This window comes from Giraffa tippelskirchi, chromosome 9 (genome assembly GCF_054371585.1).
Source record: "Giraffa tippelskirchi isolate mGirTip1 chromosome 9, T2T-mGirTip1v1.2.pri, whole genome shotgun sequence".
NCBI lineage: Eukaryota > Metazoa > Chordata > Mammalia > Artiodactyla > Giraffidae > Giraffa > Giraffa tippelskirchi.
This window is the reverse complement of record NC_137283.1, coordinates 24,754,125-24,826,213: the sequence shown is the minus strand read 5'-3', so window position 1 is coordinate 24,826,213 and position 72,089 is coordinate 24,754,125. Positions and strand designations below refer to the sequence as shown.

At 37.1% G+C, this 72,089-nt stretch overlaps 1 long non-coding RNA gene and 1 other non-coding gene across 2 annotated transcripts; both read left to right on the top strand.

The window, feature by feature from the left end:
- The first annotated feature begins 30,056 nt into the window (after positions 1 to 30,056).
- On the top strand, positions 30,057 to 30,128 carry TRNAC-ACA (transfer RNA cysteine (anticodon ACA)). Its single transcript has one exon. It is a non-coding gene; the product is annotated as a tRNA-Cys (tRNA).
- Positions 30,129 to 48,648: 18,520 nt separating this feature from the next.
- LOC145520801 (uncharacterized) lies at positions 48,649 to 71,147 on the top strand. The gene is made up of 6 exons (XR_014064834.1): positions 48,649 to 48,719; positions 49,461 to 49,577; positions 52,126 to 52,185; positions 53,024 to 53,217; positions 69,120 to 69,809; positions 70,004 to 71,147. It is a non-coding gene; the product is annotated as an uncharacterized LOC145520801 (long non-coding RNA).
- The last annotated feature ends 942 nt before the right edge of the window (positions 71,148 to 72,089 follow it).

The following is a 72,089-nucleotide window of genomic DNA, read 5'->3' as shown; positions in this document are numbered from 1 at the left end:
TTTTTAAAATATGATGCTTTTTTCATAACCAGGCTCGCAAATATACTTGAACTCTGTCTCATACAGACTTGGCAAAAAGACTTCCCAATCAATTGTCCAAGGTGAATGCCTAGGTAGAAATGTCTGATTCAAGAAAGATTCACCCATGTGCCCCAACTAGAAGACCCCACATGCCACAACTAAAAGGTTTTGCATGCTGCATCTAAAGATCTGGTGTGCCACAATAAATAAATGGAAACAAATATTAAAAAAGAATGATTCATGCATGCAAGGTGTGTTAGTTAGTGTTCTCTAGAAAAACAAAAACAGTAAGATACATGGATGTATAGAAGAGAAAGATTTAAGGAATTGACTCGTGATTGTGAGAGCTGACAAGTCCAAAATCTGCAGGGTGAGTTGATAGCATTGACACCCAGGGAAGAGTAAATATTACTGCTGCAGTCCAAAGACAGTCTGCTGGTAGAATTCCCTCTTTCTCTGGGGAGATGGATCTTTTTTTTTTTGTCTATTAAGTCCTTCAATTGACTGGATGAGGCCCATTCACATTTATGGAAAGTAATCTGCTGCTGATTAAAATGTTAGTGTCATCTAGGAAAAAAATTCCTTTACAATAACCTTCAGACCAGTGGTTTGACCAAATAGCTGGGTACCGTGCCCTAGCCAAACTGACATAGTAACCATCACAGAAGAATGGACTATGGGTGGCAAAGAACAAACAATAGTTTCTTCACAAAGAATTGGGTTTGTGGATTTTAAATAACCCATTGATTGTCTAAAAATGTTTTTAATTCAAATCAGAAGATGATGAAATATAAGGAAACACCACTTTGTAAACAGTGCCAAAATCACTTAAAACTGAAGAGACTCAAGGGAAAAGACAAAACACTGGGCAGTAATTATCAGTTTACTTTCTCTCTCCTAGGCTTAAATTTTCTTACCTGCTTCTGTAAATATTACCTAAATGCCATTTCCCCCCTTGCCTTAGCATTCCTAGACAGTTTCACTGTCACACAGCACACAACACTTTAAGTCTTTGTGCAGAAAACATGAATCTCAAATATCAGCAGAATATCATCTTTATGGTGCTGTGTTATAGCCAGAGAAAAATATAAACCTTCTATCCTCAGTGGGATTTTCTTCTTGAAAAACACTGAAAGTCTATTATAAAGCTTGTCATAAAAATCTCTCCCCGAGCCCTAGATTATCCCATAACTACCTAGTGAACCAACACAAGGTATGATGTTATTATAGAAAGCTCACATATTCACATCCTCTTGCAAAAAATAATCTCAGTAAGACCGAAAGAAATAATAGCAGTCTTATTTCACATTTGTTCTTTGCTGGAAGATGAGGACCATCTTAGACTCCTTCAAGTTCTCAGATATAAACTGATTTGTCAAAGCATTTTCAACACTTCTAAGTGAAATGTGGCTTCTCTGGGTCACTCAAATATCTCCAAATTAAATTTTTTCATAACCCTTCAATATAGGGACTCATGCTGATGCTCTTTTACCGTCTTATTACTCAATATTGTCAACTCAGCAAGATTTGCCATTCTAGAAAGTTCTTGTCTGGTTAATAAGGCAATTATCAACTTTTAGAAAATGCTTAGCATTCTTACTTGTGTCAAGTATTTAGGGTTGGGTAAAATGCTTGAAATTTGTTAACATATGGGTGAATATGATAAAGCAGTTTTTTTTCCTCCAAACTCGGGATCAAATACTGGGTAATGTTAATAATTGCAACTAATATTTTTGAGCATGTACGTGTGCCAGAAACTATAAACTCCATGAAGGCAGGTGCTTTTTCTGTATTATTCATCACAGCCCAGCCAGCACTTAATGCATTGTCTAGCTTATAATAAGCATATAATAAATGCTTATTGAGTAGATGGAGGCATGACCTCACCTAAGACTCAAATCCACTTCTGAGTTATATTATGTTCCTCATCTTTAACATGAGGCAACTGAATCTTTGCAAGAATGAAACATATGACTACTTAGTGTCTTTTTTAGGACTAGAACTCATGTCTATATCCAAAAACTATTCTCCATCTCTATGCCATACTGCTTTTGAATTTCCACAACTCACAAGAGACAATATGAGTTTAAAAACTTATAAACTATATTATGTGGATGCTGTTTTTTTTAGATGCTTTTTAAACTCGTAGATTGTTTACTGAAATATTAGTACATAAGTGAAGTCACTCAGTCGTGTCTGACTCTTTGCAACCCCATGGACTGTAGCCCGCCAGGCTCCTCTGTCCGTGGGATTTTCCAGGCAAGAATACTGGAGTGGGCTGCCATTTCCTACTCCAGGGGATCTTCCCAAACCAGGGATCGAACCCAGCTCTCCCGCATTGTAGGCAGACACTTTTTCTGTCTGAGCCACCAGGGAAGTCCGGCAGGGAAATAATAAAAATTACTATTACCGAGGAGTTAAAATTTGTTCCTGTAACATTTATGCAAATAAATCTACTACACAGCAAGATAGCTGTCACTTTTTTCTTTTCAAAAATTTCTATTTATTTTCATTGAAGTATAGTTGATTTACAAATATTATGTTAGTTTCAGGTGTACATATCCTGTTTGTTACATATTTTATATGTATTAGTTTGTATCTCAATCTCATACTCCTAATTTGCCTCTTCCTCTTTCCCTGTTTCTGTTGGTAACCATTAGTTTGTTTTCTATATATATTTTTGGAAACCATTACATATATCTGGATGTTAAAGAAAATACTTAGTAAAATACTTAGTAAAAACAATTCTTGTCATCATGAACCCTACTGAGTATAACAGAATTGGCATTATCATGGTTTAGCTAGACACAAAAGGACCGATGCTGTATGATTCCACTGACATGAAGCAGCTAGAATCATCAAATTCTTAGAGGCAGAAAGTAGAATAGAGATTAACAGGGCTGGAAGGGAAATGGGGAATCATTACTGAATGGATACAGAGTTTTAGTTTGGGATATTGAAAACATTCTGGAAATGAATACTGGTGATGGTTGTCCAACAGTACAACTCTACTTAATTCCACTAAACACTTAAAATGGCTAAAATGATAAATTTTATGTTACACATATTTATCACCATATTAAAAAACAGTTACGGTTTAGAAGATACTGAACAAATGCTACTGTTAAGAGAGATGTGCTTGCTAGATATTGGTTTAAAAAGTCAGAATTACCAACAAAAAATTATGATTAACCTAAAATCTATTTGATCTTTAAGATTACATATTTTACAGGTAACAATGTAATTATTCCCACTCTCTCTAAATCTTCTATTTCACAAGTTTTCTATGTTTTCTAGTAGTTCTTGACCTTTTGGGAAACAGGAAAATTCTTAGAATCTTCTATCATCCATAGAATCTCTTGCTACAAAACTCACAAATATTAACAATTTGGTGCAGAAATCTACTGGATTCAAAGAGACAAGAGCCCTTAGCATTTGTACCTTATTCAATTAATTAAAGATCATATCCTACCCCCTGAAATCTGATGATGAATTTTTCCCCCCAATGGATCATGTCTAAAATGAGATGATGGGAAAATACACACTTGCATTGTGGGGAAGGTGTAGTATACTACAAGTCATTCCAAATAACAGAGGAAGTCTTCATGCCGGAAGCTGGTTACCAAGACTTTGCCAACCATCTAACACTTGGCCATCACTTAGAAATTACCATAATCTTTTGCCAGATGTCACCATGCTGGACAGCACTGTCACATGGCAACCCCTCAAAAAAATCTCAGTAAAGTTCGTGTCTTCAAGATAAAAAAATAGATTCTAGTTATTTAGATGATAGATGGCTACAGTCCGAAGAACTTGAGGGATTAGAAGTGTTTCCTAACATTTTACCCACCAACTTACACATTTGATATATTTGCCATATCCAATTAGTATCAATAATTAATGTCTTTAAAATCAAATTTAAATATAACTTCCAAGTTTTTCTAAGCAATCATAAACACACACACATATATTTTTACTAACTGATATTAACATAAACACAAAACTACAGTAATTAAACAATTTGTCACTTAAAACCATTTAACTCCCCCAGCACTACAGCACTACATTTTGAAACACTGAGAGAAATAATGCTCAAAAATTAAAAAAAAAAACAAAAACCTGAGCATTTAAATCATTCTGCTTTAAAATGTTTAAACTCGGTTTTGTCTTTCTTGTGGAGTTCACAGTATTCTGTGTGAATACTAAATCTCCAAGTTTTAAGTTCACTTCCCTTAGAAGTAGGGCTGAAATTGAGAATTCTGACACAAGAAGTTTTGGGGGGAGTAGGGTGGGGAGAAGGGGTGCTCTTTGCAGACTGAGAATGACGGAAAGAAGCAGAATAAGGCATAAGAGACTAGCTTAGACCTAGTCACACGGATGGGAAATGAAAGCCAAGCACCAAGGTTAGCGCCACCTGGAGGCAAAGCGGTGCCAGTGAGTCACAGCCCCAGAACAGATGTGCAGGGGAGGCAGCCGGAGCAAAGCTCACCAGCCGAGCAGCTGTGAATTATTATCCAACACTTGAAGAGATGCCACCCCAGTAATCTTGGGCTTCCCTTGTGGCTCAGCTAGTAAAGAATCCGCCTGCAGCGCGGGACACCTGGGTTTGATCCCTGAGTTGGGAAGATCCCCTGGAGAAGGGAAAGGCTACCCACTCCAGTATTCTGGCCTGGAGAATTCCATGGGCTGTATAGTCCATGGGGTCACAAAGAGTTGGACAAGACTGAGCAACTTTCACTTTCACTAAAGAGGTACAGGCGATTTTTGTGTGACACCATTTGTGTCCATGATGCAGGAAAAGCTAACTAAATGCTACCAAAGTTTTTGCTGCCTTCAAAGTCTTTCTTACATCTATTTATGAGCAAATTATTACTATTCTGTTGCATCTGGCTTTATGTTACAACCCAAGTTTTCAAAATGGATATAGATTCACTGGCACACAATCTTGAGTGTTAGCCAAGGACATAGGTAGCACACTTAAAACATTAAGTCCTGGAAATAAGTAGTAGCAAACATGTTTTTAACATGAGATATATATGCACACACACATACACACACACACATATTGTTGCTGTTGTTCAGTCACCCAGTCATGTCTGACTTTTTGCAACCCCATGGACTGTGGCACGCCAAGCCTCCCTGTCCCTCTCTGTCTCTGGGAGTTTGCCCAAGTTTATGCTCATTGCATCGGTGATGCCATCCAGCATACATATATATATGTCAATTGAATCGGTGATGCCATCCAACCATCTCATCCTCTGTCATCCCCTTCTCCTCCTGCCCTCAATCTTTCCCAGCATCAGGGTCTTTTCAAATGAGTCAGCTCTTCACATTAGATGGCCAAAGTATTGGAGTTTGTATGCGTATATACACGTGTGTATATACATACATATATATACATGTATATAATACAGCAGAATGCAAAGTCTACATGAATGTGTAAAATAAAACAAAATTTTGTTTGGGGGGTTACATTCTCTACATCTCTGACATATGTTTTTATTCTCCTCCTCCAGTAAAGGATGCTTTAAGTTAAGAATCATTTATTGAGAGCTGAGTATATCCCAGATACTGTGCTGAGTTATTTATACACACATCACCTCTTATTTACCTTCCCTCCAAATCCTTTGCATCCTGTGTTCTTATGCCCCTTTAGAGATGAGCAAATGGATGTATGACCATCTATGATAACTTGCCATACAGGGAAAACCCAGAATTCAAACCCAGAAGGAAACCAAGACAATGGCCATTTTCAAAGCCATTATAATCCTCTACCCTCCACTCTTGCACAGTAAGTTCAGACACAGAAGGGGTATTTTAAAAGTAAATTCTGGAGTCAGAGAAACAGCATGAATTGTCCAGGTTTTATTTGGTAAACAGCAAAATTGTGTTGAAGTTAATACTGTGGGCTCCAGAGTTTAGTTTGCCTGAGTTCCAACTGCACGGCCTTCCACTTATTAATAACAAACTAGGGGTACTTATTTAACTTTTGCAAACCTCAATTTTCTCCTCTGTAAAATGTACATAGTAGAAATCCTCTCCGTGTTATTGTGAGGACTTTTTACAGATTTAAAAAGGTCTAAGAATAGTATGTGGCATGTATAGTCATCTGTCAATTTTAGCTATTTTCTGGCTTCATACTTTGGTTCTCATTTCACAACTGTAAATTTGCTATCTTCCCAAGATGGCTATTTTAATCACTTGTATAAAAACAATAGATTCCTTTTCATTAATTTTAGGAGCCATTACCACTATCAATTCACTCTGTGTACAGACACAATTCAAGACCTTCCCTTTATTCCCAGACTCTATCCTTTGCTGCTAACTTTGGATAAGATATTTGACCTCCCCACCCAAGCATGGTTCTTGTTTTCTGACAGAGGGATCATTCAAATACTGTTTAACTTAAAGCTCGCTTTGTATGTTTATTTTCGATTATTGTCTTTGTTGTGGTTGTTGTTCAGTTGCCCAGTCATGTCTGACTGACTGTGACCCCATGGACGGCAGCATGCCAGGTCTCCCTGTCCCTCACTATCTCCCAAAGTTTGCCCAAGTTCATGTCTACTGCATCGGTGATACCATCCAGGCATCTAATCCTCTGATGCCCTTATACCCTCAATCTTTCCCAGCATCAGGGACTTTTCCAGTGAATCAGTTGTTCACATCAGATGACCAACACACTGGCATTTCAACTTCAGCATCAATCCTTTCAAGGAGTATTCAGGGTTGATTTCCCTTATGATTGACTAGTTTGATCTACGTGCTGTACAAGGGACTCTCAGGAGTCTTCTCCGGCACCACAGTTCGAAGGCATCAATTTTTCAGTGCTCCGCCTTCTTTACCGTCTACCTCTCACAACCATACGTACCAGTAGGAAGACCATAGCCTTGACTATACTATCTATACTGACTATACTGTCTATATTGACTATATTGTCTTCCTTTATCCAAAAGGAAATCAGGTTTCTTTTCTTTTCATAAAGGATGAGAAAGTATTTTAGAAATTGATATGAAGGTAGAAATCCTATAGACTGAATATTTGTCCCCCTGAAATTTGTGTGTTGAAACCACATCTCCAACATGATGGTTTTAGGAGGTGAGTCCTTTGGGAGATGATTAGATTATGAAAGTGGAGCCCTCCTGAATGAGATTAGTGTCTTTAAAAATGAGAACCCAGAGAGTTTCCTTTCTCCTTCTGTAATGTGAGGATGAAGTGAGACGCTGCAATTTACCAACCAGGACATGGTTTCTCACCAGACACTGAATGTGCTACTGCCTTGATCTTGGACTTCCTGGGCCCCAGAACCATGAGAAACTAATTTCTGTTGCTTATAAGCCACCCAGTTTATGGTATTTTTATAGAGGAAAACAGAAGGGTGCAGTGTATTTAGATTTAGGAGAAATATGAGGATGAGACCAAAACACGTCTTTAAGAAGAAGTATTCTCTTCCCATTTGCCAGCCAAAATGCAAATTAATTTTCAGCTCCATTTGATTTCTAAGACAGTTCTTTCTGAACAAAAAGGAAAAACCTGTGCTCTTCCTCCTCATTCTTGTGAATGCATAGTAAATTAACAGTAAAGTAATGATGAATATGGAAATTAATCAAAAGGAAAAATATAGTTTTCACACACATATTTCTAAGCGAATTAATGATTTCCTTTCTTACAGTAAATGTGTTAAGACAGCAAAATGTGAGGAATAATTAAAAATGCAAGATTAAATGCTGTTGAAACTTTGCCCAACCTTATTAATGCACCACTGAGCTTAAGCAAAAAGCTGGGATAGCAATAGAAGTTATAAGAAAGTGTTACAGCCAGAAATTTTCAAATAAGGAGCTAAGAAAAAATGAACTAAATCATAATAGGTTTAAAAGAGAATTCAAGGGAGGAGACATAAGCAATTCAATTTTAAACATGGCCAAGGGCAGGGAATACACATGAAGAATCAGTGTAACTGGGAAAAAATAATCTTGGAAATAAGTCAAGGGTGGCTTTGAAACAGAGGATTCAATAACCTAGTACTTAGCTCTTGGCATAGTTCCATAAAGGAAAACTTGCATGATGTTTCTTCTTGCATGAAGCCAATCCAAATGCTTTGAATCAATGAACTGGTTATATAGATCAAATCATTTTGGAAAACTCTACCTCCTCTCCAAAAAGAGAAAAGAGAGTAAGGGCTATTCAGGGAGTGAATGATTCAAAAATTCCTGTGTGAAGTCAAGGTGCTTACCTTCGTTTTAAACAATGTATGTTTAATCCCAGCATGAGCAAAGCACAATACTAGATCCTAGAGAGCAAAGACAGAAAACACCCAGGATCTTTCCTGGAGTTCATTTAGATTTTTTTTGCTATCATCTTTTTAAAAATTATTTATTTTAATTGGAGGATAATTGCTTTACAATATTGTGCTGGCCTCTGCCATACATCAACATGAACTAGCCATAGGCATACATATGAGCCCTCCCTCCTGAACCCCCCTCCCACCTCCCTCCTCTCCCCAACCCTCCAGCTTGTCACAGAGCACCTATTGTGGGTTCCCTGCATCTAACATTAAACTCCCATTGCCTGTCTATTTCACATGTGGTTATGTATATGTTTCAATGCTATTCTCTCAAATCATCCCACCCTCTCTTTTCTTCACTGTGTTCAAAAATCTGTTATTTATATCTGTGTCTCCTATGTATGCAGGTCAGGAAGCAACAGTTAGAACTGGACATGGAACAACACACTGGTTCCAAATAGGAAAAGGAGTATGTTAAGGCTGTATACTGTCACCCTGCTTACTTAACTTATATGCAGAGTACATCATGAGAAACACTGGGCTGGATGAAGCACAAGCTGAAATCAAGATTGCTGGGAGAAATATCAATAACCTCAGATATGCAGATGACACCACCCTTATGGCAGAAAGTCAAGAAGAACTAAAGAGCCTCTTGATGAAAGTGAAAGAAGAGAGTGAAAAAGTCGGCTTAAAGCTCAACATTCATAAAACTAAGATCATGGCATCTGGTCCCACCACTTCAGTACCATCTTTCTAAATTCCATACGTATGCATTAACATACAATATTTGTCTTTCTCTTTCAGACTTATTTCACTCTGTATAATAGGCTCTAGGTTCATCCACCTCATTAGAATGGCTTTATTCCAACTTATACCAACTTACACCAACTACTTACACCAATTCATTAGAATTGACTCAATTCTGTCCTTTTTTATAGCTGAGTACTATTTCATCATGTATATGTACAATAACTTCCTTATCATCTGCCAATGGTCATCTAAGTTTCTTACATGTCCTGATGGTGGTTTAGTTGATGGTGGTTTACTTGCTAAGTCGTGTTCAAATCTTTCCCACCCCATGGACTATAGTATGCCAGGCTCCTCTGTCCATGGGATTTCCCAGGCAAGAATAGTGGAGTAGATTGCCATTTCCTTCTCCAGGGAATCTTCCCAACTGAGGGATCGAATCTAGGTCTCTCGCATTGCAGGCGGACTGTTTACTGACTGAGCCACCAGGGAAGCCCATGTCCTAGATTTTGTAAATAGTGCTGCAATGAACACTCGGGTATGTGTCTTATTTACTTATGGTTTCCTTAGGGAATATGCCCAGTTGTGGGATTGCTGGGTGGTCATATGGCAGTTTTATTCCTAGTTTTAAGGCTTGAAGGTATGAATGGGCCCAGAGGAGGGAGGAACAAATTCTCCCTGGAAGTGAGACAGGTCTTCAGAGCTGAGGGTATAGGATAGGAAGATAAAGGTTAAGTTAACGGTTTCCAGGCAGAGAGGCTGGCACAGGCAAAAGCAGAGAGTCATGCTCCAGGTGGGATCTACAGACTGAGTTCATGTTCCTGATTAACCAGAAATATACGGAACAACTGGGACAGTGGTTGAAGACAGACTAGGCTAGAAATGCAGGAGAGAATCAGAAATTAGATAATTAAGGATATTGATATCATATTAAGGAATTCGTACTTATATCAACTCTTTTTGGGATCCACTAAAGAGTTCTGCATAAGATAATGAAATATATCAGCTTCATAGTTTATAAAAACGGAGAGGGAGGTGGATATAGTGGCATTTAAGAGCTTATGCTTTAGATTCAGACAGAACTGAACCTGTACCAGAGCCTTAACTTAAAGCTAAACCCTAAGCTACCTTCAATTTGGTCACATGAAAAGCTGGATACTATTATCTGTGCCCATTCTTGCTGGCTATATATTTTAAATGTATTGTGTAAAGTCTTAGCACTGGACCTGGTTCATAACACTCTCAGGTGCTCAGCCATGTCCCACTCTTTCACGACCCTATGCAGCACACCAGGCTGCTCTGTCCATGGGATTTCCCAGGCAGGAATACTGGAGTGGGTTGCCATATCCTCCTCCAGGGGATCTTTCCAACCCAGGGATCAAACTTGCGTCTCTTATGTCTCCTGCATTGGCAGGCGGGTTCTTTACCAGTAGTGCCACCTGGAAAAATCCAATGTGAAATAAAACAGCTATTGTTATGATGGTAAGGGGAGAGATGAAGCAAGAGCATGAAGTTAAAAGGCTACTGAAATAATCTAAGGAGGCACAGGTGAGGGTGGTGATAAGAACGTAAATGAAGCGGGTGTCACGGGGGGCTGAGAGGTTGAGGTCCTATTCAGGAAATCAACTAGGGTCTGGTGTCAGGAGATGCAAGAAGATGCTGTATATTTCTCTTAATCATTGAGATTAGAAGAAACTGGAGTCAGAGAGGCTAATGAGAGAGCAATTAGAATTTTCAAATCATTATTTAACCATAAATGTGGACTTTAATGGAGAGGAGACATGTATTTCTGAGAGCTTGCTTCTACATTTTACATTCTTCCCCAAACAGAAATGCAGACAAGAAAAATGAGAGATGGGGAAAACCACATAGAGAGATAATAAATGTGCATTTAAAAATACAGTGAATTGATACTTGAAGGATTATGTTGACTAAAAATGATTTATAAAGACATTTGAGATCTTATTTACTTTTAAATACACTATTAATAATGCAATATTTTCCCCATGCTTGATTTCACTGATATTTTTTGACTACTTTAAAATTCCAGGAGACACAAAACACATTTATGAGTAATTACGGTGCTTCAATTTGCTTATCTTTACACACAAATGACAGTTCTTTCAAGCATCAATAAACAATCCAGTCTAAAGTCCAAATGGGTCTAAATATAATATATTTAATTGGCTAAAATTTTACAACATTCCCCAAGAAAATCACAGTTTTAGCATTTTTACTAGGTGATTTATTTTTTCTTCCACTTCACTTTAGAAGTCAGTCCTATGCAATTTAATCTTTCAAAGAATCCTTCTGCTGATAAACTACAGAGAGTACATGTGGCTGATTTGACCCAAACCTTTCAGTCAATAAATGAGAGGGAATCTTATGAAAGGAAATGCAATCAGGATTTTCACAGAAGCTTTTTCCTGAAGGGTAAAAATAATAGTGGTGTTTGACTCATTTTTATACCTGGGAGCAGAAGATGTCCTTGCAAAATATCTTCTTGGCAGAGCTCAAGTAGGACAGACAGTTCCAAAAGATAAGCAAAGTGTGAAAGATAGGAGCAATATCAGAAAAAAGGAAATAAACTAAGAGCATTTCCCAAAGCATTTAAAATGACAGGATAAAAAAATTCATTTACATTTATCAAACATAAGTTTGGTGACTTTCTAGAAATGAAAAGATGGACTTTAGGACACTCATAACCAGGGTGTTACAGATTGTTTTTTAAAAATTTCTTTCTGTCCTTCCTTTCTTCCAATTTTCCTTCTTCCCTCCCTTTCTTTTCTGGAAAGTCCAAATTTACCTCTTTCATTAGGATGAATCTATAAATAAGATGAATGTTCATGACACATTTAAGCAAATGTGCTCTAATTTACTGTGTGCATTATTTTCCTGTGTAGCCAAGAGTCAAATATTAAGTTGTTTTATGTGAGATGTGACTGACTTGGTAACAAGCATCACATGGGATTTAACGTTATAACTAATTTTATCAATTGCATGTGTGTGTGCTTAATCACTCTGTCATGTCCAACTCTTTGTGACGCCATGGACTGTAGCTCACCAGGCTCCTCTGTCCATGGGGATTCTCCAGGCAAGAATACTGAAGTGGGTTGCCATGCCCTCCTCCAGGGGATGTTCCCAACCCAGGGATTGAACCCAGGTCTCCCGCAGTGAAGGCAGATTCTTTATTGATCAATTACTACTTCTCCTCTATTCCCCATGTACCTCTGCTACTGAATGTCCAGGATGTTTTTAGTGTTAAAGAAAGAAAAAAAATAGGGGAACAAAGGCTCCCAGACTCTCATGATCATTGCCCTGGAGATTCAAGTACTGAAGTAAAATAGAGAGTTTGTTTAAATGACATCCTGTCTGCTTTTTAATATATTCAGTTTGCAAGGGAATTTCTGTGATGGACAAAACAAACCAAGTTTGAGCCTGCAATGAAAGCCATTTTCTGGATAATTGAAGCTAAAGATATTTTTGGTCTTCAAATGCCTAGATATACTTCAGAGAAAAGTATTTTGGAGAATTTTACATGATTATCTCCGTTCTCACTGTTTTGAGCTCTATGTTAAGAGAAACTTGTTTGAGAGTTCATGCAGAGGGATTTTCCTTGTTTAAATTTTTTAAAATTTATTTTTCTTTATTTGGCTGCACCAGATCTTAGTTGCAGTATGAGGGATCTAGTTCCCTGACCAGGATTTGAACCTGGGTCCTCTGCATTGGGAGTATGGAGTCTTAGCCACTGGACCACCTGGGAAGTCCCAGAGGGACTTCACTTTTAACTTTTGCAAATCTGGAGAAACAGAAGGACAAAGGGGAATGTTTAGTAAACTGCAACTTTCAAGAAGCAACAGTACAGGACATGGAACAATGGACTGGTTCAAAATTGGGAAAGGAGTACGACAAGGTTGTATACTGTCACCCTGTTTAACTTCTATGCAGAGTACATCATGCAAAATGCCAAGCTGGATGAATCACAAGCTAGAATCAAGATTGCCAGGAGAAACATCAACAACCTCAATATGCAGATGATACCATTCTAATGGCAGAAAGCAAAGAGGAACTAAAGAGTATCTTAATGAGGGTGAAAGAGGAGAGTGAAAAACTGGCTTAAAAATCAACATTCAAAAAAACTAATATCATGGCCTCTGGTGCCATCACTTCATGGCAAATAGAAGGGGGAAAGGTGGGAGCAGTGACAGATTTTATTTTCTTGGGCTCCAAATCACTGCATATGGTGACTGCAGCCACAAAAGTAGAAGACTCTTGCTCCTTGGAAGGAAAACTTTGCCAACAAAGGTCTGTGTAGTCAAAGTTATGGTTTTTCCAGTAGTCATGTACAGATGTGAAAGTTGAACCATTAAGAAGGCTCAGCATTGAAGAAATAATGCTTTCAAATTGTGGTGCTGGAGAAGATTCTTGAGAGTCCCTCAGACTGCAAGGAAATAAAATCAGCCAATTGTAAAGGAGATCAACCCTGAATATTCATTGGAAGGACTGATGGTGAAGCTCCAAGATTTGGCCACCTGATGGGTAGAGTCAACTGACTGGAAAAGACCCTGATGCTGGGAAAGATTGAGGGCAGGAGGAGAAGGGGGTGAAAGAGGATGAGATGGTTGGATGGCATCTCCAACTCAATAGACATATGTTTGAGCAAACTCTGGGAGATAGTAAAGGACAAGGAATACTGGTGTGCTGCAGTTCATGGGATTGCAAAGAGTCGGACATGACTTAGCAACTGAACAACAACAAACTTTTATTTCAGAATCTGTGTTTCTCACACTGACAATCTTTCTCATTACCAATTGTCAACTTTGTATGTTTTAAAGGCTTCCATATTAGATGTAGAAGTTTCTTCATAGAAGCTGATCAATGAAAATATTTGATATAGAGAGGACATAAAAATGGCAATCTTCTTATAACTGCAACCACTCATTATGATGGAAATAATGCATGAATATGCTAATGAACTAGAAAAAATGATAGGAATCAATAAACATTAGAATAAAAAATTAATTAGAATCAGTATCTTGGTATTTTTAAGCATATTTTCATATGAGTATAGAAAGGTACATCTTCTGGATGTGAAAGTTTGCCATCTCTAGTGTATATAATTAAGACTGTTGATTATTCATTATCCTGGAATTAGACCTACCTGACTGAAAAGCAAAAAGTAGTCAATATAGGTAGAAACCTGGCCTGTTGGAGGCAGAAGAGAAAATGGAATAAAACGTTAACCACTACTCCTTGGATGTGGAATGAAGGATTCATATTAAAGCAATCCAGGGTGTTTAGCCTGGTGACTTGGAATCAGTTTTTCAGGAGACTTAGATTTGTGGAGGCTGGGTTAGTAGTTTTTTCTAGATAAAAATCCTCTAACCCCCATCTTACCAGCTCTATTATTATGTGCTGTGGAAGAAAAACAGATCATGGGAGTGTGATCTAAAATAGACTCTGTCCCTGGTGCCTTATGGGCACCACGCCATCAAGGTTTCAACTATCAAAGGTATCCCAGTAGCAGTGGCCAAGTGTGATGTTTTCCATGACCAGCCTGACAGTAACATTGTGTGACTTTTAGAAGAACATCATTGGTACACCATTCAGATTCAAGGTTTCTCTGCTTTGGGCAGAAAGACAGAGAAGCACTAATAAATGCTTCATATCAAGGAAGATAATGTGTCCTAATGATTAAGAAAATGAAAAAAAAAAGTGACTATATATTCTTTCTGCATTAGTGAAACAGATTAAAATGGTTTGGTGTACTTAACTTTCACCAAGATGGAAGCACGTTGGCTATATTGTTTTCTGTATTTTTTTCACTTAATATATCATATCATCAGCATTCCCATGTCTCTCTTGTCACACATATTCATTTTTAATGACAGGTAACTTCTTTTTAGTCTAGACTTCTTTCTTGCTCTAGAACTTTATACTGTGCTGCCATCTATAAAAAAGAATGAAATCCTGCCATTTGCAACAACATGGATGAATCTAGAGATTATCATATTACGTGAACTAAGTCAGAAAAAACACAAACATAATACAATATCACTAGTATATGGAATCTAAAAAAACGACACAAATAAATAAACGCATAAAATAGTAACAGAGTCACAAAGAGAATGTATATATGGTTACCAAAGGGGAAAGAGGAGGGGATAAATTAGGACTATGCAATTAACAGATACAAACTACTATACATAAAAAAGACCAGAAAAAGGAAATACTGTATAGCACAGGAAACTATATTCAATATCTTGTGATAACCTATAATAGAAAATCATCGAAAAATATGTAACTGATTCATTTTGCTATACACCTGAAATGAATACAATGTTGTAAATCAACTATGCGTCAATAAAAAAATAAAGAAAACAGAGCACATAAAAAATAAATATTACACTGCCATATTCAGGTTTTATGGAAAATAATTTCCATGAATTTGACAGGTCATTGTCTTGTCAGTTTCAGGTAATTAAGGACTAGCCATTGGTCATGGTACCTGTATAATCTCTACTGCCTCATCATGTGCTTGAATTTTGCAGTGTTCACCAGTCTACAGTTAGCTTAATTAAAATCAGTGGAGTTGAAAGTTTCTACTTTCTCGCTTTCTAAAGGATTCATTTTCCAAAACACCGTAAGCAAATAAACTGGCATGTGGATTTTTCTGTGGCTGCATAATAGTCACACACACTTAACTGTACATATTTACTTCCCCAGAAAACTGACTAATTTTATACTTGCTAACTAGCCAGCAAACTCCAGGTTTCTTCCATCAGAGTGGGGGTGCTCACCCACAGATTTTTCACAAAGGAGTAGTCCAATTACTAGTAACTACCCTCAAGAAGAGGCTCAAAAGATGAATTTGTGCCACAGCTATCACCTTCCCCCCAAACTGAGTTACACTGTTCAAGTTAGCTGGCAAAGATGCCTCTGCTGTTGTTTTCTGGATTTAAACTGGAAACGTGGGAACTAGAACCGGAGGAGAAACTTTCCAACTAATGAAGTGTCAAATTAATATCAGACTTTAAAAGGGATCATTTGTGATTTGTACTTTCTGTGATGTGCACTGGCATCAGTGGACATCCTTTCAATTTTTTTCCACAAAGAGGATAAAGACTGAACTGGCAAAACTAACAGCGTGGATATATCCTGCCCTTCCAGGCTGCAAGTTTTGCCTGATATAATGTCATTACCATTTTTCCATTTCCTACAGACAACAGTATGCTTGCAATGTGCCAAACTGTATGCCTATAATACAGAAACTTTAAAAGACTAAAGGTTGACTTTGATTTTGCCACACTCCTAAAAAGGCAACCCTAATTATCTTGAAGGATAAATAACTCACATACACAACAAATTCACACACACATATAGGTCTTCTTGGGTGGCTCACTGCTAAAGAATCTGCTTGCAATGCAGGACATGTGGGTTTGATCTCTGGGTTGGGAAGATACCCTGGAGAAGGAGATGGCAACCCACTCCAGTATTCTTACCTGGAGAATTCCATGGACAGAGGAGCCTGGTGCACTACAGTCCATGAGGTTGCCAAGAGTCAGATACGACTTAGCAACTAAACCATATTATTATGTTCAATTACTATTGTGTTCAATAGTGTTGAAACAGTTAACTATGCTCTTATATATATATATACATATACATATATTTCAATAAAACAAACACATATTAAAATAGAGTAATTCTAGTAAAGGGAAAATCCCAGTATGTAAATGATGTGATGAGATATAAATTTAACCAGTTAGCTTTTATGCATGCTGAACAACACATATACCTGTTTCTTGTCTTCATCCTTCTAGAAATAAAACAATATATCTATTCCTACATATTATAGGGTATATGGATCAAGTTTACCCAGAGGTGTATCAGACATTTTACCAATACCAACTGATTATTACTCAGTATGAGATATAACGAGTGGAGTGAATGCACAAACCAAGCACAACCCATGACACTTAAGCCGAGAAGGTCAAGAATGAGCAGAAGTATACAGCGTGTACCAGAAGGGAAGATGGGGGGATTGCCCTGATGGTCCAGTGATTAACATTTCGCCTTGCAAGGGAAGGGTTGCAGGTTTGCTAAGATCCTACATGCCACAGAGGAACTAAGCCCATGCACCTCAACTCCTGAGCCCTCGCGCCACAACTAGAGAGTCTGTGCTACAACTAAGACTCGACACAGTCAAATAAATAAATTAAATACTTTAAAAAAGGAAAGATGGGCATTGGATGTATCTGAGAGAGGACTAGCAAAGGCAAGGAGGTATCTGTAAGCATCATGTGCTTGAGGAGCTCCTCATATAAGGATTTGTTTATGACCCATAAGACATTTCAGATGAGTGGTGGAAAAGCTGCATTGTTCAATCAGCCTTCAATAGTGTTGGAACAATTAACTATGGTCTTGAAAATAGAAGGCTCCAATTCATACCAATGCTTACACAAAGCAGTTCCAAATATGGAACACATATACAAACACATATATAGGTCTGTTGTTGAGCCTTGAACAACTCAGGTTTGAACTGTGTTGGTCCACTTAATGCAGATTTTATTTTCAGTAAATACTACAGTACTACATGATTTGTGGTTGAAGCTCCAGATATGAAAGTGCAGATAAGAGGGGCTAACTATGGGCTTTGAGCTAATTTTGGTGTCCAAGGCCAGTCCTGGAACCGATCCCCCTCAGGTATCAAGGAAAAAATATAAAGGTAATACAAAGATTTTCAGCTGTAGGGGAGTATTAGCACCCTTAACCCCCACATTTTTAAGAGTCAACTGTATATACAAACATAAGCATATACACCTATGTATGTACAGGTGTGTATATACTGTTTCAAGCAATTGCAAAATTGGGCAAAGAAGGTCTTTTTAATGTTTTAAACTAATGGAAAAATGTGAGATATTTTACATCATATTTACTATGTATTACTACAAGAAATATTATGGCTTCCCAGTGGTACAGTGGCAAAGAACATGTCTGCCAATGCAGGAGAAACAGGAGACTCTGGTTCGATGTTGGGTTGGGGAAGATCCCCTGGAGGAGGAAATAGCAACCCACTCCAATGTTCTTGCCTCGAAAATCCCATGGACAGAGGAGCCTGGTGGGCTACATTAGTGTTTGAGCCTGAAGGATAGCAGTCTGAAAAAAATATGTGCAGTATATGTAAAAAAGATATAAAAGATAAAAGATTAGCATCTTGTGTATGAGTTTTTACAAATTGATAATATAAAGAAATATTCTAGAAATATAGGCAATACATATATACATTTAATATAACATACAAAAATGACCTATAAACTGAAGGACATTTTGTTTGAATTTTGTGGTAATAACGTGAATGTTTATTCAAATAGTAATAAGAAGGCTCTGTTTTCTGGTCTAAAAAGAACTATTATTTGCTGGCATGCAAGTGGCTTAGAAATTTTCATTCCATTCTAAAAACTAGTAAAAAGCTAACAGAGTGAATGGGCAACAACTCTTCTTAAACCCATGAGACAGGAGGGCACAGGGCAAATGACTGACTCTCAGATTAGAAAGAAACAGGTGAAATTCAGAGAATCACAAAAACCCATCAGTAGAACCCTCCACTGGAACTAGTGCCAGGGTAGGAAAACCTAAACTGCAACGGATAAACTGCAGGAGAGTCTGTGTGGCCACGTCTGAGTCAAAAGCTCCAGGGAGTTTGGTCACTGTGGGCATCTGCACATTTGTGAGTTTCATCTGTAGGACCTAAACTAGCTTCTCACACTAAACATCGGACAAAAGTCCCTTATGCTTCTGGCAGACGGAGGGGAAAAGGAACAATTTTGAAATACCTCAGAGCTTTCTTTTTTCCTCAAGCTAGTCTGCTCTCAAGTGAACCTATTTTTACCAGAGATTAAACTCTTGGGGTGTTTTCAAGGCCTAACCAATTTTGGGGAAAGGGTAATATTCAACTTTAGCCACAGTCATAGAAATGTAGACCCCTTCCCCTCCTCCTACATGCCCCCACCACATTAGTATTTATAGCAGTTGCCTTTTCCTAGTACATCAGGGCCAATCATCAAGAAAATGTTACAAGGCATACTAAAAGATAGAAAAGACAATATGAAGAGACAGAGAGAGCAAGCATCAGAACTAGACTCAGATTTGTCAGGGCCATTGGAATTATCAGACTGCAAATTTTTAAAAAAATTATGAATATGCTAGGGGACCTAAGGGATAATGTAGATATTACGCAACAACAGACAGGCAATGGAAACAGAGAGATGGAAATCCTAATAAAGAGCCAAAAAAGAAATGCTAGATAACAAAAACCATCATAACAGAAATGAAAACGCCTTCGATGGACAGAGCTGAAGAATCTCTGAGTTTAAGTTTAACGATATCTCAAAAGAAACTACCCAAACTGAATAATGAAGAGGAAAGAAAATTAAAAAGCAGAATATGCAAGAACTGTGGGATTACTACAGAAGGTTTAACATATATGTAATGAGAATACTGGAAGGAGAAAAAAGAGAGAAAGGAACAGAAGAGATGTTCAAGGTACTATTGACTAAGAATTTCCCCAAGTAAACGTCAGACAAGCAAGCCACAGATCCAGGAAGCTTGGAGAACACAAAGAAAGGCAAATGCTCAAAAAATTGCACCTAGGTCTATTATACTCAAACTGCAGAAAACCAAACTTAAAAAAATCCTGAAAGAAGCCGAGGGTAGATAGGTTCCCTGGTGGCTCACATGGAAACAATCTGCCTGCAATGTAGGGGACTTGAGTTTAATCCCTGGGTTAGAAAGATCCCCTGGAGAAGGAAGTGGCTACCCACTCTAGTATTCTTGCCTGGAGAATTCCATGGACAGAGGAGCCTGGTGGGCTACAGTCCATGGGGTCTCAAAGAGTTGGACGTGACTGAGTGACTAATACTTTCACTTTTCATACAGGGTCAAAGACAAGAATTACATCCAACTTCTCATAAAGTATGCAATAAGTAAGAGTGAAGTGAAATATTTAAAGTGGTAAGACAAACAATATCCACCTAGAATTCTTAGCCTTGCAAAATTATCCATCAAAACTGAATATCATGAACACGTAGTTCAGTTCAGTTCACTTCAGTCGCTCAGTCGTGTCCGGCTCTCTGCGACCCCATGAATTGCAGCACACCAGGCCTCCCTGTCCATCACCAACTCCCGGAGTCTACCCAAACCCATGTTCATCGAGTCGGTGATGCCATCCAACCATCTCATCCTCTGTCGTCCCCTTCTCCTCCCGTCCCCAATCCTACCCAGCATTAGGGTCTTTTCCAATGAGTCAACCCTTCGCATGAGGTGGCCAAAGTATTGCAGTTTCAGCTTCAACATCAGACCTTCCAATGAACACCCAGGATTGATCTCTCCTAGGATGGATCGATTGGATCTCCTTGCAGTCCAAGGGACTCTCAAGAGTCTTCTCCAACACCACAGTTCAAAAGCATCAATTCTTCGGCGCTCAGCTTTCTTCACCGTCCAACTCTCACATCCATACATGACCACTGGAAAAACCATAGCTTTGACTAGACGGACTTTTGTCGGCAAAGTAATGTCTCTGCTTTTAAACATGCTATCTAGGCTGGCCATAACCTTCCTTCCAAGGAGTAAACGTCTTTTAATTTCATGGCTGCAGTCACCATCAGCAGTGATTCTGGAGCCCCCCAAAATAAAGTCTGACGCTGTTTCCACTGTTTCCCCATCTATTTCCCATGGAGTGATGGGACCAGATGCCATGATCTTAGTTTTCTGAACGTTGAGCTTTAAGCCAACTTTTTCACTCTCCTCCTTCACCTTCATCAAGAGGCTCTTTAGTTCTTCGTCACTCTCTGCCATAAGGGTGGTGTCATCCGCATATCTGAGGTTGTTGATTGAACACGTAGAGCACAGTGTACTTTTAGGGTGGTGAAAATACTCTGCTTCATACTATAATAATGAATACATGTCATTATTTGCTGTTGCTGTTAAGTCGTTCAGTCTTATCTCTTTGTGACTCTATGGACTGCAGCCCCTCAGGCTCCTCTTTAACGGGATATTCCCAAGAATACTGAAGTGGGTTGCCATTTCCTTCTCCAGGGGATCTTCCCCATCCAGGGATTGAATCCACATCTCCTGCATTGGCAGGCAAATTCTTTACCACTGAGCCACTAGGGAGGTTCCACATGTCATTACAGACTTGCCCAAACCCAAAGAAGGTAGAACACCTAGAGTGAATCCTCCAGGTAAACTATTGTTTTTAGTGATTATAAGGTGTCAGTGTAGGCTCATTAACTGTAACAGATGTATCACTTTGGTGAAGAATTGATAATGGAGACTATGCATGCATGAGGGCAGGAGACATGTAAGAAATGCCTATGCTTTCATCTTAATTTTTCTGTGAACCCAAAATTGCTCTTAGATAATTGGCTTTCACATACATTGTGCATATTATCAGTCCTTAATAATGAGTAAAACATGGAATTTAAAAGTTAAATTTATCTTTCATAAATTAGAAAAGGATGGTTTTAATTCCCTAGGTTTTTGTGTAATGAAGCAGATTTTACATTCTAACCATGAGGCATATTAATTATCTGTTCATTTCAACAGGGAACATTTAATAGCAAATACAATCCTCGGAGAGTTCATTTCAACCCTTCATTTATGAAACTAGTTATGTGTGTATATTACTGTGAATTTCTTTGAGATTGTACATTATATTTAATACCAGCATCCTTAAGGGATAAAATAACAGGACTGTGACATCTGTATTGTGATGAAAATAAACACATGGGAAATATAGGAGAAAAATCAGAAGAATGAAGCTTAATTGTGCCTCCTGGAAAGAAAAGCCCATTTTATAGGATGGTTGGACTAATTTATTTCTGCAGCTTATATATTTAAATTTGTGACAGTGTATATCATGTGAGAAAACATGGTATCATTAATGATCATTTGAGCTCTTAATATGAATAGTAAGACTGATATAACCTCAGTGTCCTGCAGGAAAATCCCAGCTTAAAATCAAAGAGTTATTGTGGTGGATGCTCCCTGACACTCAACAAACGGAGAAGAGGCTAAAACATCCTGCCCTAACCATCCCTCTCTTTTATTATGATTTGGTATCATGCCTAGAAAAAAGTTTCAATTTCCTCCCAATTCTCCACCAGGTTCTGAAGTTACGCTTGCAATTGAGAATATGCACTAAAGTTTTCCTGACTTTTACACACAGAATGGACTCAAGATGCCAATATTGGTTGTCATGGTTTGATGAATAGAGGCAAAATGGCTTTTAAACCTTTACTCTCTTTTTCAGGTATTCAGCTGCATAATGAATACTGGTCTTAGTTCAGAATTATTCCCATTTGGCTGTCTTGAACATTGCTCCTAATTTTTCTTCTACCTCTTTGGTCCTTTTCTCTTGAACACCCTTGCAAGCACCAAGTCATCTCTCTGGCTTCTTAAAATTGAAGTGCTCTGAGTCCTTGGTCTTTCTTTTCTCCCTTTACACTTTATTTTCTTGGCTAAATATTTTTTATATATTAACCTCTCCCACATTTATCTCTTCAGATAGGTTGTCTCCTAGGAACATGAGGCTCTTACATGCAGCTAATTCCTTACTTTCTCTACTGTGATGTCAAATTGACATATACATCTTAAACCCAAACTTGGGTCCTGAATTTTACATTCAAACCAGCTCTGCCCACAACCAATAAATGAGAGCTAAGATTCAGCCAGATGCTTAAGAACTTTGTAAACATTTTTATTCAATGCTTTATCTTATACCCTACATCTAATCTCTCAGGTAAAGTTACTGCCTACATCTTCAAAGTACATTTAAATACTCTTTCTCAATACCTCCACTGCAACCATTCTGGTCCAAGGCACTAATATATTTTCAGTTTTTAATTGGAAGATAACTGCTTTACAATGTTGTGCTGTTTTCTGCCATACAGCAACGTGAATCAGCCATAAATATACATATATCCCCTCCCTGCTGAGCCTCCCCAAGCAACTAATATTTTTGTTTGTACTATTAAAATAATCTCTTATTCTCTCTTCCCCCACTCCACAAAGCCAGAGAAATCCTGTTAAAACAGAAATATCATTCCTTTGTTCAAAATACTCAAAAGGCTACTAATCACAGTTATCCACTTATGTGTAACAAATAATTCCAAAACAGAGAGGCTCTAAAAAAACTAATAATCATTTACTGTTGCCTCTCAAGAGCTCTGGGACCAGTGAGACTCAGTTGGGTTATTCTGACTTGGCATTACTCCTATGACTGCCATCTGATGGGGGCTGGGGCAGACATATCTTGAAGTCTTCCTCACTTACAGGTTTGGTGCCTGAACTGGGATGACATAAATATCTGAAGACTCACCAGGCATGTCTCTGACTCACTTATGAGATATTTCCACATGGTCTCTCCAATACAGCAGCCTGAGGGTAGTTAGATTTCCTACAGACTTCCTACATGGCAGTGGACTTTCTCTGGCATGGTGATCCCAAGTGGAAGTTGCATGCCCTTTAAGACCTATGCTCAGATGTCACATAGCATCATTCCACCATGTCCTACTGGTGAAAAGCCCAGCAAAATTAAAGGTGAGAGGTAGAGCCACCAATCACATACTCTGTCTATGATAGGTTTTTTTTTTTTTTTCACCAAGTAAAGTTTCTTTTATTTTTGGAGAATATTGATCAAAGAGGATTATATCCTATTTAATAAAGAAATTGTATGTGAGTTAGTAGTAGAAATATAATATGTTAAGTGGGTGAATGAAGAGGTGTGTAGAGACTGTAGAGAAGTTGACAAGATAAAAGGAGGAGGAGACAGAAGAATGTTGGATTTTTGTGATCACAAGGATGAAGTCTCTTAGAAGCCCACTTGTATTGTTAACTGATGCTATTGACATCCCATTCTTCCATCTACTCCTGAGTTCTGTGTCATCACTGACAGCTTCCCATATCAAGCATCTATGTGTCTGAATTTTCGCCTCAGGCGTTACTTCCATGACATAGATGTTTGCTCAAATTACACAAGGCAACTTAAGATGTTTGCTTAACTTAAAAGAAATAGCAGGGAGTTCGGGTGAAGGTGAGGGTGGGATGATTTGAGAGAATAGCATTGAAACATGTATATTATCATATGTGAAATAGATTGCCAGTCCAGTTTCAATGCATGAGACAGGGTGCTCAGGGCCAGTGCACTGGGATGACCCTGAGGGATGGGATGGGGAGGGAGGTGGGAGGGGGGTTCAGGATGGGGAACACATGTACACCCATGGCTGATTCATGTCTATTATAGTTTTTACTCTGCAAATGATAGATTTTCCATCTCCCTCGTATTCCTTTCCTCACTGATATCCTTCTAACTTGCCACCTTGCTGGACCCTCCACCTGGAATGCTCTTCCTTTAGATAGCCATCCAGCTGACTCATTGCTAACCTCTTTCCTATACTTGCTTAAATGTCACCTTTCCAGTAACTCCTTATTTGAATAATCAATTTAAAATCTACTCTGCTGTCCAAAACTCATCTGCCTTCCCTGAGTTATTTCCCCATAGTCTTTATGGTATTCGTTACGGTATTCTCATGTTACATAAATAACAACATGCTCATTTTATTTATGGCCTGTCTCTACCTCGTCAAAATCTGAGTTCTATCATGCCATGGATTTTTGTCTTTTTTCTTTACTAATGTATAGATGAGCCCACAACAGTGCCAGCATATGACAAGTCTTCAGTAAATATTTGTTGAATGAATAGAGGCAGGAATGCAGTGATGACCGATGGAACAATAAAGAATGAATGTGTAAAATATATGGGCAATATTATAAGATAAAATGTATTAGCTCTTTGGGGTTATGTTAGTTTTACATAAAAGTGAATAAAAGCATTAAGTAAGAGGGAAGATCCTGATGTTAATATTGATTCCCTTTTCCCCCACGATGAATGATATTTTGAAGATCTTGATGCTAACATTGAACTACAAGGGTAAACAATCTGCCTGCCGTGCAGGAGACCTGGGTTCGATTCCTGGGTTGGGAAGATTCCCTGGAGAAGGAAATGGCAACATACTCCAGTATTCTTGCCTGGAGAATCCTGTGGACAGAGGAGCCTGGCAGGCTACTGTCCATGGGGTCGCAAGAGTCAGACGCGACTAAACCACCACCATGCTAACATTAGGTTTAAGTTCATTCAATGCCGTCATAGGAGGGAGAAAATCACTTGAGACCTCTGATATTAATATTTCAATCCCTCACCTTCTGCCTGTTTGAACTCATCCTTCAGTTTGGGAATAAACCTGGGATAGTGCACAAATTCATGATGAGGTGAGAGGGTTTAATATACAAGGCATTTTCCTCTTTCCATCGATGTCTCAGAGAAATGAACTTCCAGGGAAGCCATGAGGGGAGCGAAACTTAATTTTTGTATTTTAAATTTCTGTTATTGACTATTTCAAAGTATGTGATTCTGAATCAGATAAAATCGAGCCTATACTTCAACTCGGTAATTTTCTAGCCATATATTTGAAAATAGTCTTTAACGTTCTTTATCCTCAAAATTTCTTACTCATCAAGAAAACAGACAGTAATCCTTATCTCAGGCAATATTGGGAGAATTAAATAAAATTGGATTTTATGATAAATGTATTATATTTAGAATAGCATCCGATACATAAGCGCTTAATAATTATAAGAATCTTTTCTTATATTTATTTTCTGTTGCATTGCACATATAGAAAGAAATTTGTAACTTACTTGAAGTAAGTGTAAAAACTAAATTTAACAGAATAACCCTACAAGAATGAAGTTCATTAAATTGGGCAGGAGTACATTAAGTGTAAATCACATGGAAAGCAATAATAATAAAACAGATACGGTAAAACATTGACACAGATAAACATGTTTGTCTTCCTGTATTGGATACAACTTTCCAATTGGACCATACAACTCCTCTCTAGATTTCAGAATATTAAAAAATCTAGATGGAGCTTTTTAGCAGTTCAATGGGTACAGTTTCCAAGCTTTTGTTTGTTTGTGCTTTTTTCTATATTTTTTAAACTCTCCTATACAACAGAAATAGTGCCAGAGAGAAAAGATTATGTATTTCCAGTCAAAAAGCTACTTAATAGTGACCCGGGAACTAAAACTCCGAGATAATTTCAATTCAATCAACTGTTAATGGACTGCCTGTCAAGTATGTGTCAGATACCATAACAGGCACTAGGGATAAAATGATGAAGAAAACACATTTCTGTCTTTCCTAAAGTTCAGTGGTTTGTTGCCTAACTTTGAAGAATAATACCATTTCCTGGAGAATTCACAATGCACATCAGCAACTGTGACTTCTGAGAAACCTACAATAAATAAATCTATCTGCTACCTATCACTGTCTTTCAAACTTATTTGACAATGCGACTCTTTTTCTGTGTAACATCTACAACAAATTTGCTAACTAACACATTTCTATCTATTGATTCATTTTATCCTACCCTGTTTATTTCCTCTCCCCATGGGATGATTTTTAACTTTAAAAATTTTAATTAGACATCTAACAGAATTTTGAAACCCCTGCCATCTGTAGGAACTGATGCTAGCCAGTAATGTGGGAAGAAAAGATGAAAAAGGAATATAACCAAAGTTTCTTTATTTTCACAAAGAAAATAATGATTATGATGATTTTATATTGCTGCAAATCTCTTTATTACACATTAAAACTGTAAAACTGGACTGACTGGAGCTCCTTTAAGTAACCCTATTATATGCTTTTCATATTTGACTTCTTAGTAGGCATTGATTTAAAGAATGGGTGTCTCTGTCAAAGGCACTATGAAAACCACAAGCATGTATTCTATCCGTCCATCTTCACAAGGTGATGTGAGGTAGATGAATGACTGGCATGAGATCACGCAGCTAGAAAGTGGTGCAACTGGAACTCAACTCTGCAAATGAAGCAATTTAAGTAAGATAGATACACTGAATCCTGACTATTAATTTCAATTTAAAAATAATCTCCCAAAGTGCTAGGTTAGAGATTTATATTTGTATTATCTCTGAGAAAACAAAGCAAATTTGAAGTGAAATTTCAAAAACGAAAGGATTCAAATTATTTTCAAGTGTTTTAAGAATTCCATTTCCAGTACTGTCATCTTGATGCAAACAATTAAATTGAGATTACAAATTATTCCCTTTGGTAAAGTTGATCTGAAGAGAGATCTTACTCAGAGACATTTTTCAGCAGTTGTTATAAGTACTGCCTTAATGAAACAAGCTCTTTCCACATGTATTTCTATCAGTTACAAGAATAAAATAAATTTCTGTTGGAATGCAATGTTGTCCTTTCTGACATCAACATCAAGAGGTCAAGGATGAATGTTAAATATTTTTATTTTCATAGATAACACTTCAGGGAAGTATCACTGGTAAGTCTGCATGTTGAAAAGGTATCCCATTTATGGGGGCTTTCCTGATGGCTCAGTGGGTAAATAATATGCCTGAAATGCAGGAGACACAGGAGACACAGGTTCTACTCATGGGTCAGGAAGATCCCCTAGAGCAGGGCATGGCAATGCACTCCAGTCTTCTTGTCTGGGAAATTCCATGGAGAGAGGAGCCTGGTGGGCGACAGTCCATGGTGTCACAAAAGAGTCAGACATGACTTAGCTGCTAAACAACAACAAATCCCATTTTAGATACTAGTTGTTTCCTTTTCCTGATAAACTGAATTTACCTAAGTATCATACTGTTTTTGAGATCAATTTGCAATGAAAATTTTTAGAACTATATCATTCATAATTTCTTGTCTCTTTTTCAGAGCAATGTATCACCTACATAATGCCTATCATTTGATTTGTGCTTAATAATTAGAGAGTAGCTCAGCCATAAAAAAAAGGATGAAATAATGCCATTTGCAGCAAGTAGGGGCTTACCAGGTGGCTCAGGGGTAAAGAATCCACCTGCAAATGCAGGAGACGCAGGTTCAATCCCAGGGTCAGGAAGATCCCCTGGAGAAGGAAATGCAACCCCTTCCAGTATTCTTGCCTGGGAAGTTCCATGGACAGAGGAGTCTGACAGGCTATTATTGTCCGTGAAGTTGCAAAGAGTCAGACATGACTTAGGGACTGAGCGTGGACACACACAGATGCAACTAGAGATTATCCTACTAAGTGAGGTAAATCAGAAAGAGAAGACAAATACCATATGATACCACTTTTGTGTGGAATCTAAGATACAGCACAAATGAACCAACCTACAAAATAGATACAGACTCATAGACATAGAGAAGAAACTTGTGGGTACCAAGGGGGAGCCAGGTGGGGGAGGGAATTGAATAGGAGGTGAGGTATAGCAGATATAAGCTATCATATAAGGAATGGATAAACAATGTCCACTGTTTAGTGCAGTGAACTATATTCAGTACCTTATGATAAACCATAATGGAAAAGGATATTAAAGAAGAATGCCAATATATGTATAACTGAATCGCAGCAGAAATTAAGACAACATTTTAAATCAACTGTACTTCAATACAAATAAATCAAAAAAATTGAAGAGTTGCTATTACTATGATGCACATAAAATATAATAATAGTAAAAAAAAAAGTGTGAAAAGTAGACGCCATGCTTCTGGATAAGAATTAGCATTCAAAGTCTAGCATCCCAATTTGCACACTGTTCATTTTTCTGTCATATCACCTGTGAATTTTATTACTTTGAGGTGTTCACTTCTCTTGTGTCTCAGAATGTATGTAATCACTATGATTCCTTGTAAGTAAACATACTATCTTTTACCTCTGTATCTCTAATTGCACTCCATACATGTGTACTGTAAAAAATAATGAAAATAAATAAGACATATTTGTTCTTTTTTTTTTTTTTTAAGGTAGCATCCAAAAAAGGAGACTAGTCAATTAAAATGCATGATGTTTAAATGATACAAGAACACGGTCAGCTTGGGCTTCCTCACAGTATAGCAACCTTGCGGTAGCTACTTGTCATATGACAGCTGGTTTACCCCAGAGCAAGCATTCCAAACAAGAGGAAATGGGAGCTGATACTCTCTTGGAATTGGCACAGTGTCACTTCTACTACATTTTCTGACTCAACAGTCACAGGGCAAACCCAGGTTCAAGGAGAGAGGCAATAAACTCCATCTTTCAATGCAGAGAGTGAGAAAGAAGCTGCTGCCATCATTAGTTTCCCACAGACAATTTAACCTGTACCCTCACTAATGAAATTCTCCCAGTTTGACATTCTGTTTGATTTGACAATTAATGAAATTTTTTAAAAGGAAAAGCAAACAAAACAGTGCACAGTAGTCATAATTACATATTCATTTGCATTCTTGTTCTTGATCACTACATATATAAGAAGCAATCTATCAAGGAAGCAAACCATCTCTGTAATTGTTTTCTGAGAAGAGAATCAATGCATTTACACTTAGTCACAAAACAAATTCACTGCTTTTTCTTGCAGATAATTAAACACCAATTTGTGGAGAGAAAATTGCAGACAAAGGATTCTGAGCAGCATTCATGACTCATTATTAATAAAAAAGTTGAGACAGGACCTGTGACTGGTTTGTGATGACAGAAAGTAGATAGCTACTTCTCCTCATAAAACTCATTTATTTCAGGGTCTAGGAAAGAATGTTCTTATAACATAGGTCTGTATGTAGAGCAGAATAAACGTCTTGAGTACTCATTGAAAGGAGGGATAAATTCAGAAAAATCTATGTCAAATGAATCTATTCTTAACTCTAAAATATGTTACCGTCTTTTTCACTCCTTACAAAATAGAACTCATAATTCAGTGTTGCTTTCTGAATGTCAAAAGTGGCGGGGAATAAATCATGTAATAGAAAAATCTTAAGAGACCATCTAAGGTCTTTGGCTTTTGGGTGGATAAAGTTGAGAAGAGAGGCGTAATAGGAGAGGTGCTTACCTTTACTGGAACCATGGGATACATGCTAACTGGTAATAGGTGAGTTAAATAAGAGGCCCTACTTTCCCTGGTGGCTCAGACGGTAAAGCGTCTGCCTACAATGCAGGAGACCCAGGTTCAATCCCTGGGTTGGGAAGATCTCCTGGAGAAGGAAATGGGGCAACCCACTCCAGTATTCTTGCCTGGAAAATTCCATGGACAGAGGAGCCTGTTAGGCTACAGTCCATGGGGTCACAAAGAGTTGGACATGACTGAGCGACTTCACTTTCACTATGAAATGTTATTCTAACTTTAAAAAAGAAATTTATTAAAAAAATAGACTTCCAGATATAGAAAACAGATGTGGTTGCTAAAGGGGTGGGAGTGTGTGGGGGAGGGAAAGATTGGGAGTGCGGGATTAGCAGATGCAAACTAATATATATAGGATGGATGGACAATAGGGTCCTGCTGTGTAGCATAGGAAACTATATTCCATGCTCTGTGATATGAAAAGAATATATATATGCATAACTGAGTCACTTTTCTATAGAGCAGAAATTAAACACAACACTGTAAATCAATTATACTTCAAAAAAATAAAAAAAAAGTTTAAAGAACTCACAGTCCTACTGCATTTGTGAAAACTAAGTATTCTGAAATATATACCAGAATAATATGTTTGAAATAGATGGAAATAAACCACCAATTTTTGAATACTACATTGCTTTATGTAGTTATGAAGGCATAGAAAGATTGTGCAGTAAAATTATGTTGATCCAGAAATTTGCTTTATAGATCAAACTTCTATCAATAAGAAAAAGGATAGGACAGTCTGCAATTTGCCTATGAACTCCACTAAAACAAACTGATCAGCTGTACATGAACTACTGGGGATCAAACTTCTGTGTGGATTTTCATGAAACACAAAATTGCATTAGTGAATTTTACAGAACAAAGCATGAAGACAGAAGGGACATCGGAGGGAACCAGTATATTTACTTATTCTTCTATTGTTTAGCCTATGAGGGGACTCTTAACACCAGAAAACATTGTACGTCTAAGTGAAAATTACTAATAGTTTGGCTGCATACGTGTGCATATTTACATATTCATATACTAACCCTGCACTTGTACCTATTGATATTCTGTAAATTTTATATACTTTATTCTAGGCATTGGCAAATCCAGTTGGTCTGTGGGTCAAATTCAATCCACCCCCCGTTTTCATGAAGTTTTATCAGGACACAAACACACGCTGATGTATGCATGCTCTGTGGTCCCTTTGTGCTACAGTGGCTGAATTAAGGAGTCATGAGAGAGAACGCCACATACTCAGATTCTGAAACACTGACACCATCTGATCCTTTGTGGAAAAAGTTATCAACTCCTGGTTTATTCCATAGGTTAAATATGGGACCCTCAACAAATCCTAATAAATGATTATAATCCAAATAGTAGGAATCATTGCTATTATTTATCAAATGCATACTTTGTGCCAAAAATTAAACGTATCTGGAAGGTCAGGGTTCTATTATTAACAACCTTATCAAGAAACACATAGAATGCCACGGAAATAATTAGACAGAGGATAGAATGATGGTTGTTCTGAAGAAAATCATGTCAAGTAACCACTAGTATCCTAGTTTTGTAACTGATTAGGCCTGTAGCACAATCCTTGGTAAATGACTTTACTAGAAAAATCAGTTGTATTCAAATACAAATGATTACAGCTGAGGCCAATGTATGAAAAATAACATGGAAAAAATATTGCACTGCAGTGTACCTTCATCAACCTCAACTCAACGTGTCTGAAGAACTTCTCCATTTAGTTTTTATTTTGACTTATTTAGTTATTTCAGTGACAGAGTCCTAACCTCTAAGTAATGAACCCTCAAAGCCATGTTGGCCTCTCGTTCTGCCCTGACCACTCCATCATATTATCCACTAAATTTGATGCCTCTTGCTTCATTCATTTATTAATGTCTCTCATACCCATCACTCTCCTGTCTTTTCTGTTTTTCTGGTCCACATTCTATAGCTCTTTGAATGGACTTATTAGGAGGTTGTCTCCTTTTTGGATCCCCTATACACAGAGACTGGTGGTCTCTTGAGGAATATACTCCATGAATACATTAGTCATTCCTTTCCTCCTAGTTTTATACAAGCTAGAATCTGGACTTAGCTTGGCTTCACAACAAAACAGTGATCTCCAATCAAGAAATTCTTCCCTCATTTTCTCTTTCATTTTAGGAAGCCCTGTTTGCCATGTATGGATATAATGGTTTTCTAAAGAATCTTTACTATTTATATTTTGTTCTCAAGTTTCATTCATCTCCTTCTTCCTTTTGTTATTACCCATAGGAATTTAAGGCTGTCTAAACTACCTTGATTTTTCCCTGTGATGAAGGACCCTCCTACCAACATCTGAATTCTGCACAGTATTTATTAGAGTGTATTACTAAATAAAGCCTCAATGATTATTTGCAGCTTTATGCTGTGGTTGACATGCCATAAAGAACAATTATTTCCTAGTGACATGTACTGCTCCCAGAGCAAGAAGTAAGAATTATATTTTAGCAACCATGGACCTAAACACAAACAGTAAACAAGTTTATCAGATGCTGAACAATAAAAGTAAATGCAGTTTAGTCACAGTCTTAACTTTTTCAGCTAACCCGGGTCTTAGGATCCAAAGGCATTTGTAACACTATATTGCAGATTTGACTGTGTGCACAATGACCAAGAGAAAGCAATGCCATAGCCGTTCAATTTAACAGTATCATCTTTGATGGTAGTTAACATAAAAAGTGAATTAGCTTTTTAAGAGACAACATTCAGGGCATCTGATTTTCAATATATTTTTTTTCTCTTTAAACCCTAAGATCATTAAATAATTGGATACAGTTCAGTTCAGTCGCTCAGTCGTGTCCGACTCTTTGTGACACCATGAATTGCAGCATGCGAAGCCTCCCTGTCCATCACCAACTCCCGGAGTCTACCGAAACCCATGTCCATCGAGTCGGTGAGGCCATCCAGCCATTTCATCCTCTGTCGTCCCCTTCTCCTGCCCCCAATCCTTCCTAGCATCAGGGTCTTTTCCAATGAGTCAACTCTTTGCATGAGGTGGCCAAAGTATTGCGCGTTTCAGCTTCAACATTAGTCCTTCCAATGAATACCCAGGACTGATCTTTAGGATGGACTGGTTGGATCTCCTTGCAGTCCAAGGGACTCTCAAGAATCTTCTCCAACACCACAGTTCAAAAACATCAATTCTTTGGTGCTCAGCTTTCTTCACCGTCCAGCTCTCACATCCATACATGACTACTGGAAAAACCATAACCTTGACTAGATGGACCTTTGTTGGCAAAGTAATGTCTCTGCTTTTAAATATGCTATCTACGTTGGTCATAACCTTCCTTCCCAAGGAGTAAGCATCTTTTGATTTCATGGCTGCAATCACCATCAGAGGTGATTTTGGAGCCCCCAAAATAAAGTCTGACACTGTTTCCATTGCTTACCCATCTATCTGCCATGAAGTGATGGGACCAGATATGCCATGATCTCAGTTTTCTGAACGTTGAGCTTTAAGCCAACCTTTTCACTCTCCTCTTTCACTTTCATCAAGAGGATCTTTAGTTCTTCTTCGTTTTCTGCCATAAGGGTGGTGTCATCTGCCTATCTGAGGTTATTGATATTTCTCCCAGCAATCTTGATTTCAGCTTGTGTTTCTTCCAGCCCAGCGTTTCTCATGATGTACTCTGCATATAAGTTAAATAAGCAGAGTGACAATATACAGCCTTGACAATATAAAGTACTCCTTTTCCTATTTGGAACCAGTCTGTTGTTCCATGTCCAGTTCTAACTGTTGCTTCCTGACCTGCATACAGGTTTCTCAAGAGACAGGTCAGATGGTCTGGTATTCCCAGCTCTTTCAGAATTTTCCAGTTTATTGTGATCCACACAGTCAAAGGCTTTGGCATAGTCAATAAAGCAGAAATAGATGTTGTTCTAGAACTCTCTTGCTTTTCTGATGATCCATTGGATGTTGGCAATTTGATCTCTGGTTCCTCTGCCTTTTCTAAAACCAGCTTGAACATCTGGAAGTTCACGGTGCACATGTTGCTGAAGACTGTCTTGGAGAATATTGAGCATTACGTTACTAGCGTGTGAGATGAGTGCAATTGTGTGGTAGTTCGAACATTCCTTGGCATTGCCTTTCTTTGGGATTGGAATGAAAACTGACCTTTTCCAGTCCTGTGGCCACTGCTGAGTTTTCCAGATTTGCTGGCATATTGAGTGCAACACTTTCACAGCATCATCTTTCAGGATGTGAAATAGCTCAACTGGAATTCCATCACCTCCACTAGCTTTGTTCGTAGTGACGCTCTCTAAGGCCCACTTGACTTCATATTCCAGGATGTTTGGCTCTAGGTGAGTGATCACACCATCGTGATTATCTGGGTCATGAAGATCTTTTTTGTACAGTTCTTCTGTGTATTCTTGCCACCTCTTCTTAATATCTTCTGCTTCTGTTAGGTCCATACCATTTCTGTCCTTTATCAAGCCTATCTTTGCATGAAATGCTCCCTTGTTATCTCTAACTTTGTTGAAGAGATCTCTAATTTTTCCCATTCTGTTGTTTTCCTCTATTTCTTCGCATTGATTGCTGAGGAAGGCTTTCTTATTTCTCCTTGCTATTCTTTGGAACTCTGCATTCAGATGGGCATATCTTTCCTTTTCTCCTTTGCTTTTTGCTTCTCTTTTCACAGCTATTTGTAAGGCCTCCTCAGACAGCCATTTTGCTTTTTTGCATTTCTTTTCCATGGGGATGTTCTTGATCCTTGTCTCCTGTACAATGTCATGAACCTCTGTCCATAGTTCATCAGGCACTCTGTCTATCAGATCTAGTCCCTTAAATCTATTTGTCACTTCCACTGTATAATCATAAGGGATTTGATTTAGGTCATACCTCAATGGTCTAGTAGTTTTCCCTACTTTCTTCAATTTAAGTCTGGTTTTGGCAATAAGGAGTTTGTGATCTGAGCCACAGTCTGCTCCTGGTCTTGTGTTTGCTGACTGTATAGAGCTTCTCCATCTTTGGCTGCAAAGAATATAATTAATCTGATTTTGGTGTTGACCATCTGGTGATGTCCATGTGTAGATTCTTCTCTTGTGTTTTTGGAAGAGGGTGTTTGCTATGACCAGTGCATTCTCTTGGCAAAACTCTGTTATCCTTTGCCCTGCTTCATTCTGTACTCCAAGGCCAAATTTGCCTGTTATGCCAGGTGTTTCCTGACTTGCTACTTTTGCATTCCAGTCCCCTATAATGAAAAGGACATCTTTTTTGGGTGTTAGTTCTAGAAGGTCTTGTAGGTCTTCATAGAACTGTTCAAGTTCAGCTTCTTCAGCATTACTGGTCGGGGCATAGACTTGAATTACTATGATATTGAATGGTTTGCCTTGAAAATGAACAGAGACCACTCTGTCGTTTTTGAGATTGCATCCAAGTACTGCATTTCGGACTCTCTTGTTGACCATGATGGCTACTCCATTTCTTCTAAGGGATTCCTGCCCACAGTAGTAGATATAATGGTCATCTGAGTTAAATTCACCCATTCTAGTCCATCTTAGTTCACTGATTCCTAGAATGTCGACGTTCACTCTTGCCATCTCCTGTTTGACCACTTCCAATTTGCCTTGATTCATGGACCTAACATTCCAGGTTCCTATACAATATTGCTCTTTACAACATCGGACTTAGCTTCTATCACCAGTCACATCCACAGCTGTGTATTGTATTATATATTGTATAACTGGATTACTCAATTTAAAAAAGAAAAAATGACATATTAATTTTGTTTATAATGAGAGTAGAAGACACTAAGAAGTCTCATCAATATACTTAAAGGAAATTTTCACCTTTGCTACATTTTTTACCACAGTGGCTCATCTTTTAGTAAAATTTAAAATAGCTTAACAAAGAATAATATTTAACATTTTCTTTAGTTATTTGAAAATACATTTTCAGGACTGAATTATAGTGATAACATTCCAAATGGATTTTCCAAATAAGTTATAGATGCTAATGTAAAGGTAATGATTATTTGGGTAAAAATAAGTGAATAAATAAAAACTAACATTGTAAATTCAGTGATAAAAAAAAGAATAATAGAAACCTACACTGAAATTTCACCTGATAGCAGGTTATGTAACACCTATGGGTACGCAGCTATACAGAAGCAAAAATCCCCAAGAATTAATATTAGGTATGTGTGTGTGTTGTGGTCAATCACTAAGTTGTATCAGACTCTTTGTGACCCCACAGACTGCAGCATTCCAGGCTTCTCTGTCCTTCACTGTCTCCTGGAGTTTGCTCAAATTCTTGTCCATTAAGGCAGACTCAGGATCTAATTAGCATGCTTTCAGGGAACTGAAGATAATATTCCCTTATTTAATAGAGTTAAATTAACTTCTTTACATAATATGTTAAAAATTCTCTTTTTAGTACTCAGATTTTAATGAAATGCAGATTACTGCTAATCTTCATGTTAAATAACATCTGGGATTGTTCTTTAGCTGAGTAAATTGGGTTAAAATATTGCATTTTTATTCCTAGCTTAATAGCTTAAAGAAGTTTTAAACATTTAATTATTAACAATGACATGAAAGAATTGGAGTGATTACTTAGATGGTTTAATGATTTAAAAGTTCTCTCTTCTGAGTCAAGTTCATATTGAGCATAAGCCAGGTTTAACTAGCCCTCCCAAAATTTAGCCAGTGTTTGACTTTACTTGAAAGAAACTATAGTAATACAGCATACATTAAATGTACCATTATTTGAGGAATTCAGTCACATAGTAATATAAGTTTTATATGAAAAATATCAACTGATAGGTGTTAGGGTTAATAAATTCACTTTTTAAAAGTAACAGATCTAGCCTAATGATTCACTCATTCAACAAATACTTGCTGTATACCTGTCCTCTGGAGTTCACTTTTCTAGGCACTGGGAAGAGAGCACTAAACTGGTTCTCAAAATGCTTATGTTCTACCAGAAGCAAAGACACACACATGAATACAGATTTTTTTAAGAAGACAAATTATTACTTAAAAATAAATGAATTAAAAGAGTTATATACTGATGGGTGGTGGAGGCGATGTATGTTGGTAAATGTTTAGTAACCAGCTCTCAAAAAAACAAAAAAACAGATAAAGCCCTCAGTTGTAGTATTTGGTGTTTTCAGCAGGGTAAATTATCCCAAACATGATTTCAAGCTACAAGGTAACACCTTTGAATATCAAGTTGGAAAGAGATGTGTATCATCAGTCCTAGTGAACTGTCCTGGGAAAACCCAGCATAATGTGATGAAGCTACTTCAGACTCAATAGCCCTCTCTCAGAAAGTGACATTTAAAGCTTTTTTTTTTCTTTATTTTTTAATGCTCTGAAAACATTGTCTTTTTTTCCCTTTTATTTTTATTTAAAATTTTCTAATTGGAGGGTAATTGCTTTACAATGTTACATTGCTTTGACTAACCAGAAGAAAAGACATGTGTTGGGCTACAAGAGCTTCATTCCAAGCAGAGAAAACAGCTAGTGTCAACTCCCAAAGCCAGTCCAAGCTCCAAGTGACGGTAGAACAAAAAGAAGGCCAATGAGTCTGCACTGGAATGAGCAAAGGAAAGATATAGCTGAAGCCTTTATGTTGAGCCTCATAATGTAGGGTAAGAAATGCAGTTGTAAAGTCTTTAGAAAATCTCCATCATATTGTCTTAATTAAAACTCTTGTGCTCTCACGCTATACTGTCTACAGTTACAGTCGGAAAGAGGGAGGGAGAGACCTTGGCTGTTTGATGATGGAAGGAATATGAGAAAATGTTTGGGAATCAGGCTGAATAAAAATTTGACATTTATAACTATCATCATAATATTCCTAATTGTGCTGTCCCACTTAACACAAAATTTGTTTGAGGCAAAATTTATTGTTTCTGCTTTTATTTTCTATAGCAGAGTCCTACTGTCTTTCATGTTATCACTACTGTCATTTCTGAAAAGTGACTATCATATCAAAATGACATAATCTAAAACGACTTCCTGAGAGCTTGACCTAAGAGATTACATATAAAACAAATGTTTTTTAAATTGTGGCTATGTTAGCTCATAACAGCAGGCATTAGATGCTATGGACATAATGTCTGGCAAATAAAATATTATGGATTCCAAGGGAACTGTAGTTATTTCTAACTCTATTCAAAACTGTTCTGGAACTCTAGATAGAATTTCCCTGGGCTATAGAAAAGCACAGATGGTATTAAAGTTTATTAGACCCACAAAGGTTGCTTTTAAAAATGTATCTGAAACACACTGAAGCTCTGCCAGTTGAGCCAGAAAAGGAAGGTCAGAAACAACAATGCAAAGTAGACTTGCATGGTGGGTGGGAGAAAATAAAAACATTTCTATTAACAAAGTCTAAGGGTGAAAGTTTGTTAACAACACAGGAAACATTAATTTATTTGGGGCTAAATGATCAACTCAGTTACATATTGTGTTTATGAATTCAAAGGACTGATGTAGAGTTTGTCGGATTGAAAGTAGAATAGCAAGGTGCTACACCTTTTCTTAAGTTTATAGTCTAGTGGGGAAAACCCATGAACAAACAAACAAGGAAACCAAAATCCCAGCAAATGTGGTCAGTTCTCAGTAGAAGTGTGACAGTATGTGACAGAAGCACAGAGGAGGAGCAGCAACTGGGGTTTGAGAAAGACCACAAGCAAGAGGAGATCAACCCTTCACTGATACATGAATAGGAATTTGCCACTAAGAGGGCGGAAGAAGGAGTCCCACGTAAACCTGTGAGTTTCGGGATGGTCAAGATAGAAACTATTTGCGAGAATAAAGAGGAGTGACGTTTACGGAGTTTAAAAATAATTTGGATTTGCACTGTATGCCATGTTAAGAGTCTGAGTTTTATCTCTCTTGGCTTTGAGGATTAAGCAGAAGCCTTTTCTCTTTAACAATAGTTTCCTTCAAAAGAGCCTAAGTTGGGCAAGTTTTAAAATAGTGCAGCTTTTAAAAATTAAGTGAGCAGAACACAGTCTCAGTATGAAGAGTCTCATATACTTGTGTAACCAAATAACACTGCCCAAACCAGAAAATCAACACTGGCACAATACTGGTAGCTAGACTACAGACCTGACACAGAAGTCATCAGCTTTCATCGGCCCTGTTTTATCTCTCAGTGTACAGTGCTACAGAATTCTATCTGTAGATAGATATCTGACACAGATAACTGTCACAGCAATCAGGATACAAAACTGTTCCATCACCATAAAGAAACTCCCTCATGTTATTCCTTAATAGTCACACTCTCCATCATAACCCTTAGCGATCATTAATTTGTCCTCCATCATCACAATTTGTCACTTTCAGACTTTTCTATAAACAGAATCATATAGTAGGCAATCTTTTGCGATTGGCCTTTTATCCACTTATCATACGGCCTTGAGGTATATCCAAGCTGTGTGTCTCCATAGTTCTTTTTTGATTGCTAACAAGTATTCTGTTGTACTGAGGTACCATGGTGTGTTTATCCATTTAATTATTAAAGGAAAATTGGACTGTGCTAGTTTAGGGCAGCTATGAATATCTGTGTACAGGTTTTTATATTTACACGTGAACATAACTTTTAATTTCTTTGAGATAAATATCCAAGAATGTGATTGCTGCCTCATATGGTAAGTGTACAGTTAACTTTATAAAAGGCTACTAAACTATTTTTTCGGAATGGAGACACTGATTTATATTCTCAGCAGCAAGGTAGAGAAGATCCCACTGTCCTTCATCCTTGCCAGCACTTGCTATTGTCAATACGTTCTCCTGTTCTAATAAATGTGGAGTAGTATGCTATTTTATGTTATCCACAAGATGGCGGAGTGGAAGGATGAGCACTCATCTCCCGTGAGAAATCCAAAATTGCAAGTAACCACTGAACCATCGACGGGACAATGCTGGATCCCACCAAAAAAAGATACCTCACGTCCAAGGGCAAAGGAGAAGCCCCAACAAGACTGTACAAGGGGCAAAATCACGTTCAGAATCAAACCCCATAACCGTCAGAGATGCTCAGAGGGCTCAAACAAAACCTTGTGAGCACCAGGACCCAGGATAAAGGAGCCGTGACCCCACAAGAAACTGAGCCAGACTTGCCTGTGAGTGTCCAGATGCCTCTGGCAGATGCCTCCCTCTCTGGAGGGAGAAAACAATTTAGAGATTTATTTTTGGCCATATTAAAATTGAGTTATTTATAGAGCATACCAAAATATCTGGCTAATTGAATGGTGAGAAATATGATTCAAAGTGATCACTTTGTATGACAAAAAAACAAATATCTGTTGTATTAAGTGGAGTATTTTTCTCAAAATTATTTTCAGAGTGCTTTTAGGAAAACTGCTGGTAATTAACCTCTGATCCATAGACTAGTTCACATTGAAAGCAAGACCAAATCCAAAGCCATTTTAACTTTTAGAAACTAATGTGAACAATTCTTTGGAAGAAAACTGTAATATGACAATAGCTGAAGGGGAATTAGAAAGCCAGTAATGACTGAAGAGTTTCCCCAGATTTACAGAAGCCTGGGTACTCTGTTAAAAGAATGGATGACATTTGTCTTTCTACTCACTGTATACCTTGTCTTGGGCTGGAGAAATCATTAAAGACTACCAATATAACAAATCATATCTCAAAATCTATAGCCACCACTGTTGCATTTTTGTTTTTTCATTGTAAGATAATGATTATATATACATATATGCATATATGTGATATATTTCTATGAAATTCTATCACATAATATATATTACATACAAAAAAATAATCATATTACTGCTTCCTCTATGGCTCAGTGGTAAAGAATCTGCCTATAATGCAGGAGATGCAGGTTTGATCCCTTGGTTGGGAAGATTCCCCTGGAGAAGGAAATGGCAACCCACTCCAGTATTCTTGCCTGGGGAACCAATGAACAGAGGACCCTAGTGGGCTATAGTCCATGGGGGGTCTCAAAGAGTCGGACACATCTTAATGACTAACAGCAACAAATCATGCAGCATACCTGGGTATGGCATAAGCCCTCTTGGAGGAGGTCGCCCTTAAGCCCACCACAGAGCCACCAGAACTTACACAGGACTGGGGAAACAGACTCTTGAAGGGTACAAACAAAACCTTGTGCACACCAGGACCCAGTAAAAAGGAGCAGTGACCACAAGAGACTGACCCAGACTTGCCCGTGAGTGTCCAGGAGTCTCCAGCAGAGGCATGGGTTGGCGGTGGCCTGGTGCAGGGTTGGGGGGACGGCATCCAGTCCCATAATTTCATGGCAAATAGATGGGGAAACAATGGAAACAGTGACAGACTTTATTTTTTGGGGGCCCCAAACTCACTGCAGATGGTGACTGCAGCCATGAAATTAAAAGACACTTGCTCCTTGGAAGAAAGGCTATGACCAACCTAGACAGCATATTAAAAAGCAGAGACATTACTTTGCCAACAAAGGTCCATCTAAGTCAAAGCTATGGTTTTTCCAGTGGTCATGAACGGATGTGAGAGTTGGACTATAAAGAAAGCTGAGTGCCAAAGAATTGATGCTTTTGAACTGTGGTGTTGGACAAGACTCTTGAGAGTCCCTTGGACTGCAAGGAGATCCAACCAGTCCATCCTAAAGGAAATCAGTCCTGAATATTCATTGGAAAGACGATGCCGAAGCTCCAATACTTTGGCCACCTGATGTGAAGAACTGACTCATTGGAAAAGATCCTGATGCTGGGAAAGATTGAAGTTGGGAGAAGGGAACAACAGAGGATAAGATGGTTGGACGACATCACTGACTCAAAGGACATGAGCTTGAGCAAGCTCCGGGAGTTGGTGATGGACACGGAAACCTGGCGTGCTGCAGTCCATGGGGTCACAAGAGTCGGACATGACTGAGTGACTGAACTTAATTGAAACAGTAGGTAAGCCATGAAGTAAAATGTTTAACACGTTATTTCATCTGATTCTCCTAACAAACCTCTCTTACAGCTTGGTAGGAAAAGTAATATCCCCACTTTAAAGATTAAGACAATCCTGGAAACCATGAAGAATGTACATGACATTGGGTGTGGAAGACATTTTTTCTTCCTCCCAATAGTTTAACTTCCTCTTTTCTATACTAGCCTGAGAAATGCAATCTTTCCTCAGAACTATCTGATCTTGGTAAGTCTTCTTGAATCACAAACACTTGATTAAAGGGCAAATGTAATCCATATTTATGTTGTTATAAAAAAAGATGAAAATCTATAAAGTACTGTGATCATATTTAGAAAAATTTCAATCAAACTGTTCTGCCAATGCCTAAATATGCTGATAGTGCAAAGAAACAGATGTCTGGTTTTATTCCACTGCCAGTGATATAGGAAAAGAAAATTATTAATAAGAATAAATGTTACTGAAATTGAAAGACATGGAATATTCATATAAATGAGTATACTTTGCCATTTCCTAAGAAAACTCAAGAAAATAATATGAAAAATAATTATATCATGAAGAAAAATATTAAGCATCAGTGATAAATTTAAACAATTATTGGCAAAGTAAGGGTGGGAAATGTTATATCCAAATAAAACAATGAACACATACAAAAAAGGAGAAATTAACAGAATCTATCAAAGATATTCACACTGGGGAAATTATTTTTAAAAAAATCATAATTAAAATATAAAAGAAGAAACAATAGCCACCAAAAATAGAATACGAAATAATAAATAAAGGCTGTGGCAAAGTAAGGAATTCCCAAGAAAAATATCAATGATACTTGCAAAAGGGATACTTCATGTGACAGGGAAAAAGTACTCTGTTATACAGCATGTGTGTTAGGAAAGCAAGTTGAAAACTGACTTTTTTTTTTTATTTTTTTATTTTTTTATTTTTTTATTTTTTTTTGAAAACTGACTTAACTGTAGTTTATTCATGCAAAAGAAACTGATACATTTCAGAAATAAAATGGCTCAATTTGTGGTTAATAAATGTATCAAAAGAAGCAGGACATTCTATTGGTGTGGGGACCACCACTAAGGAAATGGAGGACAACTATTCTGACTGAATAGAAGTCCCAGCTCTCTAAAACTGCCACTAGCACCATTCAGAAGTGGCATTCTAACAAAATGTAAAGTGACTTTAGATATATTGACCAAGTGTTTAATTTTTTGAGAGCATTTTTTAAAGACCATAAACAAGAGGAAATGAAACAAGTACTAAGGATAGAAAATGTATCCTTCCCTAAAAGCTTGTATGACAGTACCGCTGCTGGGAATTCATAAATATTTCAGTCACACACAAGTTTGTAGAGGTTAAACAGATAAGAACTGTACATATAAGGAGCTACAAACAAGCGAAGAAAGAAGAAACTGCACGTAGCACCCTTTAATGAAAATGCAAAACTTTGAGGAGCCCCTCCTATTTAAAAAAAACAACTATGAAGTTTAGTAATGGTAAAGTTTTGAATCGAACTACAGTTTATCAGTAGAATGCAAACTATGTGATGTAGCTATTAGACTGTATACCGGCATGAACTGTATCAGTATGCTCAGTTGCTCAGTCATGTCTGACTCTTTGCAATCCCGTGAACTGTAGCCCACCAGGCTCCTCTGTCCATGAGAATACTGGAGTGGGTTTTTCAGGCAAGAATACTGGAGTGGATTGCTATTTCTTTCTCTACAGTTGTCTATATCAGTCAAAAGCCATAACAGAAGAAATAAAACAGTTGATATTAAAACACATTCATTTTTTTCCTCCAGTGCAAAGTTTTAAGTCGAAGTGTCTATTCAGGAAATATGTATCTATATTCAAATGAATATTTAACAAATGCTCTCAAAATACTGGAGCTTTAGGTGATAACATATAGACAGGTCAGTTAGAAATCATCGACAAAATGATTCAAATACTATAGAAGTCCTATATTCATTCATTTAACAAAGACGTTGAATGTGTAAATACAGTATCCATTGAAAATAAGTCAACTTGATGAATATATGGTTATTTGGGCAAAAAAGCCACATATGCTTCCTTTCATGATTTACTGAAGAAAACTACAAAGAAGTTTGAAAAAGTCGCAAAATTGATTCATTAAAAAGGATATGAACTTATACACAGCAGTAAGTAGGGAAGAGGTGCTGCTTCTGTTGATTACTGACACTCTGGGAATAAGGCAATTAAAACTATGAAATGGTTCATAGTCTGTAAGAAGACAGAGAGGAGAAAAACAGCAGAATGCTAGGGGAGGTAGCTATGGGACAATAGCAAGTCCGAGAGCATCTGAAGAGCACTTACTTTTGTCTTTTTTAAAAATTAAAATATTAACATTCCACCATATTGTTGTTCCTATCACTTGAGCTAATACATGGAAGTATTTTAAAATTGGAAACCTATGCATATATAAAATATCAGTATTATTTTTATATAGATTTAGACTTAAGATATGAGCTGTTTCTTTTTCCTCTGATACAAAGCATAGCTATCATTTTACAGTTTAACCTTCATACATTTACTAAGTTTTACTAGCAAAGCAATGCATTGTGAAAGTTTTTGGCACTGTGCTTGATCCAAAGCAGACACTGCCTAAAATATCCATCACATCTAAGATTTGTTTTAGAATCCAATTGGAATCTTCTGAAATAAAGGAGCTTTAAGAATGAGAATCAGGCATGTTTACTGCAAAGAATTATGATTTCATTTTCAAATAAATCAACCAAATCTATCTTTTCAAGAGTTGTGTTACTAGGGACAAAGCATATCTAAATGAAACCAAAGATAAATTTGCTCTTTTTTAGAACCCAGAGAAATTAATAACAGAGGACTGGCACCATAAAGACCATGGATAATATGGAGATTAATAGAAAAAAAAAAATGAGACAGTAGCTAGGAAGAAGCCAGAAGCATGGAGAGGTAAAAGGAAAGCTGTGCCTCCAAAGGTCAAGTAAAGTAAAACTGAAATAAAATCTGGTGATTTTAATCACTATGTCCAATTAATGTAGCAAGTTCCCAGGGGAATATATATTCAAGCAAGGGGGTGGGGGGTGCACAGAACAGTATCAATCTATTGAGCATCAATCTTTTTGCCTCAATTGGGCAAATAACATGCATGAATACATAGATTAGTTCTTAGGGGAAAAAATATAGCTCTTTAAAATTCATCCATTATTATTCAAAGTCCTTGTAGATGAGGAAGCATTTCAACAGAAGACACAAGTACAACCACAGTTGCTCTTTAGGTAAGACTGTCAACTGCAAGTCTTTTTCCCTGTGACTACTTTCTATTTCTGAATATCATTTTTTCACATTACACAAAAACCTCAGAATACATACAGAGGAGAGAAACGGAAATGAAAAAGGCCCATCTAGCCATGGAAAGAAATTAAGAGTTATAGTTTTGGTATTTACCTAGAAATTCTGCTTTCATTTTCCACATGTGACCATAAATTCTTCTGTTCATATTTGCTCAAGGAAGTGTGCTTGGTAATAAATTTTCTTAAATAGATTTATGTCAGATATTCCACAAAGACTATAATTCTTTCATTTTGTGAAATATGCAAACTTTCTGAAAATGAGTTTGATTTTTATGTACAATTCTAAGATATGACTAAAAGAAAAACATCTCAAGAATGGAAATGATTGAATTTAGGATTTAATAAAATTCAGATATGAATTTAATAAAATTCATATATGTGAATTTGGAGACACATACATATATATAACTTAATAGAAAATGACAGAATAAAATATGTACTGTGATAATAGTGGTGGTTACCATAAAAGATTAGAATACAGATTTTAAATAGGAAGGAGCTGACTCATTGGCAAAGACCCTGATGCTGGGAAAGATTGAAGGCAGGAAGAGAACGGGACAACAGAGGATGAGATGGTTGGATGGCATCACCGACTCAATGGACAAGAGTTTGAGAAAGCTCTGGGAGATGGTGAAGGACAGGGAAGCCTGGCATGCTGCAGTCTGTGGGGTCACAAAAAGTCGGACATGACTGAGTGACTGAGTAACAACAATGATGTAGGGGGACACTTTTCAATCTATATAATTCTGCATTGTTTAGGCTGTAGCACTTAAGCATTGCTTGTGTAATTTTTTAAAAAAAGAAATAGGTTTGTCTGTTTCTTTGTTTGGATAATTATCTAACACAGAAAGTGCTGCATAAGATAGGAGAGAGATCACTGACCCTTAGTTCTAACATATATATATATACATACACACATACACAGTGTATGTATACATATACAGTTCCTTCTAAGTAGAAACAACTAGCAACATATGTATGGGAAATAAGCTGGTGTATTTTGAATGTTCTTAAGATTTGACCTGCAAAATAAACAAGGATAAGCCAATAGTGAAAAAGAAGTAAATCTAATAAGTCAGCACTAAATAGGGGTGAACAAGTTGAGGTATTTGTGTTTCATCTGCACTATCATCCTCACATTTAAAATTTTCTTCCTCAACTGTTTAGTGTAAGTTATTTACTTATTGATGGAATGATGAAATGCAAATGGAATTTCCAGGAAAATGAAATGGCATGGGCTGCATTTTTTATAGGTTGTCTGTGTGTTCATGTAGTCTATAATGATTTCCTCTGACAATACAAATTTCAGTGTTTTAGTAAATGTCAGAGCTCTGTCCATTCTACCTCACAAACTCCAGGCTCCATCACCAACCTACCCATACGTGTAACCCATCTGTTTGCCATATTTTGGCTGTATCTGAACATATTCACAAAGCGGCCATCTGTTCCCTTCTTTTAAATATCTATTTAAAGTACTTTTTCTCTTATCTACTTAACAACTTTTTTTTTTCATAAGTCAAAATTCAATTATATAGTCACATATGAGCATGCCATTTACCCAGGAGGAGGAGTCTTAGATGAACTCCTGGTTGATCCAAAGGATATGGATAATACTGGCAGACTAAAAACATCCACCTAAAAATGAGAGATAGGGGACACTAAGATAAAAGTGTCACAAAGCAGGAAATTGATAATAGAGCTGAGATTCTCTGGAGAATTTTGGGCACATGATTTCCGAAAGGCTGTTACTTCGCCACATACAAGAACAACATATGAATTTGTATCAAAACTTATTTCTGCCATCTGTAATATATGTCAATTGCAATTTTGCAGTTTACAGGAAGCATATACTTTCAGTTGAAAATTAAAAAAAAAAAAGGAAAGGAAAGAAAAGCATGAATAAATGTTTAGGCACCTGTAAGAGGCATTTGTGTAATTCTGGGGCAAGTTTTTGGGAAAGGTCTACCAAAGGAAATTCCTGAGGTTAAATATGAAGAAACTTTAATGTGAGGGGGTGTTTGCTAAATGTAGACACTATGATGGACATAAAAAGCAGAAATATTAAAGGTACTGAACTCTTTATTTTCTCTGCTTCCCCGGGAGCACAACACCTGCAGAAGAATTCTGTAGATAAATGGTGTTTCCAACTGTGTGGGAAGCTTAGAGTTGTGAGATTATAATAGGGGCAACAGATTCAGATGCCATCATCACCAGCTCTTTTCGTTTACATATAAAATTAATAAGCCAAAAGAAATTTACCAAAAGTCCCATATGTGGATGTATATGTATACATAAGATCACAGTTTTATATATATTTATATATATATACATAAACTGCATGATAAATATGTTTATAAATTTTATCTATAAATTTCTATTTCCAAATTTTATTTATGATAAAAGACCTGACAAGTCAAGAAAAAATGAAGTGTATTTAACAAACATTATTAAATTTAGATAGCAACACTTCTAAGAAGATTTTGGTGTAATAGACAGATACGTGCATAGATACGCAGATGGAGAGATAGCAGACAAATTGAACATGATAAATATTAATAGAAAAAAAATTAACCCAAAATGTAAAAAAGTTTTTGCATTAAAAAGACAAATATACCAACCATTACAGTTCTGTGACAGAGTATAAAGAAGCCTGAATCAAAACTTTCTAGGTGCCCAAAGAGAGAATTTTATTAAATATGAAAAGAAACACGTGTTTCTTAGGAAGGAAAGTTTATTGCTTTTTTTTTTTTAGTACTTGTTTTTGAGTTAAATTTCTTACATTGAGTTATTTATAGATAAAGAACATTTTTTTCCCTTCTAGAAAACTCTAGACCAGTGGCTCATAATCAGTCTGCAATAGTACATCACACTAAACCATTTTATTAAAACAAACAGGCTCCAAACTTCAACCTTCGATAAGGTAGCCAATTCCAACCAGAAATCTCAATGCAGCTATGTACACACATGAATCTTGCTACAGGGTAAATCTGCATCTAACATTCTGGGTCTAGAGCAGCCTCTTCCTCCATCTGCCTAGAGCAGACATCTTTTTTTTTTTTTTTCATTCATTTTTAGAGAAAAATGAAGCTCAGTATGAGTATTTTTGCGGTGCAATCATTATGAAAACTTTGCACGCTTGTCTCCAAGTCCCCAGCAGCACTCTGTAACACACTCTTGGCCCACAAAGAATCTACCCTTCATGCTCTTGTTGCCGGGGCTCCTTTTCTCAGTGGGTTGGTCCTTATGGAATACTGATAAGATGGTTTATGCCCTAACAATGGATATGAATTTTAGCAAATTCTGGGAGATGGTGAAGGACAGGGAAGCCTGGTGTGCTGCAGTTCATGTTGTCTCAAAGAGTCAGAGACAACTTAGTGAGTAAACAACAGCAAAACTTCTGTAGATAAACCTGATTCTTGAGAAACCATGATGTTCCTGCCATGGCAATCCAAGGGAATGCAGGCATCTTTGGGACTTTTCTCTGGCACCTTGTCCCTTACCGTTATCCCTTTCTTCACACACCAGGCCAACTGTAAAAGGTGAGGGTGGGGGACAGTTCAATGCCTTTCCTCTGCCCTTAGCATGCAAAAGGGTAAGATCATAGGTAACTACTACTTCAGAAATGAGTTGCTTTTCCCTTTACAGTCCTTTCAATGTCCAGATACTTGAGGTTTTCAGGAGTGATTTGTTCGCTATGTTCATTCTGAGCACTACAAGGGGTATTTTTCAGAACCTATAAAAATGAAACATTTCGTTTCTTCTGCTTGTGAACATTATCAGGGAAGCAAGAAACAGTCCTTAAAAGCACTTGACCCCTGATATAGTATAAAAAGCAATTTTTGCCACATTTGAGACAACCTACTCTTAGAGGGATGTCTTTCTGGGAAACCACTGCACATTCAGCAGGGTTGTGAACCCGCTGCTGCCAGGAAGTGATAAGACTTAATATAAAGGCACACTTGTGTTAAACAAATATCCTACATGCCAGAAACAAAAAGAAAATTTCACCATGACTTGTATAAGGGAACATGGACAGTAAAGAGCTCTTAGTTCTTCTCTAACAACAACAAACAGAATTTTCAATGACTGTGCTCTTCACTGATGCACAACTTCAGGACAGAGCAAAGGAAACCCAGTGTTACAACCCACAGAGGAGTGTGGAGCAGGTTGAAGAGTAAATCTGAGGGGCAAAGGAAAGATGTCAAATAAGGAAAGATGACCCAACACATAAGGTCAGCTAAGTCTGAGAAACATAGGGTCAAACAGAGTTAAAATTTTTTCTTTTCTGTGGGATTTCTGAAAGTCTTTAAATGCTAATGTGATTTATGACTCCTCCAGGATGAGGGAAGTAGTGTGTGGAGCATGCCAAATGTAGTTACCACGGAAACGTCTGCTTTTGTAGAATACCTTGAGAGACGAGCGTCCCTTTGGACACACTTTGGAAATTGCAGTCCCTCATAAATAACAAGAGACAACCATTGTTACCTTAAATATGAAATCAATTTTGCCTGGAGAGATACGATCTTTTAAAAAAATTTAAATTGAAGGATAATTGCTGTACAGAATTTTGTTGTTTTCTGTCAAATAGCAACATGAGTCAGTCAGGGGTATACATATGTCCCCTCCCTCTTGAACCTCACTCCCATCCCCCTCTCCTTCCCACCCCTCTAGGTTGTTACAGAGCCCCTCTTTGAGTTTCCTGAGTCATATGGCAAATTCCCATTGGCTATCTATTTTACATATGGTAATGTAAGTTTCCATGTTACTCTCTCCATACATCTCACCTTCTCCACCTTCCACCCCGCTGTGTCCAGAAGTCTGTTCTCTATGTCTGTTTCTCCATTGCTGCCCTGCAAATAAATTCATTGGTACCATCTCTCTAGATTCCATGCATATGTGTTAGTATATGATATTTATCTCTTTCTGACTTACTCCACTCTGCCTAATTGGCTCTACATTCATCCACCTCATTAGAACTGACTCAAATGTGTTCCTTTTTATGGTTGAGTAATATTCCATTGTATATGTGTACCACAGCTTCTTTATCCATCATCTGTCGATGGACATCTAGGTTGCTTCCATGTTCTAGCTGTTTTAAATAGTGCTGCAATGAACACTGGGGTACATGTGTCTTTTTCAATTTTGGTTTCCTCAGGGTATATGCCTAGGAGTGGGATTGCTCGGCCTTATGGTGGTTTTATTCCTAGGTTTTTAAGGAATCTCCATACTGTCTTCCATAGTGGCTGTATCTGTATCATTTTACATTCCCACCAATAATGCAAGAGAGTTCCCTTTTCTCCATACCCTCTCCAGCATTTATTGTTCGTAGACTTTTTGATGATGGCCATTCTGACTGGTGTGAGGTGATATCTTATTGTAGTTGAGAGATAAATTATCTTAATTGGGAAAGATCACATACTCTACTTCCACATTGCTCAAATTGTAGAACTTTTTAAGAGTCCTAGATGACTATGGGCTTAATCTACTCTGCCAATGCAACTGGCACCAAAATAATAGAGACTTTGACAAATGGAGTCACCTGATCAAATACCGGAATTAGAACTCTCACACTAGTCTCTAAACTTGGTCTTGCCCCTTTCTACTCATGTTTATCAGATTTAGAACACCATGGAGTTTTGAAAAATTTAATTCAGGAACTTTCCTGGTGGTCCAGTGGTTAAGACTCCACACTCACAAGGGAAGAAAGCTGGGTTTGATGCCCGATCAAGGAACTACATTCTATCTGCCATAACTAAGACCCGGCATAACCAAATAAAAAAAAATAAAGGTAAAAAATTAAAAACTAGCTTCATAAACATATACACACAAAACTAACAAAAATAGAGATCCCACTTGCTTCATGGCTAAGATTTTGGTGAGGCCTATATTACTTCTACTGGAAACAAATTAATTTGCCCTTTTCACAACTCAATGTGGAATTCAAGAATTCATCACCCACAAAATTGGTTCTCACAATTTGAATTTTTTTCCCCCATGAAACTGGGTTCTAAATAAAGTTCTCAGTATGTTAAATGAACACCGAGTGTTGTGCAGGTGGGCTTGCCCTTGGTAACAGACACAGCTGTGCCTATCAAATGCAAAAATATGGTATTTAATTTTGGAAAATTGCTAACAGCAGTCAGGAAAGTCACCTTCAACCATCACTCAGAGGAAGAAACAAAGCTACATTACGAACAGTATTATTTTCTCCAAATGTTTCCAGGCTAGAGTTGCATTCTGTGCCCTTCCAAAACCACTGAACAATGAAATGGGTAGCAAGTTGCCAAGCACATACAGCTGTGTGGCTGTTCGCCTAGGGTGTGTTAGAGGCTGGGGGAAAAAGAGGTTAGAGAAGTAAGGATTGAAAGTAGTCACAATCCCTCCATTAAAGGCCAATTCTGCTGGCCCACCTGAATTCCTAGGTGGAATTCATAATATATTGCAGCCTTCACTTAGCTTTCACTACTGTTCCTCCCTCATTTTTTACTCCTCACCTTGGCAGTGTTCAAATAGCAGTGTCTCATCATGGTGCAGTTATTCATTTGGCAACTCCTATGGCTCAGACAGTAAAGAATCCGTCTGCAATGCAAGAGACCCAGATTTGATCCCTGGGTTGGGAAGATCCCCTGAAGAAGGGAATGGCAACCCACTCCAGTGTTCTTGCCTGGGGAATTCCATGGACAGAGGAGCCTGGTGGGCTACAGTCCACTGTGCCACAAAGAGTTGGACTCAAGTGAGAGACTAACACTTTCACTTTTTTTTTTTTTTTTCCGACTCCAGGGAATCATTGCTTGTGGAGAATGTGTAGTGGCACAGAATACCTACATGTTGATGATACAGGTGGGTGAAGTTAGCCAATTCATCAGAAGCAGTTAGATGACTCATGTATTTCAGCACTTGTGTGATTCATATGTAGAGGATTCTTTTTTCCCCAGTGAAATTTGACTAGGGAGAGATGTCCTAGTTCCAGCATCATATGTGGACTGGAGTAGATTCAAAATTTCTCTTCCAGTATTACACGTGTGTCTATCAGTGTTAACACCGGCTAATTACACAGCAGATAAACAAAGACTAGGGCATCACAGAAACAGTCAGCCTTGCATAGAGAGTCCTTATTTTTTTGCTGTCATTCATTGTCACTGTAACTGAAAGTACAGATCATTTCTGTTTCACACATTTTCTACTTTATGATGGCAATAGCTTATCTATTTAAAGATGTTTTACTTCAAAAATGGTTTCTCTATGCATATATGTCTTTATTCTTCAACTGTATCATAGTTCCAATAAAGATTCAATTGATCTGCTGGTTAAATTTACTTCCCAATCTTTGTCCCTCAAAAGATGAATAACAGAGCCAAATCTGAATTAGCCTTTGTGTGTGTTAAGTTACTTTAGTCATGTCCCACTCTTTGTGACCCTGTGGACTGTATCCCATCAGGCTCCTCTGTGAGGTAGCCTTTATGTTGGTCCAATTAATATTATGTATATATATATGAATTCCAAATAAAAAGTAGATTTTTCTAGGTGTGATATCCTTAAAATGTCCCCACATATCTTATTCCTGTGAACATAAACATCAAATTTCAATTTGCCTTTACAATTATGAATAATAAGGAACTGTAATTCCCAAGGGAAACAATGAGAGGAAATGTTTTACAGATTTTTTTTTTTTTTTTAGCAAAAACTGTGATTTGCAGGCTTCTAACAAAAGGGAATAACACCTTTAATATGGAATATCCCTCAGGTCTCCTTTTTGGAAACAAAAATTCATAACCACCTGTCTTCTGATGAAATCTAATAAATTTCTAATATGGCATACACTTCTCCAAAGTGTTCCAAAAATGGAAAAGAGGGTCTCATCTATACCAAGAGGTAAGGATAAATGAAGCATGCTTTCAAGGTGTGTTGTTACTCCATTAGAAAGAAAACACACCAAAATATTAAAGTTAGTGTGGTTTCTTTTCATAGCACTAGTTTTAACTATATTTTATACCAGCCAGATTCAAGCAATCTTTTAAACAGGTGTCAACTTTATTCATAACTTTTCAGTTCTGTTTTTCACAAGGAATTTACATAAGTACTATGCTTTAACTCATGCTGCTTTATTCCTATTATTTATCTTACCCATAATTAAAATAGAGACTGATAATAAAAATGGAAACTGTACTGAACTAACTTTTTCTTGGTGAATTTTCAATGAACACAAATTTAAGATCTACAATCTAGATTAATGCCACGATCTCAATGGCTAGGATAGAAAACTTTTATGTGACAAGATTCACATGACTCCACTTAGGACTATACACTCAAGTGTCACGTACATGAATTTCTTATGTGCATAAGAAGGATAAAGAAGGATAAATATCTTTATTTTTTACTGATAAGACAGATTAAATTTTGCAATAGACAAGAGGTTACTGACACATTTAGTGGTTTAAGATGACCTAAAAAAATGTTTGAGAGAGAAAAACATGCCATGTATTTCCATAAATATTGGGTATTATACTGAAATTACAACAGTTTTTCACGTTCAGTTTCACTACACTTGCATAATGACAACTGCAGAGATTGGTCCATAGCTCTGTTACCATCTGGAAGTAACTATATTTGTTATGCTTTGTGTTAGACATTGTGTAAGAATTTTATATACGTTATGTCATCTCTTTTTTAATAACCTGTGAGGTTCATATTTTTTTTACCACCTCACAGACTGAGAAACTCATGTTGAGAGAAGCTAAACAAACAGGTTTCATATTTGAACCCTGCTTTTTACCTCTTATTCTTGATCTTATATTTCAATGGATGTATAGAACAAACCTGTAAAGTTAGAAATTTATAATTTCACCATGAGAATAATTTGTTTGCTGACTCCAAGATAAGCATCTGTATTTTCCCAACATTATGTTAAATGTCATCTGGACAAGCTTCTAACCAACTTCGAATTGTGGTTTTGGGATTTTTTCCATTTTATTTCTCCTACTTGAGCTTAATGTAAGTATTTCTGTGTTACAGTGAAATAAACAGAAGGTGTTTTATCTCTAAATGAAAGGATAAAAGTGACAAGCTTGGCGATTCTACAAAATATTAATTGGTTATGGAACTAACTAGAAGTCTGCTATATTCAGGGTAATTGTGAAAGTAACCTATGGCCACAGAATGATATCCACAAGAAGTCTTTAGGGTAATACAAAAAAATTTACAATATTAGCATAGAATTATAATGTCTAAAATTTTTAAACTACTTTTGTGTATTTTTAAAAAGTTTCTTTATACCATAATTTGGCTACATTTGCTATATGATGATTAAACTTCCATCTGTAATAAATTTTTAAATAAAAGAACCATGAAAAGTATGTCCCTCAAAAACAGGCACATTTTGCTTTATGAATGTTCTCAATTAATATAATATGGTAGTATATTAGAACACTATAATCCCAAAGTTGATCTAATAGTGAAAGGCAAATTATGTGTTATTTTATTCTGGAATATTTTAATTACTAGCAAAAGAAATCTATCGTATACAGGGTAAATTAAGAAAAAGCAGCTTGAATGAATCTGATATGCTATGGAACCCAGGAAATCACAATCTCTATTTTATCTCATCTCTGTTTCACTCTGAGGGTCTTTCACTCCTCTATTACCATTTCTCATTTTCTCTACTGAAAAAATGTTACTTCTTTAGGCATAACCAAGGACAAACCTGACAAATACATAGCTCCTCAAATGAAATGCCATTATTTTATTTATTTATTTATCTTTAATTGAAGGATAATTGCTTTACAGTATTGCATTGGTTCTACCAAACGTCAACATGAATCAGCCATAGGTGAAATGCCATTATTTTAAAAGTTAAGCATCAACTCACAAATGTCACTCAATCCCAAATCCAAATTGGCCTAAATTAAGCAATGTCTACCAGAGAGATACAATAAGGAGAAACATGATTGCTGAGTGGCCTTTCCTTTGGATAACAGCAGGCATGCAAACCTCAGTAACAAGTCATGTGACCTGTATAGCTGTTCCCAAAAGCTTTTACTTCAAATGCATCCTTACACAGGAAAAACAACTAGGAATTGTCCCCCACCTACCATATAAAGAAATTAACCCTGACACAGCAGTCCGTAAGAAAAAGACTCAGGTTTAAGACACGGTTTGGCTGATTCCAAAGCCCGATTCCTGTCATATCTCCAGGACACCCTGAAACCTATTATTACCTCATGAGAGAACAAGTTCAGTAGTTTTGTTAGGTAGTTAGAATAGGAAACAGGAGTCCAAAATGGTGGTGGCTAAAAGACAAGGAAGGGAAAAGCCCGCGAAAATAGAACAAAGGAAGGTCAAAGGAAGGTCTGAGGACCGGAGTGAGGACCTCAGGTAGAACAAACAGCACTCCTGGCTAGCCCAGTTTACATAGGGCAGGCCTGAGGCGGAGAAAAAACATAAAAAGAGGAGCCAAAGGGCCAGGTCTCTCTCTCTCCCGTGCGCTGGCGTGCTTGCTCGCTCTCTCTCTCCCCTCTTTGCGTCTTTGGGTCGGCATTCCCTCAAGCCTTGAGGATGTATTTTCCTGCTATTTTCTAAATAAAACTGAGCTGTAACACGGAGATGTAACACTGATCTGTCTAAGAGCTATAACACGGTCTGTCCAAGAGTTGTGACACGCCGAGGGCTTTAATGTCCGCCGCTTCAAATCTTTGTTGTGGTGAGACAGAACCAAGGAGATTACACTAGCCTGACAGTTTCATATTACAGATGGCAAGATTCAGAAGTGCAATGTGTGTGGGCTCAGTCCTGTCCAACTCCTTATGAACCCCATGGACTGTAGCCTCCCAGGATCCTCTGTCCATCAGATTCTCCAGGCAAGAATATTGGAGTGGGTTGCCATTTCTTCCTCCAGGGTTCTTCCCAACCAGGGATTGAACCCACATCTCCTGTGTCTCCTGCATTGGCAGGCTGATTCTTTACCACTGAGCCACTTGGGAAGCTTCAGAATATAACAAAAAATAAACAAAGCAATGATGATAACTGCTAACATTTGTTGAATGATTGTGAGATGTGGGGATGTGCTAAGTATTGGATACATTTAATCTTCTTATCCACCCTTTAAGACAGGGGTCATCATTATCCTACATGACAAAATAGATTCAACAAGAGACTAAGTCACTTGCTCAAAACAACAATGCCTGATAACTGTAGATCTATACTTAGAGTTTAAACTTAGGCAAAAAGTTTCCAGACTACCAGCTTTTAATAGCCCAAGATTTGACTGTACATATCACTGAGAAGGAAGAAAGAGATAAACTTACTGTTAAATCCTATATGTCTCTTTATATAAAAAAATGTATATATGCATATACATGTTATATGTACATATGTATGTGTGTATGGGTATATGCACACATATATTCTGCATAAGTATAAAAATATATTTAATCTTCCAAATATTCAAAGCTGAAAATGCATGTCAGTAGTGTGGGTTTTTCTCCTTTCCTTTGCCTAGGATAACTGCTTGCTGGTCCCTCTCTTTTTGTCAGAGACTGATAAGGGCTGTACAATCTTGTAGTCAAAACATCTCACTAAAAAGCTTCTTTGGCGGCAAAGCCTATCTTGGAGTGTGTTTGGTTTCCTGGCTGCCTTATTTGTTTACAACAATGCTCTTAAAATTGTCTCTACCATCTGTGTGAGTCCTAGTTCCTTGAATGAGAATGAGGTATTAAAATGACATCCAGATGTCTAGATGCATATCTGCATTAACATATTATGCAAATTGTCATGAGGTGTTTTTTCTCCTTCTTAAACAAAAAATATTTTTAGATAGTCTGTAAGAAAGTAAACCTGTGGAGGCAAAAGGAAAATTTTTTTAAAGGTAAAGAAAAACAAGATGCATCAGATTTGTGGTGCTTATTTTGATAATTATATCTTATGAAACCGTGACTTACACATGATTTTGTGGCTATCCCTTTGCCAAGATGGATGCCAAGAGAAAGAGCAAAATTTACCTTCAAAGAGGAATACTATGAACCCAGCATACATTGTTTTCTTATGAAAAAAAATCATATATTAAAAACATTAACAAAGATCAAACACAAAGAACAAATATTAAAAGCAGCAAGGGAAAAACAACAAATAACACACAAGGGGATCCCCATAAGGATAACAGCTGATCTTTCAATAGAAACCCTTCAGGCTAGAAGGGAATGGCAGGACATACTTAAAGTAATGAAAGAGAATAATCTACAACCCAGATTACTGTACCCAGCAAGGATCTCATTCAGATATGAAGGAGAATTCAAAAGCTTTACAGACAAGCAAGAGCTGAGGGAATTCAGCACCACCAAACCAGCTCTCCAGCAAATGCTAAAGGATCTTCTCTAAACAGGAAACACAGAAAGGATGTTTCAACACGAACTCAAAACAACAAAGTAAATGGCAACAGGATCATACTTATCAATAATTACCTTAAATGTAAATGGGTTGAATGCCCCAACCAAAAGACAAAGGCTGGCTGAATGGATACAAAAACAAGACCCCTATATATGCTGTCTACAAGAGACCCACCTCAAAACTAGGGACACATACAGACTGAAAGTGAAGGGATGGAAAAACATATTTCATGCAAACGGAGACCAAAAGAAAGCAGGAGTCGCAATACTCATTTCAGATAAAATAGACTTTAAAATAAAGGCTGTGAAAAGGGACAAAGAAGGACAGTACATAATGATCAAAGGATCAATGCAAGAAGAAGATGTAACAATTATAAATATATATGCACCCAACATAGGAGCACCACAATATATAAGGCAAATACTAACAAGTATGAAAGGGGAAATTAACAATAACACAATAATAGTGGGAGACTTTAATACTCCACTCACACATAAGGATAGATCAACTAAACAGAAAATTAACAAGGAAACACAAACTTTAAATGATACAATAGACAAATTAGATTTAATTGATATTTACAGGGCTTTCCACCCCAAAACAATCAATTTCACCTTTTTCTCAACTGCACACGGAACTTTCTCCAGGATAGATCACATCCTGGGCCATAAATCTAGCCTTGGTAAATTCAAAAAAATTGAAATCATCCCAGCCATCTTCTCTGACCACAATGCAGTAAGAGTAGACCTCAATTACAAGAAAAAAACTATTAAAAATTCCAACATATGGAGGCTAAACAATACGCTTTTGAATAACCAACAAATCATAGAAGAAATCAAAAAAGAAATCAAATTATGCATAGAAACGAATGAAAATGAAAACACAACAACCCAAAACCTATGGGACACTGTAAAAGCAATGCTAAGGGGAAGGTTCATAGCAATACAGGCGTACCTCAAGAAACAAGAAAAAAATCAAATAAATAAACTAACTCTACACCTAAAACAACTAGAGAAGGAAGAAATGAAGAACCCCAGGGTCAGTAGAAGGAAAGAAATCTTAAAAATTAGGGCAGAAATAAATGCAAAAGAGACCATAGCAAAAATCAACAAAACTAAAAGCTGGTTTTTCGAGAAGATAAACAAAATTGACAAGCCATTAGCCAGACTCATCAAGAAACAAAGGGAGAAGAATCAGATCAACAAAATTAGAAATGAAAATGGAGAGATCACAACAGACTCCACAGAAATACAAAGGATCATAAGAGACTACTACCAACAGCTATATGCCAATAAAATGGACAACTTGGAAGAAATGGACAAATTCTTAGAAAAGTATAACTTTCCAAAACTGAACCAGGAAGAAATAGAAGATCTTAACAGACCCATCACAAGCACGGAAATCAAAACTGTAATCAGAAATCTTCCAGCAAACAAAAGCCCAGGACCAGACGGCTTCACAGCAGAATTCTACCAAAAATTTAGAGAAGAGCTAACACCTATCCTACTCAAACTCTTCCAGAAAATTGCAGAAGATGGGAAACTTCCAAACTCATTCTATGAGGCCACCATCACCCTAATTCCGAAACCAGAGAAAGATGCCACAAAAAAAGAAAACTACAGGCCAATATCACTGATGAACATAGATGCAAAAATCCTTAATAAAATTCTAGCAAACAGAATCCAACATCATATTAAAAAGATCATACATCATGACCAAGTGGGCTCTATCCCAGGAATGCAAGGTTTCTTTAACATCCACAAATCAATCAATGTAATACACCACATTAACAAATTGAAAGATAAAAACCATATGATTATCTCAATAGATGCAGAAAAAGCCTTTGACAAAATTCAACATCCATTTATGATAAAAACCCTCCAGAAAGCAGGAATAGAAGGAACATACCTCAACATAATAAAAGCTATATATGACAAACCCACAGCAAACATTATCCTCAATGGTGAAAAATTGAAAGCATTTCCCCTAAAGTCAGGAACAAGGCAAGGATGCCCACTTTCACCACTACTATTCAACATAGTTTTGGAAGCTTTGGCCACAGCAATCAGAGCGGAAAAAGAAATAAAAGGAATACAGATAGGAAAAGAAGAAGTAAAACTCTCACTGTTTACAGATGACATGATCCTCTACATAGAAAACCCTAAAGATTCTACCAGAAAATTACTAGAGTTAATTAACGAATATAGTAAAGTTGCAGGATATAAAATTAACACACAGAAATCCCTTGCATTCCTATACTCCAATAATGAGAAAACAGAAAGAGAAATGAAGGAAACAATACCATTCACCATTGCAACAAAAAGAATAAAATACTTAGGAATATATCTACCTAAAGAAGCAAAAAGACTTATATATAGAAAACTATAAAACACTGATGAAAGAAATCAAAGAGGAAACAAACAGATGGAGAAATATACTGTGTTCGTGGATTGGAAGAATTAATATAGTGAAAATGAGTATACTACCCAAAGCAATCTATAGATTCAATGCAATCCCTATCAAGCTACCAATGGTATTTTTCACAGAAACTGGAACAAATCATTTCACAATTTGTATGGAAATATAAGAAACCTCGAATAGCCAAAGCAATCTTGAGAAAGAAGAATGGAATTGGAGGAATCAACCTGCCTGACTTCAGGCTCTACTACAAAGCCACAGTCATCAAGACAGTATGGTACTGGCACGAAGATAGAAATATAGATCAATGGAACAAAATAGAAAGCCCAGAGATAAACCCACACACCTATGGACACCTTATCTTCAACAAAGGAGGCAAGAATATACAATGGAGACAAGACAATCTCTTTAACAAGTGGTGCTGGGAAAACCGGAGAAGGCAATGGCACCCCACTCCAGTACTCTTGCCTGGAAAATGCCACGGACGGAGGAGCCTAGTAGGCTGCAGTCTATGGGGTCACTAGGGGTCGGACACGACTGAGCAGCTTCACTTTCACTTTTCACTTTCATGCATTGGAGAAGGAAATGGCAGCCCACTCCAGTATTCTTGCCTGGAGAATCCCAGGGACGGGGGAGCCCGGTGGGCTGCCGTCTATGGGGTCGCACGGAGTCAGATACAACTGAAGTGACTTAGCAGCAGCAGCAGCAGCAGCTGGGAAAACTGGTCAACCACTTGTAAAAGAATGAAACTAGAACACTTCCTAACACCATACACAAAAATAAACTCAAAATGGATTAAAGATCTAAACGTAAGACCAGAAACTATAAAACTCCTAGAGGAAAACATAGGCAAAACACTCTCCGACATAAATCACAGCAGGATCCTCCATGACCCATCTCCCAGAATATTGGAAATAAAAGCAAAAATAAACAAATGGGACCTAATTAAAATTAAAAGCTTTTGCACAACAAAGGAAACTATAAGCAAGGTGAAAAGACAGCCTTCAGAATGGGAGAAAATAATAGCAAATGAAGCAACAGACAAACAATTAATCTCAAAAATATACAAGCAACTCCTGCAGCTGAATTCCCGAAAAATAAACGACCCAATCAAAAAATGGGCCAAAGAACTAAACAGAAATTTCTCCAAAGACGACATACAGATGTCTAACAAACACGTGAAAAGATGCTCAACATTACTCATTATTAGAGAAATGCAAATCAAAACCACAATGAGGTATCATTTCACACCAGTCAGAATGGCTGCTATCCAAAAGTCTACAAGCAATAAATGCTGGAGAGAGTGTGGAGAAAAGGGAACCCTCTTACACTGTTGGTGGGAATGCAAACTAGTACAGCCACTATGGAGAACAGTGTGGAGATTCCTTAAAAAACTGGGAATAGAACTGCCATATGACCCAGCAATCCAACTGCTGGGCATACACACCGAGGAAACCAGAATTGAAAGAGAGGTGTGTACCCCAATGTTCATCGCAGCACTGTTTACAATAGCCAGGACATGGAAGCAACCTAGATGTCCATCAACAGACGAATGGATAAGGAAGCTGTGGTACATATACACAATGGAATATTAGTCAGCCATTAAAAAAAAATACATTTGAATCGGTTCTATTGAGATGGATGAAACTGGAGCCCATTATACAGAGTGAAGTAAGCCAGAAAGAAAAACACCAATACAGTATACTAATGCATATATATGGTATTTGAAAGATGGTAACGATAACCCTATATGCGAGACAGAATAAGAGACATAGATGCATAGAACAGTCTTATGGACTCTGAGGGAGAAGGTGAGGGTGGGATGTTCTGGGACAATAGCAATGAAACATGTATATTATCATATGTGCAACAGAACACCATCCCATGTTCGATGCATGAGACAAATGCTCAGGGCGGGGGCAATGGGATGACCCAGAGGGATGGGATGGGGAGGGAGGTGGGAGGGGGGTCCAGGAAGGGGAACACATGTAAACCCATGGCTGATTCATGTCAATGTATGTCAAAAACCACTACAATATTGTAAAGTAATTAGCCCCCAACTAAAATAAATAAATTTACTAAAAAAAAAAACATTAATGAAAACACTACCTTGATTCAATATCCCATTTCACATTTGGCATATGACATCTTCTAAACTTGTGTCTCAGTTTACTATTGCAATAAACAAGTAAACCTTTATTTCTGATGTATTTATTATTTAAAAATTCTAAATAATGACACATAAAAAATGTTTCCATGTTTATGGGTTTATGGATTGTATGTGATATGTATATTGGAAGTTTCTTTAACATGTTATAAGAATTTCCATACAAATGTGGTATGTTGAAACAATTCTCTTCGATTTCAGAAATAAATATGATTCACGAAGGTATAGTTATTTGATTCATTTCATAATTTAAATGTACTGATCCTCACATTTCTTCTAATCACTGTGTTCCCTTTATAAATTCTGAATATATATTTTTGGAGAGGGGATAAACTTCTTGGCTCTTTTATATATTAATTCAAATTCAAAGATTTTTTTCCTTACCATAAATAAATAAGAATAACAGCATTGTTTATAAAACACATGTGGCAAAGTCAGTTATTCCCAAATCAATATTTAAACTGCAATAGTATTTACTTACAATGAACTCCATAACATGCTTCAGAGATAACTAATTCATTATTGCTACTGAAGATCTTGACATAAGGTGGATAAAATTTAAAATAAAATCAGCAAGACAAAACTAAGCTAAAATCTTTTTAGGCTGATATTATCTCTGAGTTTACCAATAATGATAGATTTTTTTTTTCTTTTTCTCAATGACTGTTAATTCAACAAACAGACCATTAATACCTACAAAAAGCCAGTTAAAGGAGTTAGTACCTTCTGTTGTCACATCAGACTTTTTCAACGTGTGGCATGATCAAATAAAAACAAATTTATTGACAGCATTAGTGAGAGTGTGGAAGATGGACTGGAAGTAGGAAAGCAGTAAGAGAAAGGATGAGAAGTTTAGAAATACAAGTTGGAATTGAAGCTGTTCATTAATATACAGTGAATCAGCCATGTGTTCTATCTTCTTAATTCCTCTACAATTAAACTGTGTTGAGAAGAGCAAAGAGAAAGTGAAGATTAATTATCTAGTGGATTCAGTTCATCCAACACTCACTGGAAAGAATTCGATAATCCAACCTTCTTCTCACCCACATACTTTGCTGATAAAGTGTCTCCCTGATCCTGCCACACATCCTTGCTTGGATCTGGAGCTAGACCACTCTTCTTTCCTCCTCATATATAAATGCTTAGAGCCAATTGCCACCAACTATCCCAAAGTTCTTGCCAGGATTCACAAGCAAAACCAAATGAAAAAAAAAAAATGTAATTCAACACAAATCTATAGCTTTTCCTTAAAAACTGACCTCAAACCTAGTAAGTATATCTGTGGTCAGAATTCTAAGAGAAAACAAAGATGTTGCACTTACTACCATTGATTTGCCTCTCAGAATGCTGGAATTAATGACCTTCAAGATAAGAACCACTAAAGAATTTGTAGTGTAAAACAATTCCTAACTAAATCACCGAAAGTACACTGTGACTGTTGGTCTTTCATTTAGGAAAATTACTGAGAAAGAGGTGCAATATACTACTTGACGGAAACTTGTATTTTACTTCAAAATGCATTTTTACAGAATTAACAGATGGATAATACAACCCAGCCCACCACTGCATTCTATATACAATTTGCACTTGAAGCAGTTGAGTTTCAGTGATCTGATTGTCACCTAAAAGTGTGGGAGAGTTTACCATGTGCTCCAATCCCAATTTCAAATGACATTACATTGTAAAAAATAGATCCTGCTTTGGAATGATGAACCACTGAGAAAACAAACTCATTCTTTAAGAAAGCCTATTTACAGAATCTAATGCAAAATCCCATTCCTTCACTTACTGCTTACTGCACAACTATGCCACATTATTGCTCAAAAATTTCATTGACTGCCATCATGTAAAGAAAAATAGAAAACTTTTTCATAATACTTATTTTTTAATTGTCTGGCCTAACCAAACTTAGTATTTTTCTCTTTGTACTTGTCCTACTTCTCAAGGACTTAAAATTTCATTTAATAGGTGACCTGATGCTTTCTCACCTCTTTGCCTGGCTTGTGTTTCTTCTTCCTTCATAAATAACTCTCTCCAGATCTCTAAATCCTGTCAATTCATCAAGAAAACTAAGGCAGTGGTACCTAGTAGACACAGCCCACTCTTAAAACATTTCTTATGCAAAGGTCTTATTCCTTCTACTTAAAACTGCTCATTTTTTTAATCTCAACTGACGTACATATATATAAAATGCATGCATCATATATGTAGGGTTTATGAATTTTCATGAACTGTACATAGCACACAGTTCAAAGCAGCATAATAATACGATGAGAACCGCAGAGGGCGACTTCACGTCCCCTTCTATCACTATAGTTACTAGTCACTGGTAACTTGCCTGACTTCTAACAGCACAGAGGCATTTGTCTGTACTTTACATAAATAGAATCATACAGTATGTATTTTTCTGTGTCTGGCTTCTTCTACTCGTTACGTAGTTAGAATAGGAAAAAGGAGTCCCGAATGGCAATGGCCATGGAATGTGGTGTGGTTAGTTTTCACAGGCTTTTCCTTTCTTTGTCTTTTAGCCATCGTCATTCTAGAATCCTTTCTCCTATTCTAACTACCTAACATACTCAACATTATATTCATCCATGTTTCTACACATAGTTATGATTTATTCATTCTTGGGGCTATATTATATTCTACCATGCAACTATGAGACAGCTTAGTAATTCATTCTACTACTGAGGGAACTTTGGGTAATTTCCAAATTTTGACTAACATGATAGTGTTGCAATTGATATTTTAATTATTATATAGACATATATATATATTAATTCATGAGTATACGTATATACATATATATGTGCAAATATATATTTCTTTCAGGTATGTAGCTATTTTTTAAACTGCCTCATTGCCCATATTAGGCTGTGAGCATCTTTAGGACAATTTCTCTCCTTTCTTTCATTCCTAGCATCTTGCCTACACTGTTCATGGCAAAAATAAATTATTATTTGCAGAACATGTTAGTGCATATAATCCATTGGAAAACATACACCTTATACAAAATGAGAAATTAAACAATAAACCATTTTCCTAACTCTCTATTAATTTTTATTACTACTACTTTAAATAATCTAAATCATCACTGCCTAAGATAATCCAAATATCTCAGTGGTTGGCAGAGGCTCTCTGTGATGACCCTGGGGGAGGTCAACTGTCTTCTGCTAATTGCTCTAATCTTCAAATCCAACAGCAGAGTTAAGGTGATAAAAGTTGCAAAGAGAAGTCATACATTAAGCAGTAAGTGTGTTAAAAGAGTCACAATTAAGGTAATATAGGGCATCCTAAATACAGAAATTCATGTAATTTTCTAAAAGGAACAAATCTCCAAATCAATGGAGCTGATTCTGGTTCCCCTAAGACTAATAAAGGCACTGCATGGCTCTCACTAAAGCCGAGATTTGTGTATTCCCACATAGCTCAAGAGACCCAAGAGACATACTGTAAATTCTTCTACCAGCAAAGGAAAAATGAGCAATGAATTTTGCTAGTTTTAACACCAGATCCACACATGCTTTAAAAGTGTTCAAGGGCAGCCAGTCCTTATTTATAGTAAGGCACTCCTAACACCAGACCTAAACTTCCCAAGTCTTAAATTTATGCCTAGATTTGTGGCCATTCACTATCACTGCTGTAGTTAAATGCATTGTGAGGAGCCAAGGTAAACCCATTATGGGGTACTCATCTGAGCTCTTCAGCATTTTCTGTAAAAGAGCACAAGCAATCCCAAACAGTGATTTCATTTGCACAGGCAGTGCTAGGATTTTTGAGGTCACCCACAAATGAGTCAAAGTGTTGGATTTAATAAACTCAAACAGATATGTTAAAAGTGTATCAATAGTTTTAATTTCAATAATATTTTAAAGAAAGTTTAACATATACTAGACATTTCAGAAAATGTATAAATAACTTTTAGACTTAAAAACAAAAGTAAAATATTTAAAAAGACATCTTGACCTACATGAATACAATTGTGGACAAAAGACTGATGATTATTTACATTTTTACTTTTCTCCCAAGCAATTGTTTCTGCTTTTAATAAAAAAACCCTATATTCTATATTCATTATGTTTACTTATCTCATTAGAAAATCTATCCAATTTCCCCATCTTCTTCAAGAAAGGCAAACTTTAAAAATGGTCCTCACTTATAGATGGCTATCTTGCTGAGCACTCTGCCTACATGCTTCTCCATATTTTATCAGCATAAAGAAATAAAAATTTAAGTATCACAAGGAAGCATCAAAGGAAGGAAAGACAAAAGGAAGCACATTTTTTCAATTACAGATTAAGAAAAAAAAGTATGAATGATCTAAAGCTAAGCTTACTAATTCATTATCTACAATGATGAGAGAAAGTTCAATGTTCTCAGTGGAGCACCTGGGAATTAAGAAAATATATAGGTCTCACTTTCAGCTCAAATTGCTTGCCTCATTTGTGCGTTGAAACAGATCTAAAAATTCCCTGAGAAGTAGCACATATTCATATTTTCTAGCAGCTGAACTCTGTGTGTGTGTGTGTGTTTGCATGTATGTGTTGAGGTTGGGAAAACATCTTATTTAAGCACATACACTAATCAGATGTCTTTGTGTCCATAGGAATTTGTTAACCTTTTTGTCCCTTGGATAGTCTTTGGACATTGTTCAAGTTACAATTAATTATTCCTTCCCCTGAGAAGAGAGGGGAGTAACCAACATCTTACTATTGTTACTGGAATGTGGTACAGTAAAGCTCTGACAGTATTATTCTACAACATAATATATACATGTTATAAGAAGGGAAGGAAGTCTAGAGACATGATTTTCTGTAAAATATTTACATACCTCTGCCCAGAACAGTATGCCTGTTTGCTAGTTAACATGTATTGAGTCTTACCATGATCCAGATGATGGTCTAGACATTTTGCACACATTTTTTTCCTCATTTAATCACAAAACACACCTCCCCTCTCATATCTCCTAGTGCCTCTTTTTAACTTCAGCTGGTTGGTGGCAGTCACCAGGCGTATTCTGACAATATCTTGCCTGTGTGTGGCAACAAACCTCCCAGTATCTGCCCTGACCTTCTGTCCCAGAGCTGGGAGAGATTCCTGTGGAACTCTTCAGATACATGTGTGCAAACCTCTAAGTGTGTCAAAGTTAACACCCCATGGGACACACACTGGGGAAGGGAGGTCTGCTGTGAATTCTCCATTCCTCAGTTTCTTGGTAGATCTTTCTCTGGGAAAGTCTGCACAGGCCTCAAAGGACTTGCAGCAGGGTTGAACCCCAGTGATCATAGCAGTGACCAGCTTGGGACAGAGCTCTAAATTAACTCTTGTGTCTTCACTATTTTACTCTTCCGAGGATCGAACCGCATGTGATCACCTCCTACAACAAACCAATGGCACCCAATCCTGTTATCTTAGACTCTGCTCTTTAGGGAAATCCAGGTAATACAAATCCTAATATATAATGACCTAATATGGAAGGTTTCATATTAACCCCATTTTAAGATGAAGACAGGGACACACAGAGAGGTTAAGTAACTTGCCCCAGGTCACACAGTAAGTATTAAAACCTGGATGTGAAACCAGCGAGCCCAGCCCAGCCCAGATCCTTATGCTCTTATGGCCTCCCTGGCTCTACCAGGACCAAAGTGAAATAGGGATGCTATTTTCAAAGGAAAGAGGGCTGCATGACCTGGAGATAGTGGATATGACTGAATTCTGAAGCAACCACATAAATACATGCACACCTGCATAAAATGCTGTACAACCTTCCTTTTCTGCTCTATGCAATTCAAACTCCACCATACTGTCACATTTCCTCAAGTTCCACTGCAGAGTTTATTAAAAGTTAAAGGATTGCAAGGTCTGATAAAATTATCAGCAAGGATTCCTCCTTTTTACATCTGTCCTCATTCTGTGGCCCAAGGGGACGAAGAGAAGTTCCAGCCTAGAGAACAGCTATTTCTTGAGATAATAGGTCTGGAAACCCAGCCTCCTCCTCATGGCCCTCTATGACAACTTAAACCCAGTGACTTGGAAAACAAAGGTATCCTATGAGAATAGAACAAAACATCTCAGCAAATAAATCACAAACTGTTTTTTGTTTTTTTTTTTTAACTCAGATATGAAAAGCAAAATAGTTACCATTTCCTGAACACACACTACATATATATGTCAGAGTATCTGAAAAACTGGAAAAGACAAGATAGTCTCATTTGTAAAGGGATATTAATTGCATTTTCAAATAACATGCTCAAGATATTTTTTTTTTTTTCAAATATCTTCTTCAGGACAGCATCTCTCAATTTAAAGCCATGAGTCCAGTTATAAAAAAAACCCAGAAAAAATGCAACAAATGCTCAAAAACGTCTGAAATCACAAGGAACATAATGCCCTTATTTTACAGCTAGTAGCTATTGTGGTAGAATTCAATGTGCAATTCCATATTCAGTCCTTTACTGCAAAACTGCCTATTAGTAACTGCCTATAACTTAATAGTGTCTGGTGTTTCTATTTCAATTTATTTTATTGTCTGAGAGTGCCTAGCATAATACCCTTGAGGCCTAGAATCCTTTCAAGCAAAAAACATGCTGAAAAAAAAAATTTGTTCTGTGGTCACCAGCCTGTCTCCCAAAGAAGTGAAAACATATAAACCTTTGTTATAAAGGTGGATGGTGCAAAATGATTACATTTGGCAGTTTCATTCTAGGCACCAGTGTCCTCTGAAATGTTTAGAGATGTAACTGGCTTTTATCTATGACTTAAAAAAGGTTAGAGAAAACTTTTTTTTTTTTTTTTTTGTTCCTTTCCCCAGGGAACTCCAAACACTGAATATCATTCTGGCCTTGATGCCACAATCAGAACTGTTCCCATCTAGCCTCCTGATGAACAAAGTTCAAGGTCATCTCTCCTGATGCCTTGGGAATCTACATCCACACGGCCGCTGCTGCTGCTTTTACATCTGCTGAGACTGGCTGATGGAAGTGCTACCTTGCTTGCAGGCCTACACCTTACCAGGACATTTCCACTCTCATATCTCATTACACAGTGTGCTCTGAACTCCAGCTGAACGGTGAGAAGCCATAACCCTTCACTCCCTTCTTTCTCCAGGGACCCTTCCAGGTTAGGAGCATGAGCTCGCAGAGCAATGCCTGGGTTTCCATCCTGGCTAACCCTATTCCCAGCTGTGGGGCCTTTGGGTAGATTAACCTCTAGCATCTCAACTACTTCCTTTGCAAAAGACTGATCAAAAATAATTATTATTCTAGGAATGTTGTAAGAAATGAATAAAATATTTCATGTAAGATGTTTTATAGTTTAGAAAAGAAGGAGAATCTATAAATTTGGGATCTTATTAGGCAATCATCTCTGGCTAGAATCCCAGAACTTCAGTCCAAGGCTAAATTTTAGTTTCTGCCTAACTAATCCATGTATTTTTCTTCTTGACTCCAACATTCAACCTCAATTTCTGTCTATCTTTAGATATCAGTTCAGATCAAACCAGGTTCTATAAAGACTCTGTTCTCTATACTTAAAGGTTGTATCTTTCCCAGTATACCTAGTTTTTTTCTTTTTTTTTGGTTGTTGTTGTTGTTTTTTTAGGCACTGTGCAGCATGTGGGATCTTAGTTCCCTGACTAGGGATCAAACCCACACCTCCTGCATTGGGAATGTGGAGTCTTAACCACTGGGCCACCAGGGAAGTCCCCATTTTTAGTTTCTTCCCTCAGGTTTTACTTTTTACCTTCTCACCAATCTACCCATCTTACAATAGTAATTGTCTTAGTCCATTTATATACTATACTTTTAATTCACAGTTCTTGACTCCTCTACCACTTATTCATGGTAGAATATCAAGTGTCTGCCATATGTAAAATAGGAAAATAGCAAGATATAAGACAAAAACAGATCTATTAATTTTTTGTCTCTTGTCCCTCGGGTTCTAATTATATGTAATGCCATTGTTCTAAAGTTCCCATGTGAATCAACATGCATTCTCTTTGAAACATCATGTATCATAAAAAGTTGCATATACTTCTTTTTCAGGTTATCAAAGAGCTATAGGAATGCACACATTCACAGATCAAACATCATTGTTGCTTTATACCATGTGTTTTTCTTATTCTATCCCTCAAAATATTGTGGCCTTTCTCAAAAGGTTAATTAAGCAAACATACAGCTATGAATACATATGTACATACATATGTACAAAAGTACAAACCAATCTTATAAAGCAGCAAATGTAGAGGGTAGAAAACCCTCTATAATCACCTAACTACATACTCAGTAAAACAAAATAAAGATTTATAAAAGTCACTTTTATACACCATTCAGACTGCTATAACAAACGTGATAGACTTTGTGGCTTATAAGCAATGAAACTTATTTCTCAGAGTTCAAGAGCTTGGAAAGTCCAAGATAAGGGTCTGGTGGGAGGATGCTTCCTCGTTAATAGGTGGCTGATTTCTCAATGTTCTCACACCTGGAGGGGGCAAGAGAGCTCTCTGGGGCCCCATTCATAAGGTCACTGATCCTATTCATGAGACCTCCACTCGCCTGAATCATGTCCCAAAGATCTCACCTCCTAATACAATCACCTTAGGCATTAGGATTTCAACTTATGAATCAGCAAGGCATGGAGACACACTCAGTCTATTGCAATCATTGATGTGTAATCTTTATTGAGCATGCACCTTTCTTCATGACATTCTGGCAATATGGATCAGATCTCAATACATCCCAGTACAACTACTGTCAAGACAGATATTTTAGAATAAGAGAAATAAATATCAAAACTTTGTGATGTTTTATAACCCCTTCTCAAATATTTTCTCCCCAAGCCTACCTCAACCAACTTCATAACTAGCATTAGTGGCTTAAGAACTAGGAATCTGAATGCCTTTAAAACACTGCTATTTCCTTCTTTTCCTCAGTGCATTTGTTTATCTGCAGTCAGTCTATGTTCTGCATACTTTTGCATCTTGTTTTTTTTTATTCCTTTTTTTGCTAAACATTAGACTAGAATTCACATTGAGCAATTAAGAGTGCTTCACAATACCCAAATTATAGTTGTAAATGTACCCAAGAGATTATTTAGAGATTAAAATATATCTTTGCAGATTAGGTAATATTTTTTCTTTGGAATGCATATAATGAAGACACATTTAAAGTCAAGAGGAATGAATTCACCGATTGACCTTAAATCATCTACTTTTTGAACACTGGAAGAAGACTAAACTATTGAGTTATACAAGTAATTTGTAGGTTAAAAAGAAATAAAGGTGTGTTTTTACCCTGAGGAAAGCATTTATCACTACCTTCAATGCTACCTAGATTATAAAATAATGAATCTACACCTTCCTTGCCTGAATTGATTGGAAGGATCCTAACAACGTGAACAGTATTTTCAAAATGCAATTGATCTTTCCTTTGACTAAAATAAATTACAAAACTGTGGAAATATGTTCAGTAATGCTAAGGACAATCTCAGCTGTTCAGCAGAAAGCAATGCAACTTGAGTCAGATATTTGCAGGCCAAGACCAATTAATGCTTAAGGAAATTATCCACATAATTCAAGTAAAAACAACAAAAACAATACTTGGACCTGAAGAAATGAGCAACAGAGCTTCTACATTTAAAATAGCCATTTTTCAGGAGAAAGAAACTTGGTCTTAAGAATACATACACACACACACACACACACACACATATATATTAATTTTCTATAATCATAAGAAGCCCAGATCACCTAACTTAGAGAAACTATATATATATATATATATAT